At 42.8% G+C, this 71,767-nt stretch overlaps 3 protein-coding genes across 7 annotated transcripts; 2 read left to right on the top strand and 1 right to left on the bottom strand.

The window, feature by feature from the left end:
* The first annotated feature begins 23,905 nt into the window (after nucleotides 1-23,905).
* slc35f4 (solute carrier family 35 member F4) lies at nucleotides 23,906-44,619 on the top strand. 2 transcript variants are annotated; one of them, XM_034575882.1, is made up of 7 exons: nucleotides 23,906-24,378; nucleotides 40,475-40,775; nucleotides 41,752-41,971; nucleotides 42,051-42,176; nucleotides 42,270-42,462; nucleotides 43,171-43,260; nucleotides 43,843-44,619. In XM_034575882.1, the coding sequence occupies exons 1-7, from the start codon at nucleotides 24,081-24,083 to the stop codon at nucleotides 44,076-44,078; spliced, it is 1,464 nt and encodes a 487-aa protein (XP_034431773.1). In that variant the 5' UTR covers nucleotides 23,906-24,080; the 3' UTR covers nucleotides 44,079-44,619. The 2 variants fall into 2 exon arrangements, with proteins under 2 accessions (XP_034431773.1, XP_034431774.1); XM_034575883.1 differs by lacking the exon at nucleotides 23,906-24,378 and adding an exon at nucleotides 34,723-35,725.
* Nucleotides 44,620-50,355: 5,736 nt separating this feature from the next.
* Nucleotides 50,356-55,010, bottom strand: ap5m1 (adaptor related protein complex 5 subunit mu 1). 4 transcript variants are annotated; one of them, XM_034575881.1, is made up of 9 exons: nucleotides 54,803-54,999; nucleotides 53,683-54,343; nucleotides 53,353-53,580; nucleotides 53,125-53,264; nucleotides 52,502-52,587; nucleotides 52,286-52,398; nucleotides 52,092-52,188; nucleotides 51,881-51,997; nucleotides 50,356-50,765 (listed from the first exon to the last, which is right to left on the bottom strand). In XM_034575881.1, the coding sequence occupies exons 1-8, from the start codon at nucleotides 54,868-54,870 to the stop codon at nucleotides 51,915-51,917; spliced, it is 1,476 nt and encodes a 491-aa protein (XP_034431772.1). In that variant the 5' UTR covers nucleotides 54,871-54,999; the 3' UTR covers nucleotides 50,356-50,765; nucleotides 51,881-51,914. The 4 variants fall into 4 exon arrangements, 3 of the variants coding, with proteins under 3 accessions (XP_034431772.1, XP_034431771.1, XP_034431770.1); XM_034575880.1 differs by having other exon boundaries at nucleotides 50,646-51,587; XM_034575879.1 differs by having other exon boundaries at nucleotides 50,646-51,997; nucleotides 54,803-55,010.
* On the top strand, nucleotides 54,983-65,032 carry exoc5 (exocyst complex component 5). Its single transcript, XM_034575878.1, has 18 exons — nucleotides 54,983-55,254; nucleotides 55,597-55,691; nucleotides 57,441-57,588; nucleotides 57,684-57,878; nucleotides 59,290-59,354; nucleotides 59,602-59,630; nucleotides 59,758-59,867; nucleotides 59,985-60,029; nucleotides 60,115-60,255; nucleotides 60,341-60,423; nucleotides 60,512-60,721; nucleotides 60,841-60,988; nucleotides 61,098-61,206; nucleotides 62,482-62,602; nucleotides 62,728-62,814; nucleotides 62,938-63,046; nucleotides 63,183-63,398; nucleotides 63,800-65,032. Exons 1-18 carry the CDS (start codon nucleotides 55,228-55,230, stop codon nucleotides 63,986-63,988), a joined length of 2,127 nt encoding a protein of 708 aa, XP_034431769.1. The 5' UTR covers nucleotides 54,983-55,227; the 3' UTR covers nucleotides 63,989-65,032.
* The last annotated feature ends 6,735 nt before the right edge of the window (nucleotides 65,033-71,767 follow it).

The raw sequence follows: 71,767 nt of genomic DNA, 5'->3' as shown, positions 1-71,767 counted from the left end.
ACTCACATGTGAGTAAGGTAAACATCAAGGGACCTTTTTTTTAAATTATTTACATTGGTGACATGGGTGATATAGTCGCTGGCTGCAGGATGCACAGAGATTTTCCTCTGAGGCGTCAGCGTTTAGTCAAGTTTGCAGAGACAGAGAGGAAGATTCCATTACTGTTGACACACTAGAGTTAATCTCCAGTGTGGGACTTCTGTGTTTGCTGAAAACCCTGGAACCAAATGGATTCCTTGTGGGCTTCCACACATTCCTTCGACAGTGCTGAATGGCTCCGCCGCCTTCTGCCATTGTACAGATCACACACTCACGAGTGTGGCGTTTCTACACACTTACCGGCAGAAGTATGCCATCTCCTCCATTACCAGCCAGCCACCCTGGCCGGAGCATCAGAGGGAGCAGACAGTCAGGGATGATGAGAGACATTTCCTCTAATTATACCAGGCAGCATCTCAGTGGTTCTTTTCCTAAATTGTGTCTCTACACTACTGTGGTGGATGCTCTTTGAAAATTCAGACAGGAGACAGAATGGAAATTTAAACCCACAATTATTTTTTTGTTTAAGTCCTGCCCTCTCTTTCTTACTGAGCAATCATTGTTTGGATGTGAAACTTTTACTTCACAGCAATATCAGCCTCCTTTCACCCCGACTGTCGAATTATCCATTATCGCCACATTATTGCAAGTGCGGATGAACCAAAGGTGACCCTAAAAAACACTCTCTTCTTCTTTCCAAGTGGTTATGTAAGACTATAATGATGTAGTGCAAGTCATTTTTCATGTTTTGTTTAAAAGATCTTGAATGGTGGAGCAAACGATCGCTGCTTCTCCTCCCTGCTACTGCAGCCACACAGACGTGTTTGTTTGATCGCAGGACAGAACCAGATTCTTAACACACGTCTCGTCGACGTGCTCTGTGATCTATGAGTGTTTTTAAAGGTGCGGCGGTTGATAGGGCCTAATAAGATCACTCCAAATTGTTTGCACTGTAAATACGAGCTGACAGGAGAAATAAACCGGGCTCGAGTGATATCGTATGCCAGGGGAGATGGATCTCCCTGCTGTCAGTTCGTGGAACAACCTTGAGGCTCTAATTGTTTTTTACTAAAACCACAAAGCTTGACAGTACGAACCATGTTTTGGGAGAAAAAAAAGGTTATTCTGCCTAAGATTATATATTCACCCTGTCGAAAATGTACTCTGAGCTATTTAAATGATCCGTCCAACGAACACAAGATTCAAAAAAAGTTTGTTATAACAAGGGATGAAACATATTTTCATGAATATTACAAATCTTTTGATATCTTTTGCCGATTGAGGGTGGAATATGAGACCAAAATGTCAGCTAAACCTCCTCGCTAATTGGCTTTTGCGATGAGGCTTCCTGATTGAGGAAGGGTCAGCTGGTCGCACGAATGAGTCCGTTGCATTCTGCAGCGTCTCTTGATGTGCGGACCGAACGGGTGGCTCTCAGCAACCGGACTGCCAAAGTAAGCACATTTCCCTTTTGCTGTTGACCCCTCATTTTCCCAGATTGCTGAGCAAAAGGTAAACAGATGAACAGCATTAATGATGTCCATTCATCATTGTTGGGGCGACTTTGGTTTCCTCCACAGTGGGGCCTTCAAGGGGAAGGTAGACAGCCCGGAGAGCCCCTCACTTTGAGGGATCTCATTAACAATGGTTAGAGCCCTTCAGGGAGAACAAAGTCTCTGCTAAAGACAGAAGTTACTCTTTAGTGTCACTGTAATTCACACACATTAATTCATTGTCGCATGTATCATCTTGTGGTGTGGTCCAGGTCTGTGCACATATTTTAAACCTAAAACGCAAACGTAAAAATAGGAAACACTGGGTATTCCGAGAGATGGTGTCATGTGATTGTACTCGTGCTGAACCACCTGGACAGTCGACCCAAACAGGATATGACAGTATTTAACACCCAGACCCTCTTTTCCTGCCATTAATTAGCTGTGACAAACGATGAATCCTTTCCTCCCACAAGGACTGTATTATTGTCAGGAAATCTAAACCCGGCCGGAAAAAAAAACTGGAAGCAAAATAGGAAGTGCTTCAGCCGTGAGTAAAGAGCTGCTCACTGTTACCTAAGGTGTTTAGCATTATATTACGACACATTCTTTCATTTAAAACATGTCAAATCCTGTTTACACGTACAGGCCGCATTGACATATTTTTGTCTCCAACATATTTTCCCAAGGTTGTCAGGTGTCATCCTGTTTTCATGCTCATTGTTTTGTTTCGTAAAAAACCCGTCAACATGCAAACAAGACAATTGGAAGTTATTTTAGCCTGGAGATATCGTGAATTAGTCACTGCAGATATCTCCGGATAGTATTTGACCTTAAGCAGCTGTGTCTCAGACATCACAATATCAGATGGCTGTGGTAACCCGGTTAAGTTCTTGTTGTCGCAAGAATTATATACTGTATATTACATATAACTCAATGTACTAAATGTATGTTTAATATGAAGAAGCAGTTATAGCATTCAATTAGTGTTTAAGCTTCTAATGGAAAATACACTTAGTCCTTCCAGTCCTAGATTAAGATAACACTCATGACATATGAGGAGATACTTGTAGAGCTAGGAAGCATTTAGCCAAGTCGTCATTGAAAACTAGACCCACAACTAATCAGTCAAAAAAAATGTCCTACTAGCACCACTAAAGTTCGGAAAGTATTGTTTTTGTATTTAGTTGGTCTAAACTGAAATGTATGAAATAAAAAATGAAACTCACGATTTATGGTTTTACATATTAGTTCATATGTTGAAGTGATTTTGGACAAAAAGAGTTGGATGATGGATGGTTTAGGGCGTTCATCAAGAAGCTGTTACAGCATTTAACCTTCTCCAAAACTTCATATGGCAGTTTTTACATATTGGTTTGTGATCAGACCAAACAAAAAAGACACAACATGTGGGTTTAAAATATGTCGGTAGGAGGATTATTTAAAATGTAAGGGTCAGGCTGGCTGTTTCCAGTATTAAAGCTCGGCTCAGCAAATTGCCAGTTCGCTGAGCTTAATGTACAGACTTTAGACTAGTCTGTGTAAAGATGGACATCATGACTGCTCCCCAAAAGTGAAGCCAAAGCGTCTTGATCGCCACCTGGTGGCTGGCTGCAGAAAATCCCTCCTCCTCCATGTTGATGAATGAGAGATGGGCCAAACTAAAACATCAAAGTGCACATTAAATACATTTTTTTCACAGAGGCTTTCTGTCATTTTCTGTAGTTCCTATCACACTGATTCAAGTGTTCGTTTTCTGGCAGGTTTGGTTTTAACTATTTGATGCTATGAAAACGGGGTGAAACGTTATGATTGACAGCTGAGACTGACTCATGATTGGTTGAGTGTGTGTATGGACGGGACCTGGCACCGCTGATTACTATGATGAAGCTGCAGCCATACTGAGCTTACAATGTGGTTCCATTGACTCCCATTTCACCCAGCACCCACTGTGGTGCACAGCAGCATGAGCGGCGCTCCGAAAGGAAGCTGATTGTTTGTCTTAAATAAAATGTCATCACCTCCACAAGCTGTGCGGCCGGGGTCCTGCAGTCTGTCACAAAGAAAAGGAAAAACAGCATTGAGCGTGAGTTACTGCGGCTCGTGTCAGCGGCAGTTATAAAAGCTGTTAGCTTTATAAATGAAGAACGAGCGGTGCAAAGTGTGCGGAAGTGGTCCAGCAGTCAGAGAGCAGGTTGTAACTCAGGCCTGTGGTGATACTCTAAACTCCATTAAGAGGTCCCACATGTGGAGCACATTCACGAGTTCATGGGTTGACACTGTTGGTGGTGCTTCAGCCGGGGGCCATAAAACAGATCAATTAGATGTTTTTAAAATCCCTCTCATGTTAAAATATTCTCTACTAATTATAACCCCAACACTGTGGTGAGTGTAAATATAATGGAAGAGCCAGCAGGTGTACTCAGATTACTCTGTAGACATGCTCCCTTGTAAACAAACAGGATTTTTTCAGCCCTCTGACATGTTATTAAACGAGATAAAGGAGGCTGAGGTTAATGGAGTTAAACCCTTTAATAGTTTATGCTGCACAGAGATCGATTGGCAGTGAGATTAGATGTATTCCTAGAAGTTGGAGACACTAAAGTAAACATGAATTCAATCAAGCAGCAAGATTTACTGGACTGTCATTGCGCGTGAATGCTGCTGTTTATTTTTTTAAGTCCACAGAGTTTTTTTTTTTTTTTTATCTCACATTAGTTTATCCTCCCTCAGGGTCTTTGTGTTAGATTTTAAAAGATTTCCTCAGTAAAAACACACATTAGTCATCATTCACAAACATGGTAAATTGGCAGTAGCTGTGTATAAAACGTTTTTATAAGCTCGAGTAAATATGTGGACATGAACATGCTGTAATGTTGCTTTAAAAAACAACATAATCATCATCAGCCTCTGCACCCTTATCGCTGTCTAAAAATAATAGATGGACATTTGGGAAATAGGCTTCGTTATTTGAAAAGCTCTCATGTCTAACAAAGAGTTAGATGAGAAGATTGATATTACTCTGATGTGGTGAAAATGTAGGAAGCACAAGAGCTGGTTCTGAAATTCAATAATTCATGTTTTTGTTTTTAAATCAGTACAAAAATGGAAAAATGCTAAATATGGTTTATGTGGCATATAATGATTTATGTCCCTATTAGTCTACTTAAAGAGGACTTCTCTATTAACTGAACTTTAAATGGAATAAATAATCATGACTCTCAAAGGCTGGATCTTTTAAATATCAACAACTATGTTAATACTAGAAACCTGGAAAGACTCACCTTTCTCAAATACTTATAATGAAACCTATTGACTCATATTTGAAGATTTTGAGGATTAATGGTGAAATTGCCCATTTACTGTCAGAGGAGGCGCCCTAAGAGGAGGAATGACAAAAGTAGGCCATGGCCTGAGCAAGTGTTAGGTGAAGTTCATCTGTGTGCTAACTGCAGCCAAGACAAACTGTGCCCTGAGATTTATTTTTGTATAGAAAAATACATATACTCAAGTCGCTATAGCTTGTAGAACAAGGAACAAGGAAATGGGAGCAGGGCAGAGTGAAGATCGGTGGAGGTCAAGGAGCTGTGGAAAGTTAATAACTTGAAATAATAAATAACATGGCCGACTGATGGGAATTTGGCCGCAATGCCATTTGTTATCATCAGTAGATTCACAAAGAGAAAGACTGGGCTAAATGCTCAGTGGCTACTGTGCACTTGCTGGGACGGAGGAGATTTCCTTTACCGTAGACAATGTTTGTTGTTTTACTGCTGCGATTAAGTGTCTGGTTCTGGTCTTGAAGTGTTGCTGCCAGGGAGACAACCAATCCCAGATGGTACTCTGCCCAGAGGGGACAGATAAATGAAGACCACCAGGGTGGATAAAACACCCAGACAGTGACACCCTGTCTGCAGGATGAACACGCATTATATGAACTAAGTTGAGGCAATAGAGGGAAGTTCGACCAGAGCATCTCGAGCGATATTCTCTCTGGGCTCGATTGAATGAGCCTCAGATTGTCTGTGACAAATCAGTATGGCATCTTTTAAAGGAAACACTTTCAATGACACTGCGGCTGAAGTTTGACTTTCCATTACCCCGAAAAAGAAAATAAGCAAATAAATAGACGAGATCCAGGATGGTGAGGCTGGGGTTGTGAGAAAGGAGGAGCACGTCTGCCCCACAGTTAGAAACACGTGTTCTCCTCCTCTTCAGTTTCTGATTTCATCTCCATCGCACAGGAATATGTGCTCCAGCTGATCCGCACACATCCCTCAAACATGTGGAAATGATTGAATAAGTCAAAACATAAAAAATAACTGATCCGGGGAGAATCTGAATGTTTGAAATATAATGTGAACTCCCCACACTTATAAAAGCTGATCTCTGATGATAATGATGATGATGTTGATCTGTGAGACCTTCCCAGCCATTCGAACCTTTCATTTTTCTCATTAAATTTGCAGAGATGTCAGTAAATCCACCAGGCCGAGCTGAAGGATCAGAGCCAAGGCTCTTTTCTTTCGAAACCAACTGTGAGGTCTTTCCAAGATTCATCCCTGATGAAGACCAGTACATCCAACCTGTTTGTAAGACTCTCACATCCCAGAAATATCAAGCGTGATTACATGCATGATTGATTTCAGACTACACAAAACCATGTTACCTTTGGCGAATGCTCATTTTGTCCTCAGCGATCAGCTTGGGAAATGATTGAAAACTGGTGTTTGACAATCCCAGCTGTAAGATCAACAAGGATCAGAACGGGGGTCTTGTCTGGGTGCTGGGGAGCAGATCTGAAAGAGTTGGGGGGGGGGGGGGGGATTTAGAAGGTGTCGTGATAAGCTTTGAACAGTGGTAAGAGCTGGTGTTGAATGAACGCAGACCACCAACTCTCCTACTCCCCACACCCCAAGCCGTGAACGAGTGAAAATGTGGAGTGCTAATCAGGGGAAAGTAAACAGAGCACCACCCCCAAGCACCATGGTGAGGGGAGGAATGACGGCAGGCGGGTGAGGCCCATCAAGAGCTCCACACGTTTATCTCCATCAGTTTTGTTTTTATTGAATTATATGAATATACCCACGACACGAGATCAGCTTTATGTGGACGCTGAAGCACAATCGTACCAGTAACTGTTTATATTGTTTGGTCTGCACCGCTGGCTTGTTCGGGGGTGTGTCACTACAATTAAAACAGAGGTCCACTCCACTTAAATGGGTTTCTCTGGATTAATGCCAACGACGCCTGAGGGAGCCTGCTTACAAATGGTGAGCCTCGGAGGAGCCAGCGTGCTCTGTCTGGGGGACTCCGTCCTAATCTCCAGGATCAGGGGAATTTTCCCATCGAGATGAGAAGCAGATGTCTCTCTTTTTCTGTCTCGCTCTCTCGCTGTCGCACCGACTCAGTCTCTGTATCCGTCCCTCGTTGAGGCAAACCTGGCCCTCCGTCCCCCCGGGGACAGGGGGAGGGAACATGAGCACCATGGGAAGGGTGGCTGTCCCTGAGCCCAATCACATGACGCAGAAGCCCTTTTTAGGGAGGCACTGCCTTTAGGTACAGAGCTGTGAGCACATGGAACTGATCCAAGAGCTCCCAACTTTCTCATGGAAAAACACAAACAAAGCGATTTGATAAAAACGTCATGTTCAGGCGATTCCCACTTAAGATGGACAATCACTGGTTAGCTGCCTTTTCTAGGTGGACCCCACACTGTTGTGTTCTTGTTTATGACCCCTGACTACTGGCAGGAAGAGGAATCATGGCGATAAGACCTCTTCTCATCAAGCCTCTGGAGTCGATGCTTTCGCCATAAATCCCCTCTGCCTCTGCCTCATGCACCTGCAGCTCCCCAGAGCCCTGCTCCGACTCCCCCAGAGCCCAACCCCTCGGCTCCCCTGGCTCAGTTCTGACGTGCATACTCTGGCTCACAGCATAAACAGACAGTCGAACTTTGGGCCAGTCAACCGGCTGTTTGGTTATGGTCTGTAAACAGATCAGCATGAGGAGGAACAGGAGCTCCCACTGGAGATGAGACTGACTGACTATCCTGAGGCGGGAGCGCAAAGGGACGAGATATAAGGCTCACACGGGTGCCTGGTAAATGTCTGCGTTGCCATGCCATCGTCTCAGATAAGGTTTTTGGTATGAGGTTGTTTAGGCGGTTAGGATCACAGGGTGGCCTACTGGTTGGAAAGATCATCCCCCCCCAACCAATTAAAGCACCAAGGTTATAGCCCCCAATTAAGTAAAAACATTCCCTGCTTGAGTGTCCTTGAGCAAGACGCTTTATCCCCATGAGCCTCTGCGATGCTGCCTGATGACCGACTTTTGGAAAGCAAACAAAGGAGAAACATTCCATGTGGATAAATACATATCTTATTCAGACTGATCCCTGATGAAAAACTGAATTATCTCATTTGATGTAGTTGATTCTGAAGTTGTATGAAGTCTTATATTAAAAAAACTAACTATTTTAATAGTTTTATCTTAGTCAAGTGATTAAATGTTGAGGTCAATTAAAAATGAATCCAATCAAATGTAGAAAAAACCACTATGACTGTAAACTGCTGCTCCGTGTTGTAATGAGCAGAGCCCAATGCACATCTGAGGCTGAGGCCTGTGTCATGGTTGAATGTTAGTGAGGAAGATTACTGAGTCTGGCAGTGTTAATAAGGCTGTGTTTACATTCTGCAGCTCACTGTTTAAGCAGACCTGACTGACCTGGGATTAAAAGGAGGGCGAGCGGTAGCTTAATGGCAGACACACACCCACACACACACACACACACACACACACACACACACACACACACACACACATGACACACTGGTGCCGACATGGGTTTGCAAGCTGTGTCCAGGAATTACCGTGTGCTTCATATCAGCAGGATAGTTGGTGGTATGCGTGTTCCCATCATCCAAAGAACTGCTCCTCCTCAATTCCATTTTATCATAAGGTAAACTCTCTGTGTCAAACTACAAAGCACATGAACAGGCCAGATAAACAGCACCGCACTATTACACCTAATTAATTTAACTAATGGAAATCTAGGTCATTTGTTTTTTCACCGTGTATTTACATAGTGATCATGGACTCCATAGTAAGATGGACGACGTGTCTCCTTCTCCTCCCACTATTTAGAAATGAAGCCAAAATAACCCAGATACGAACACTTGCATCTTCAACATTTGGAGTCTGCTATGGGATGGAACAATCCCAGTCAGTCTCAGCTGACTACAATAATGTTTCACTCCACTTTTATAGCCTCAAATATCCCATTAAAACCAAAGTTACCCTGAAAATGAGCACTTGGATACCAGTGTGATGAGAACCAGCTGAACAGATTGAAAAATGTATTTGACGTGTATCTGGAGAGTACACAAAGACAACCAAAGAGAGCTCTACGAAACTTGGTGGAAGGATGTGGGACAGGAAAGAACCTGTTAAATGTTGGTGTAGCTCCAGATCAGGGGGAGGATTTAGAAATTTCTTTTTGCTTTCTTTGACAAAGTGAGATTTTCAACAATTTCACAGTTTTCTCAGGGAGTGATGCAACTTGATTGATTTTGCCGTCCTACTTTCAGATTGTAGCTGGAGGATGTCAGGGATAGTTTGGATTCTTGATACTTGTGAACATAGAATAAAACCTCAAAGAAACTTTGGAAAAAGTTGAGTGACAGATTTTTGTCTTTTTTGATTAGACAGCATCTCTGTCACTTATGTCACACATTCAAAATCTGACGTTTAAAAGAGTTCAGAAATCATCAGCTGCCTTTGTGCCCATGATCAGAGGAGAATCACAGCCTTTTGTTTACACCTGTATTCTCCCAACATTCAAAAGCAAGCACTTAGTATTGAAGCCATCTATCATTCTGACATATTTTGGAACTGAACAATTGCCACTCTGCTCTAATGTTCCACTGTTTAACCTCCAGTCTCCCCGTTCGCACTCCACTACACCTGGGATGTAAAGAAACACCAGCCCACAGGCACCTGCACAGCCAGCACGCTGCAGATGGAGAGATTAATTGCACAGCGCACGGTGGGATGCCGGTGATTTATGGGAAACTGTGACGGTGTGGTCATAACATGGAGAAATGTATGCGGGAAGGCCTGCAGACTAAATGGGCCATTATTTGGAATTCAACGCTCGGACTCAAACCAAAGGGGGCTCCCCCCGTCTCGTAACCAAGGGAAACGAGGGGTCGGAGCGGTCCCACATCTGCCGCCTTTGATGGTGCAGCTACAAGTGTTTCCCCCCCATCCCCCCCCTCATCTTCTTATTCTTCCTGCCTCTTCCTGAACAGACATATTCCCACACTGCAGTCTGGGTTCCTCTCTCTGTCGTGACTCTGTCCACTCTCACCGCAGGGCAGGGGCGAGGTTAGAGGGGTAAGGGGCTCGCCATCCCGAGGGAACCCCCCCTCTCCCCCCGCCAACTCTCACTCCCACTCCCCCACCGCTGGTCCAGCTCTCTACAGCCCTTCAAATCACAGATAAACCCAGACAAATGGGTTCTGGCAAGTGGGTTTTACACACTCACGTGATACCAGCAATTACACTGCAGCCCCCCCGCCCTCCCCTCTCTGTCCTCTGCTCCCAGTTTCCCCCGAGAGGGCTCTTATCAATGTAAAGAAGTCATTGAAGGAAATGCCAACTTAACTTGAGGAGTCTGCACACTGCTGTTCATCCTCTGACCACAGTGACGAGGGATTTGCAGCAGCAGGGCTGGGGGGGGGGGGGTGGGGGTCTGCATGTCTCGTAACTATTAGACAGGGTGCCTTGTGGCGCTGTGGATGGTGGGCAACATGTTCAGCCCAGGATCAGATTACAGGCCTTGGACAAGAGAGCGGTGCAAGGCGCAGAGAATGGAAGCAGCAGGATCAGGCTGAGCACGCAAGCATGGGAAATGTGCTCATGAATCGACAGGCTCTTTTTACTCTAGGCAGGAAACACATATCTGCAGATGTTGAACAGCTGGGAGACATAAGGAACTACGGCATGGGAAATAAGTGAAAGGAAATATATTCACATGTAATAGCCTGTGAGGTACAGTGCTACTGTGTGAATTGTCCAAACTGAAACGAACAAATTGGATTTCTGAATAGAGTGGTCCAGTGGAATTGATCTTCACCCTTTCAGATATATTGTGTTTTTTTTTCAAGTACGCATACTAAACTTCAAAAAGGCACAAATGACAGCGTATTTATCTCTGGGAATGAGATGGAAGCTGAGGAAAAGTGGAGCAGGGGAAGAGACAAGGGCAATTTGTAATTTTCAAAGATGCAGGCAGATACCAGCTGAAATACTACAGTCATTGTCCCGTCCAAAGCAGATGGTATCTGCGATGATGGGATATGGGAGCCAAAAGAGAATCTCCTGAGAAAAAGGGAAAGAAGTGAAAAACCTCAAATTAACAAGAAATGGTTCTTCCCATGATCGGAATCACAGAGGACACGATATTATGCAATTTGGCGCTTGACTTGGTGGGTTTTCTGATGAATGTGTGTGTGTGTGTGTGTGTGTTTACCTCATACAAATGAATCAACCCTTAATGAGAAGCACAATGCTGTAAATCTGTTTTGTTGCAATATCCACTGCAGCAAAGATTTAAGCTTGAGGAAGAAAAGAAAGATTTAAAAATAGATGAAATAGAATTTTAGAGTCATTGTGCTTGTGTTTGTATTGAGAAGAAAAAGTTTGGAAATGCTTTAAATAGCTTATTTATAATTCTCATAAAAGTCAAGAATATAATTTATCAAGCATCTGTCTGAAGTAGATTAACTATGTGACGTCAATGATTTCAGTGGCTTCAAAGCCTGTGACACTCATCAGCTGTGAAGTCATGAAAGCTCATCGTTATCAGATCAAATGTTTATTTACAGAATTAGGAATGAGCTATCAGGGACAACAAACCATTTCAAGGAAGTGCTACTCAACAACAAGTAGAAAAATGAATGCGATGCAATTAAGGGATTTCTTTGGGCAAATATAAAAGAAGAAAATGATGGGGGAAATAAAAGTTCTTAAGTTCTTAAATCTGATAGATGAAAAATGATCACCTGCGTATTCAATTTGGAGAATTTAAATGAGAAGGTGAGTGTGCGTTGAGTGAGAGAATTGACAAAGCAGCCATTCATGGATTTAACTTTTTATATTCTGTATTTAAAATGTATGTGAATTGACCATCCAGGGTGTACCCCACATGTCGCCCAATGTCAGCGGTTGATGGTGATGTAGTTAACCCTGTCACCTCTAAGCAAGAAGGTCCTGGGTTCAAACCTGACGGCGGACTGGTGCCTTTTCTGTGTGGAGTTTTCATGGGCTCAGCTGAGATTGGCTCCAGCTCCCCCTGCAACGAAGGATGAGATAAGTATTGATAAAAGTGAATTTATGTACTGTATGTGAGTAAAATAAATAGGGGACAGGAGAATTGTCAAAGTTTGGGAAAAGTAAAATAGAGTTGACACATGTAAACTATGCATACACTGCAGATACACTGGGGAGTAAGTTTCAGATCAGCAGACCGGACGATGTTATTGCAATGTGAACATGTGTTTGAGATCCAAATGCGTCACACATTAATCAACTAATGGAATTTGAGAAATTGTGCTACCATGGATAATTGCAGCCTCTATTTCAACATTATATAAACTATTGTAATTTTTGCTCATTTACACAATCTTAAACATAATATGTATTATGTTCAATTGTCCCAGTCAGAAGCAATATTGATCATTTTGAACTGATCAGTCTGTTCCAAATGTACATATGTTTTGTTTTTTTCTTACCCACTGACCCAATGAATATACAAACTGGGGCTTTGGCCTCACTTCGGCTCCAGGAGACCTGGAAATCGTTACAACATCTGAAATTACTCCTAATCTCAGTTCCCAGGAAAATTGTTGGGAAACACAGACTTGTTGTGAAGTTGCAGCACCGCGACTGCTTCATGCAGTAAATTAGGTTTTTCATGAGGTGCCAGTCGGATAAGTTTTGGCTTGCACCAGGAAGTCTGGTCAAATCATGGCAAGCACTGATGCTGCAGGCAGAGAAGTGAGACGCAGACATTATTTTGGTCATGAGTCCACTGGATATTGAATATAATGTCTACGGGTTCATAGCCCTATTAATTTAGGTGAATTGAACTGTCAGTGAATAGTGAATAGTTGCAAATATTTGAGAAAAAAAGGAATGTAACTGAGTCTTCAATCTGTGATACAAGATGCCCTGGGAAGATGTTCATTTTAAGAAAATTAAGTCGAGCTGAGCAACAAGATTGTAGCCCAAATCCAGTCTTTATACCATTTTTTATGTGTTCCCTATGCTCTGCGTGTCTTTATAGCAGTTAGACCAGCTCTCATTTCATGAAATGAAAAATAAAAGCTTTAAATCTAAATCCCCCAAGGGAGGTATAAATAGTCAGGCTCTCTCCAGACATGATCGTCTTTGTCTTACAGTGTGTGTCTGCTATTCTCCATTAAGTTGTTTAAGAAGAATGTTGACCTTCCTCACTTGGACTTCACTGGATCATTTTTCTCATGAAATATCGCTGCGGCACGATACAAGTGACACCACAACCATCTCACTAAAAGAGGTGGTTGGGTTTTATATTGGGCATTTCTTCCCTGAGGTTTGATTGTAAGGCAGCAACCTGTCATAGCTTCATGTGTATGTTGTTCATTTCCATATCTCTGAGCAAGTCAGTTGAGCTTAGAGCTTGTTTTTGATTTATAGGCTTAAACATTTTCTATTTCACAATATGAGCATACCATGTGTATCATACAATCGGACAGTATCGGTATGGATACACCAGATTCAATTTTGGGCAACCCAATGTTAAAAAAGTAATAAGTTAGGATGTTACATAAAGTTACATATAGTTAGAAATGATAATATATGCTTAATATTTGCATGGATATACAAATGTTCATGCAAATCAATATGTGGTTCCGTATGCACACTTCTTTGAAATTATAATTGTTACTAAAGTAAAGTGTAGTATATGATACAAAATGAGAAAATAACATATATTTTAAAGTAGGTGTTTCTGCAACAATTCAGTTTTATAAATATTTTATATTCTGACAAAAGGGGTTTTCATTAAAGCTGTTGTGGTTTTTCACCTAATTTATCTTGGATTCTGAACAAAATATTTCCATAAATAATAAGAATTCTGCTTAACAGAGAAACAGCAAGATCAGTTATTTTTTCATTGTGATATCTCCCATGTTTTTCTGTACTTAGAAACCTATTGGATAAAGAAAAATGAGGAAAGACTTGAATTGAAGCAGGTATTTAGAAGACCTGTGATGCAGTAGTGGACTCTGCACCAGTTTTAATTGGAGGCAGAAAATGACTCTTGTGTCCCTCTAGAGGCTAAAATCCAAACATACATACGAAACATATAGTTGCAATTGACTGAATGTAAACTAGGAAAAAATTGCCAAATTCTCAACTAATAAAACACATTCTTGTCTGTCAATATTGCATAATGTCACTTACATAAGTGAACAGTGAATTAATAAGTAATAGATTCATTATTAGAGCATTTAAGAAGATTAACTGGCACAGAATTATTCTTTGGTTCTTCTGTTGAAAATATCTACATCCTTAAAAAACACATTCTGTTAAAAATCTGAAGAAAACACACCAGACCAGATCCAAAAACGTCACCACAAATACTGCAACATTTCCCCTTTAAATCTTTCTCCTTCTCTCTCTCTCGCTCTCTGTTGCCTCTTTGTCTGTTGTTTACAGCACGTCTGTAGTGAAGTGCTTTTTAGAACCGTTCTGCATCTGTGATTAGCACATTCACCAGATGATGGCACTCTGGTAACAGCTGTAAAATGATGGTAAACAATACAATATGTCGTAATAGGATGCCAGGATAAATATAGCACCAACAGTGCACTGACAAGGACGTGTATAGGTCTCCTGAAGAAAACACACATCTGTCTAATCCACGTGGCAATGATGGAAGAAGAGAGGAAGTTGTAGTTTAGAAAAATAATAATTGAAAAGAACAACAACGTATCTTTTTTTAAAGAAATACTCAAATACCGATATTCAGGTGAAGTCTGATTTTAATGGATAAAACTAACTGAAAATAGTAAAGGTAATATCTTCTCTTCTGCTAATGCATAATGATTTATATAACATCAAATCTGCATCTACAAAACACAATAAATACTACATGAATTAAGGCACCAGTGCTTGAACACAGAGAGCTACAGTATGTGCAACTAGGAATGGTGGCTCATGCATGAGGGGAAACTAAGCTGAATAGATTACTTGAATTTGTATGAAGAAACACATGAAGTAGTAGGAAGAGTTGGAACTATAAATAAAAGGATAAAGAATGTAAACTGTAAGATAAACAGTGTACTGAGTCAAATGAGGATCACAAGCATTTTGAGTTTGTACATTCGTTCATTTATTAAACAAACAATCTCAAGTTTACGAAAAAAAGATTTGCAGCCGTAGAAATATTTTGTGCAAGAGAGAAACTGAATTTAACTGTTTTAGCAATATCATGAATGTAAACGTCTATATTAATTTATATATATATATGTGAGCCTCCTTTACAAACCTGCTACTACTAAGAAACATTACTGAGGTTATATGATCAAATTCAAAGGCAGAGGACATTTACAATATTAATATTAATATGTGTCCAGTTTCATGGCTGTGAGGGAATTTTCCTTCTTTTCTCTGAATAATCAGTGTCTCTACACAGATCACACTAACATGTCACTCACTATAAACAGCAGTTCACCCTGTGTTTCTATCTCTGGAGGCCACTGATAAGGAAGGCAGCCATAACAAACATCCATTGGATCACTATTAACTACCTGCTTATGCTCATTGTGGGGCTTGAGTAATTTCAAACAAACCAGATACTAAGTAGGGAAACAATGACGGCGATTATAAAGAAAACTGTGGAATATGGAATTATAATAAAGACTTGGTCATCTCACGCCTAGACTACTGCAACTCCCTCCTGGTTGGTCTACCTGCTGGTGCCATCCGACCTCTGCAGCTCATCCAGAATGCAGCAGCTCGACTGGTCTTTAACCTACCTCAATTCACTCACACTAGTCCGCTCCTCCGCTCCCTTCACTGGTTACCAGTGGCTGCCCGCATCCATTTCAAAACATTAGTACTTGCGTACTGTGCTGCTAACGGATCGGGCCCAGCCTACATCCAGGACATGGTCAAACCTTACACCCCAGCCCGTCCACTCCGCTCTGCTTCTGCCAATCGGCTTGTTGATTCCTCACTGAGCTTGTTGCTCCCTCAAAAACTTGGATTACAGCTCTTGTGGTTGTTGTATGCCTCCACCAACCAATTCGGTTTCTGTCTACATACATTTTTTCTAGAGTCATATGAGGTCACTGTGACGTTTTGCCTTAGACCACTGAAATCTAATCAGTCCATCATTTGGTGACAACTGTTTAAATTCCATGAAGGGAGACTTAAGATATTGTGTACAAGGATCAAAAATGATTTAGTGAGGTTATCATAGCCTTGACATTTTACCTCTGAGCACCAAAATCAAGGTTACGATAGCCTCACAAAATCTTTCTGTGAGTCCCAGTGAACGGTTGTACCAAATTTCGAGAATTCCCTCAACACGTTGTTGAGAAATCATTTTCACAAGAGTGGAATGGACAGACGCACAACACAAAAACATAATGTCTCTGGCCACTAGCTGTTGCCAGCACAGAGGTATAACAAATGATCCATCAATAATCCCGTCAGTATCTCTGGTTAGTTGCTGGCTACAGAGTAAGTGCTGGTGATCATTTCCAGTGTTTTCAGCAAGCTTTGATTCTCTGTGAAGAGTGTGGCCCTGTGCCAATAACAAACACCTTGATGAACCGAGTGGTTTCATTAAACTGGACCTTTGAGGGAGAAATTGGTAATATACACACAGGGTCGGATGGGAAGGAAATTTTAAAGCTGAGCTGGGACACAATTACCCTCAAACAAACAATCAGAAATTGCCATTCAGAGATGTGCAGCTTAGTCTCACTCATAAAAATAACTGCTCTTCAGACATTTAAACATTATTCTCACAGGTAGATGAGCAGTCGGATATTTTATGAAACACGCTTTAGAGTAAGATGACAAGATTGACACCACTCTTGTTTCTGTGTGCTAAATATGAAGTCGTTAATAAGCTACTAGTTTAGCACAAAGCTTAGCATACAAACATACTACCAAATTGCTCAATCTACTATATCCATTCCAATGAGTGCTGTGCGTGTCTATGAACCGTGGACATTGAGATGGACGACATGTCTCCACTTCCTCCCACTATCCAGAAATGAAGCTAAGATACCCCTAAGGTATGAAAGGCGCCATCTTTGGCACCTGTAGCAAGAGTCTGTGCAGTAGCGATTGAGGGATGGAGCCACGGTATTCACTTCCTGTGGAAACATGGTCTTGACCAATCTGGGTTCAGTCAAAATTAGTACTTGAACAAACGTCAGTGTGACAAGAACAACCTATAATAAAAGTAACTATCTTTAAGAAAAATGTATTTGACGTGTACCGTGACTTTTAAGTTTGGTCCATGTCCCATCCACTAACATGGTGGAGGTGGAAATTATGACCTGTACTGCAGCCAGCCACCAGGTGGTGATAGAGATGCTTTGGCTTCACCTTTCTCATGTCGTGCATCTTTATACATAGGTATGAACTATTGTCCCATAACAGCTTCATTTCTTTCACTGTGTTTGCCACAGAAATTATGTTTTAATACATCATGAGGTTGTGTTTGCTGACTAGCACTTCTTCACAACGCTTATTCTCTTCCCCAGGGGCTCTGTCTGTGTGAGTAAGTGTAAAGAACCAGAGTTTAATGAATGAAAGTGGACATAGCGAAACGCCTGAATGATGCTTTGCCCCACATCTCAACCACCTCTCCCTGGGCACCCGGGCACAGAGAAGCAACGGCTAAGACTATGGCAGCCTCACACACTATTCTCTGTGGAGAATTTCCAACTCCCTTAATAGATCTTCCAGTCAATACCCATCTCGACCTTGAATTCCCAGTGTCAGCGTGCCTCTTGTATCAGTGTTCAAAGAGTTTGACTCTTTGGGCTGATATCCCCTTCAGTAATAGATGGTACTTAAAGATCTGTCAGGGGAGTAGCTTTAGTGCTGAGAGTTCAAAGGGACAATTAATCTGCCTGAGGAGCAGAAGAGAGAGAGACACCATTTCCACCTTGTAAGGTAATGGTATGTGTCAATGTAGTGCTGCGGATAGAAGATGCAACATTGACATTCACTGGTACAATTTCTTTAAAGGCATCTATGGGTGCGAGGTTTGTCCTAAAAGATCATCATAACAAAAACAATTTTGATGATCACCTTTTCTTCTAGTGCCACCATGAGGTGGATATTTTGGTTTATAGATTGTACATAAAGATGGATGACATGTCAGCTCCCCAAAAGTGAAGCCAAAGGGTCTCGCTCACCACCTGGTGGCTAGTTGCAGTAAAGGAAAAAAAATCCAACTAAAACGTGCAACTACAAGTGAAATACATTTTTCTCAAATTTTCCCTCAGGTAGTTCATATCACACTGATGTTTGTTTGAGTTTAAATTTTTCCAGTAAGTTTGGTTTTCATTAGTTATTTGATGTTATAAAACCGGTAAATGATTGACAGCCGAGACTGTCTTGGGATTGGTCAAGTCCGTGTATCGGCAAAGACGGTCTGGCCTACAGAGGATTCCCCTGATCGGTATGCTTGTCCCGCCCTTCTTGCAACAGAGCTGAAGAGAAAGTTTTATTACCCCCTCATGTTCGCCTTTAGCTGTTTGGTTGATTTGAAACGTGATAGCGTGACAACGAAGCATCGGACGTCAAGTCGTGCTGCTGTGACACAATCGGTCTTCAAATGCAGCCTCTGAAGGATGCAGCCCCTTAAATGAGACCTCTGTCACTTTTGGCAGAGCCTGACATCAAATGACCACTTCCCCTTTACATGAACAGTGAGATACAGCCTGTCACAAGGGGTGTAGGCCTTAGCGTGCGAGAAAAAAAGGCCAGTCAACCAGTCAGTCAGTCAGTCGGTCAGACGGTCAGTTAGGGACAGACTTTATAGTGCCGGCCCCACTGTTGCAGTCCAGCCAAAAGATAGAAAAGAATGATGAGCTGTTTCTTTGAACAGCTCTCAAAGAGGAGCAGCGCCATTAGATACAGCTCCCTTCAAAGAGCTGTAATTCCCATCACTGAGGCTTTATTAGAAAGTGGTGCCAGATTTCTTTTTTTTTATTGGATCTTAAAACAGGTCACAATATGCATGTTTACTATTATGTACAGTCATATTTCTTTTCTCATCCTGAGGGGGGGAATGGAAATGAAATATCTGTGCACGCAGTTGGCTGAGCAAATTATTTTTCCAGTAAACATCCTGAAATGATCTAAATTCAGAGCAGGTGAGAGTGAGACGGAGTCTAAGCTCACATCGATGTGAACATTACTCACTATCTCATCTGGTCGATCAGACTAAATGGTCCATCCCTGCTGGTGTCGTCCAGCCCTTGGTCCTTGGCCCCCACACACCAGCAGCCTAATCCATCATCCTGACTGCAGTGAGCAGGGAAGGAGCATGCAGAAAAGCTATGCAGGGGGATTTAACGTTGTTGTCTCCAGAGGCCATAAATCTCCAGACTTTTCCTCCCAGATTCTGCAGGTGAGATGAAGTCTAACTTCCCCGAGAGGAACCCATCCTTCGTCCACTTTTATTAAATGAGACCAGGAACTCTTTGCATCATGGTGGTACAATTAAACACATGACAGATAGTATAGGTATCAAAGAGAAACATGGGAATCTCTTGGTTGATTGTTTTGAGAATGCTGCAAATGTGCCCGAGGCTTCTGTGAAATGTGTGTGTAGTTTGTCAACGTTTTAAAATGTCTTAAAGATAAATGACGTAATCAAAGAATAAAATATACATCTTGTCAAACTGTTAACAGTGTGCTCTAATGGACAGAATCCTTTCAGCTAATCCCGACAGAACATTTAATCGTTTAATACATTTTGTTGAATGAGCTTCATCCAATTTCGTAAATAATTGGACAATTTACTGAGATTAATAAAATCATTCTAATTCAGTAAATAAAATTGAATCAATGTAGTTTATTAAATCAAATTAAATAAACAAACTCAAATAAATTTTAAAAAGGGATAATTAAATCGTATCAGTTTAATTAAATTGATTAAAAACATTTAATTCAGTAAGTTGAATTGAATATATTCAAGTGAATAAACTTAGTAAATTGAGTAAATTAGTTTTCTATATTGATTGTCAAATCTAAGGTCAAAGGCCAAGTGTCAATTCATGCCACATGTTTTAGATGATATATATGTTTCCATTTTACTGACCGTTTCTGTGACGTACATCCAGCGTCAGGCAACATTAAATTATGCACGACATGCTTTACAATACCTCACATGCAGCTGTTGACCTTCAGAAACGTGGATACTCAGACAGCTGCTAATGACATTTTCATGTGCGAAAACACCTCCGGTTGGATGTAGCATGTATGTGGTATGGAGGCTAACTGCCAGGTGTGACAGTGCACGTGGCACTGCTGTGTACAACAGTGTTGTAGTTTGTATTGTACGCACAGTATTTAACCATCGTCCTATAAAAGCATGTTCTAACAGGCATGAAACATAGCAGGCAGTGAATTGGCATGACAGAGAGGCTATGCTCTGTGGATTGTCTATTTTTAAAAACGCAGTCTGGTCATTGTATATTTTATTTATGTGCGGACTGGCATCCTTTAAAAGAGAGCAAGCAGACTCAGTCACCAATTGCCTCCTCGAGCAAATTAACTTTTGTTGCTGAAGCGAGAGGAGGAGGCGGAGGAGGACGAGGAAATCCTATAGGCTGTTCAGGGCTCTGTGAGGCTTCGTAAGCAGCAGACTGCGTTTTTCTTTGCACGGAGACAACAAAGAAAGGTCACATCGGGCTTCAAAGGACATTATGATATTTTATCTTGAGCACAGACACAATGGAGTAGAAAAGCAAAACACGCACTGTTGTTCTGCAAGAGAAAGGCCTCTATACTCTTAGAGAAGGAATATCACTGTTCTTCTCTGGCATGATCACAAACTCGTTGCCTGAAACATGCGATTATTCATCATGTAAATCGGCTCCAACAGGATTATTTGATTCTTCATTGTGTTCACTCTCCTTTGTCTCTCTAATTAAAGCCATACATTACCTCAGAGACCTGGTGATCACAGTTATTAAATATTTACGGAGCTTTCAAACGTGACCTTTGCGGGGCCAGCACGCCAGCATGCAGTCGCAGTTGAGCTCCCTATATTCAAATGACAAACCCCTGCTTCTGGCAAACGTCCCTCTTTCTCTTGCCCCGCTGCATGAAACAGGTTATCTTTAGTGCACATTGAATATTTATACATCAGGGTGGCTGGGGAGTCGGTCACTGATCTCTAAGGTGACTTTATGAGGCTCTGCGGGGGGTGCAGGAGCGCTGGGATGGAGTCGCATGGGACATATTGTCTCCTCGGTGTGTCCTTTTATTCTACTTGGGTAAAGGATTATGTTGTATGGTTGGATGCCTGCAGCACAAGAGCCAGAGAGAGGAGTCAATGAGATATTACTCTCAGGCCGTTATGGTGAAAATCATTGTATTAATCTCCAAAGATGCTGTCTCTGCACACACCAACATTACAAGCTGCACGGAAACTGTCACGACACATGCAGAACAAAATAAAAGTAAAAAGAAATGTTCAGAGATCAGATGAACAAGCTGATAGGAACTTTAAGCTCAGGACCCTTTGAATTATCCCCCTAAAAAGTAAGAGTAGTCAAGGATTAGACAATCGACATGCACAGAGGAGTTTTGTCTGGGGATACTCTGAATGCTAATTATGTTGTCTGAGACTGAAGTCAGCCTCGTTCCCTTCTCGTTGCTTGGGGGACAATTAGAGACGATATTAAAGCAGATACCAGGATCTTCCCTTCGCGATAGCTTTTTAAGATATTCCTTCAAGGATTGAACGATTTTTATGGAGATTATTTGGCAGCGACAAATTATTGCTACACAGTGCATCATATGTGCATTTAAAGAATCGAAAAAAGCCAGGACTTACAATGACACAGCTTCATGCATAAATTGCTTCTTAATGTGGGTTGTGGCTGCAGAGACTTTTAATGAGCGCGCTGCTGTCAGAGAACAAATTTTCTCTTTGAGTTGAATTATTAAAAAAAAAAAAATACATTAGCATCTGATAGGAAATGATAACTTAGACGAGTACGTCAGAAATGAGGAGCCAACGCATAATGTCCAAATGTGGCTGTTTACATTTTGTATTGCATAAACGCTACAGACTTGTGAAGCACCGCGACAAAAGCAGAGGATTGAGGAAAACTTTTTTTTGGACTGCAGCGGCACAGACTTGTAAGAGAGTGTCCAATAATAAATTAGCAATACTCAGAAGGCGTGGAGAAACTTTCTGGGCATTGGCATTTCATTGTTGTAGCCACAAAGCTGTCCCTGAACTGAATGTGTGAGATAAGTGCTTTGGAGCACAAACAAACTGAAACAAAAGAACATGAGGTGGAGATTGGTTTAGTAAGTAAGAGAGGGGGAGGAAGAACTTCTGGCATCCAAGGGCATCATAAACCCCAGCATGTGTCTGCACAACAATGCCAACAGGGGCGCAAATTCTCCACACACAGAGGGAATCGATTTAACACACAGAGTGGAGGACTTGGAAAGAGGCGTATCAGGGAGACACTGAAATACTGCATCTTGTGTTATTGGATTTGGAGCCCAGTTTTCTGAATTCCTTTTTTTTTCTTTTTTTCTTGCGCAGTATCTGCAAGCTGGGGGATCCAGTCAAGTGGAGCTTCCCCGAGCCAGCGCAAGAACCTGTGGCCAGCTGAGGAAAAGAGATTGTTCTGGGTTTTACCTTAGAATAACATTCATGTCATAATAAGTGCTTGAAAATAATAAGAAAGAAAGTTGTATTTGGTGTGGTGTATGGTGCAGAGACTTCTTAATCTTGAAGTTATTATACTTAAAGGGAAAGAGTGAATGTGCTGAAAACAGAAATTACATTTGTGGCCCACATGTGAACAGGACAGTGAACCAGTGCCTGAGACACTTGGGGCACATCTGACCCTCTCAAACGCACATATTTACATATATTGATATTGTGAACAACAAATGGAAAAATCACTGAGGGGTCAAGACAGGGGCGGATCCAGGGGGGGCCCTGGAATCTGATTGGCCCCTGAAGTGCCCCTAAAAGAAGATAGTGACTTATTAACAATAAATATGACAATTTAAAAAATTCATTAAATGATGTGTGGCTTTGCTCAAAGCTATCGAGCTAACAGTAAAGAAGGAATGACCTAAATGTGCACCTTACTGAATCAGGAATTGTACATGGATGTTAGACATGTAAATTGCCCCTGTGTGGCCCCTTTATGGCCCCTGATTTAGAAAAAGCATAGGTCCACCACTGGCTCCAGCATTAGTCCACAGATATCAGAGATCATGCTTCACTCCAATTATACGAGTATCACGGTGATGCCAAAGGTCATTTTAAGGCCAAAGCATCAGCCGTGAATGTTTATAGGAAAATAACATAGTGGTACAACTGCTGCCAGAGAGGATGATCTCTTGGCTGTTTAAATAAAAAAAAAACTAGTAAAAATGCCATCAGTTAATTTATTACACCTAAAATTCAGATTAAGACAATTTAATTAATCCAAGGTGGGCAATTGGTTACACCGTCTAACCCATTCATGTAAATGAATACAAATGAGTGAATTAGTAGCTACAACCAGTGCACAAATCAACAACAACAATCAGGAACTTTAAAGGGATAGCTCAAGGAAAAATGAAAATTCACACCTGTAGATAATGAGTGAATTTTCATTTTTTTTGGTGAACTACCACTTTAAAGGTTGAGGGTGTAGAATTTAGTGGCATCTAGTGGTGAAGTTGCATATTGCAGCTAAATACCCCTCACACGTGTTTAGTTTGTCCGATCTGCGTTACTGTTAAAAACATGGCGGCCTCCGTAAAGAAGACCCGCTCCCGATGTAAATATAAAGTAGTTAAATACAAAGGGCTCATTGTAGGTTAAACAAAACAACAATTTGTAAAATTTAGATGAAACACAATATAGTGAAAACATCACTGGGATTTTTTTACCTTTGATTTCTGCCAACAGATCCCTTTCACCCAAATCTAGGTCGTGATATATTACACCACCTGTTTTAGAGACGCCACACACGATGAAAGACACCATGTTTCTACGCACTTGTTTTCATGCAGGTACATGTGATTCATTTCTGCTGCTCCCCACCACAGGTAGACAGCATGTGACAGTAGTGACACGCCCCCTAGTGTCTCATGTGTGCCAGGGCTCCAGGACTTTGATAACCTTGCCGTTTGTCCGCGAGCTTCACTGAGGGAATGTGACCGTGTCTCTGGATGTCCTCCTCCTCCTCCTCCTCTCAGCTTGACTAATTGTTGATGCAGCCCGGAACACATGGTGACCGGGGCGCATCCTTCCTCCGGCTCCCCGCTGATCTCTGCCCGCTCGGACCCACGATGATGAGCACCGAGAGCACCGGAGGAGAGGACGGCGGAGAGCAGCCCTGCATCCGCCTGGATCCCCCGACGAGCACGCACCTGCCGGGCAAGGCGACGCCGACGGGCTTGACGGACGGCAGCCCCAAAGTGACGGCGAACGGGGTGCACGACATAGAGGACCGCATCCTGAGGATCACCGGCTACTACGGCTACAACCCGGGGTACTCCAGTCACAGAAGTGAGTGAGAACGAACGAAAAGAAAGTAGAGTGATGGGATCATCTGTGGATGTTCCAGTGTCAGTGTCAAGGTGTGAGGATTAAAGAGAATACGGTTTTTAATGAGATGTTAAAACGTGTGCGTGTGCGTGTGTGTGTGTGTGTGTGTGTGTGTGTGTGCGTGTGTGTGTGTGTGTGTGTGTGTGTGTGTGTGTGTGCGTGCGTGCGTGCGTGCGTGCTATCAGGGGATTTAATGATAATAAATAAAACAAATGGTGTTAATGCAGTGCCAGTGTGTGTGTGTGTGTGTGTGTGTGTGTGTGTGTGTGTGTGTGTGTGTGTGTGTGTGTGTGTGTGTCTGAACAATGCACGCATCTTCCTCCCTTCCAAATGAGTTGTCATTTTAATTAGGCAATTGCAAAATCCACCGCTTTTACAACCTCAGCTAACTGGCCTGTAATTATGGCTGTTATGGAGCAGCATGATGTCGATCACTGCCACTACTAGCTGGAGGCTGAGTGATGCTGCACAGGTCCATCCATCTGTGACACACACACACACACACACACACACACACACACACACACACACACACACACACACACACACACACACACACACACACACACACACACACACACACACACACAGTGTATCTGCGTGATTTCAGAGGACATTACATTGACTTGCATGGATTTCATGGAGACTTACTCTGACCTTAACCATAGTTACTACTTACCTAAATCTAACCATAACCCAACCTTAACCTAAACCTGAACCGAACCTTAAAACATCACTTCACATCCCTTTAATGTGACTGTTTTGACAGATTAATGTCTCCATGACATGAGTAATACCAAACACATGCACACACGCACGCACGCACGCACGCACGCACGCACGCACGCACGCACGCACGCACGCACGCACACACGCACACACACATTTTGACTTTGTATTTGACTTCCATATATTATGATATAGGATATGACCATGACCAATACAAGACTAACCCTAACCTTCACATAACAACAATCCACATATTACCATTAACCTTAACCAGGATCTCAGAAATTATTTATTATTAGTTTTGCCCAGTTAGGCTACCAGGCTTTGGTCCCAATGAGGCCTACTGGTCCTGTCAAGGTCATTGTTAATACTGGAAAAGGTCCTAAGAGGTAACAAAACTTAGTACACACACACACACACACACACACACACACACACACACACACACACACACACACACACACACACACACACACACACACACACACACACACACACACACACACACACACACACACACACACACACACACACACACACACAAGAACAGAGAGAAAACAAATGTAATACTTTCAGACAATGCAATTACACTGCAAAGTGTTGCGCACAAATTATGCAGGCATTTTAAATGAAATTTCAGACTTAATCTTTTAGTCTGTGGCCCAATGTTGTCCAGATCAAAAACCGCCACGTTGGTGAATCTGTGCAAACAATCACTTGTGTGGCAGCCTCATCTTGAATTCCAAATGTTTTAATGAAACAATCAATTTCCCTGATGACAAATGCAGCAGCTCCTCTCCTGATGTTTGTGAACACCAGCAGCTGTTTCCCTGACGTGCATGAGATACGGCCACTCCTCAATACCGTTCAGCTTCTCTGTCATTTTCATTTTGTCAACGTGGTCTTGATTGGTGGAGCAATACTCTGAATTTTGCTGACACGAAGACAATGGCTGGGACTCGAGGAGAGAGCTGATCATGCTTTATTTATTTTCGGGAGATGATCTTTAAAATCTCGCCCTCCAGTCCATTCTCGGTGTGGCCGCTGCCAGAAGAATTATAACACGAAGAAAAAGAGCAATGATTGCAATGCTCTCTGCTCTTTTTCTTCTTCAACAAATGCTTTATGGTAATAAAGCAAGGCGTGGAGAGCAGGAATTTACAATCTCTCTAGCATCAAGGCGTTGTATTAGGGACTTTCACTTTCTGTTTTATATTCGGCCTGTACATTATATATCTTCATCATTAAACGTGGGGATGAACCAGCACTTTTCTTGAATAAATCCCCCTGAAATATAAAGGGTCATCTACATCTATATGTGACCTTCCTGTGTTTCACATGCTGATACACTTCACCACTAAATAAATTGATCTTGTCACGCAAGCTCCCCAACATCTCCCTCTGGCAGTTACATAAAAGAGTAACTATAAAATTCATGACTTAGAAACACACGTAAAGGAGCGAGCTGCTCTCTTGATGTTGGGATGTTGTTTTGAATGTGACGTTCCTCCACAAATCTACGACCTTGACACCCCGTGACATAATGCACCAAAACTCTCAAAGGAAATGTGAGTATGCAAATCCAATCACAAATCACCAGTTGAGGCGTTTTTGTTTTTTTAACTGAGAGCACCTCAGTGGATTTTAAGATGGAGGCTGAGTAGAAAGGAAATGAGTCTGTCTCTTATTAACGGCCTCATTTGCAGGGGTGACAGTTGCAGCAGATTAACCATGAATTCAATCAGACACTTTCATTTGGGAAACACTTTGATTAACAGGGGGCGCCCAGAAATTAAAATGGAAAACAGATTTGGCATTTTTTAACAGTTCAAGGACCTTTGATACAAAGGCAATTAAATGTAGCCGAGACACGGTTTTTGGCTCTTGTACTGAGAGTGGAAATTAGGTTAATTAAGTTCTATAATCAGGCTTGTTTTTCCTAATTCTGTGACGGCCGTTGAAAATACAACAACGAAGTGAGACGGAGGTCATTTCTGTCCATTAGTGAAGTTCTTATTTTACTGATGCTTGTATGATAGTAAATATTAATAAACTTTATCTATATAGTACTTTTCATTCACTTTTGCATAAAATGCGACTAAAAGAACATATTAGAACAGTATATAGGTGTTAAAAGAATCAAATATATGGAAATAAAGTGTTAAAGCTAGGTTAAGATTACAATAAAAGGAAACGGTTGAAGAAATTAAAAGCTGGATCATAAAATGTTTTAAGCACATTTCTAATATGTAGGAGGAGTTTGTTCCAAATCTTTCCGGCATTATTACAGAAAGCTGCTTCACCGTATTTTTGATTGTGTTCAGCAAGTTTGTAAATATCAACATATAGCCCGTTAAGGCAGATAAGATAATATTATTCTCAATAGAGCTGTAAAGCTGATTCATCTAATAAAGTGATTAAAATATTTTAAAGTTATCATTTTGACTTATTTCGGCTTTTCAAACGTGAAGATTTGCTGCTTTTTTTTCTTTTATATCACGGTAAACAGAATATTCTCGAAATACACTTCTAAGCTTCGGGGGGTTATACGATTGATTACTGTAGAAAATCATAGACTGAATAATAGAGAAAATGAAAATAACCGTCAGCTACAGCCCAAGCTCTCAGCATCCAGGCCTCTATCTGCTCCCGGCCTGCTGTGTACTCTAGGAGAGGGAAATGAAAGATGTGGTGTCGTCTGTGATGGAATTTTCAGTATAAGGAGCAGGTGTGGATTGTAATAGCATCTATACTAAGCCTATAAAGCCATCGGCGAGCGGAGAGGTTATTTGATTTGAGAGACATTTCCCATTTCCCTGATAAAATATGCCATCTGTAGCCCTGTGTTCCTCCATCTACCCGTCCCCGGATTTCTCCGCCTGCCACAGTTAACAGTGGATATTCCAGCTATTAAACATGCTATTACCAGTAATGTCAGCCTGAAGGAGTCCAACTAAACTGCTCATCTACAAGCCCACCGTCCTCTCCGATGTGCTATTTTTCTTATTCTCAGAAAGGAGAATGTGAAAAGTCACAGTTTCACATTTCTGTTTACGCGATTGCAAACTTTGAGCTGAGATTCACATGTCCCTCAGGGTGGCAAGTATTCTTTTCCATAAAGTGTGACGAAGACAAAGGAGCACGCAAATAGAACAGTGGGCTCATCCTGCCAAGCCTATGGGGTAATGATATATTTAGTAAGATCCTGTTGCCAGTTTGTTATTATTGCCATTCGCCATCTGCGGTGAATGAGAAGATGCCTCCGAGGGGGACTGTGGACTACATTTGGGGACAGGGTCTGAGATGTAATCCATACTGTACAGTTATGATATAATGGAATAAAAAGAACAATAACCTACTAAAAAAAGACAAGGCAAGGTGCAATATTTCCTGTTGAATTGATAGCAGCTGTAAGGGGAAATCGTACAGGATGAAGGAATGAAGTTGGAGATGGATGAAGATAAGAAAAGCCATTCTAGTTTTTAAGAAGTTAACATGTTAACAGCTGTATTGCCATCACTGAATCTGAACTGTCCTCACATAAAGGAGGATTATAAGCCTACAAAGCCAAGGTGGCTGCAAACCAATAGATTATATGTGGAATTTCTGTATTGGACGAATATGTCAAAACTTGATCTCGTCTCGTCATCATTGTTGTGGCTTTGTTTCTTCCACAAGACGCTATCTATAGCTTCATTACTCAACCTTGGTTCCTATACAGATGCAACAGAGAAAAGAGGACTCTCTATTATAACACAAATATGTGGTGAATTCTTATTCTTATCTCATTCTATGTCATCCTGGGTGAAGAGGTCTGAAAATAAAATAGCGAAATAGAATAAAACTAAATTAACCCAATAGATTCAAACCATAAACATCTCTGAACCAGTACCACGGCAATAAACACCAGCATATTGGAAAAGCATCTGCGGCTCCTGCTGGAGCAGATAATAATTGTATGTGCGTAGTAAATGCTTCCTCAGCATCTCCTGGGAAGCCATTACCAAGATTTGCTGTGTATTATTTGGAATAGATAATAGCTGTCTGTGAGGCTGGCACGCTCCCTGCTGAAGTAACTAGGTGCAGCACAGGAGAAGTGACAGCTTCTGGTAGTGGCACTCACACTCGGCACTGTACCGGTGTTCAGTGCTGGCACGACAGCGAGACAGCGGCACAGCCAGGCACTCAGGGAAATTATGAAGGAAAGGCAACAATTTACCATAATGCTGAGTTTGAATGCACTTTAGTTGATAGAAAACAAGATACACACATTCTGTTGCTTGTACTGATTGGCAATTCACTTTGCACTTCTGAAACCATCCATGGCCATTGTCAACAGCAGGTGAATCTTGACTTTCCTCCTCAAGCGTGGCCTCAGACGTTCTCTATATATGCACGCACTTATTTTGGACCGTCCCGTTCCCATGCCTGCTCTCTCTGTGCTATTTATAACCAAGCCCAGCATCGAATGGGATATGAGCTTTGCCTGAACGACTGCTGGAGAGCTGTTAGCCTCACATTCTCCTGGGGGAAACGAGCAGAAACACCCGGCAAGTAATGGGTGCAGATGTTTCTGCCCAGGAGCTGCAGAAGTGCTGACCTGTGCTCATGCAACTAGGTCTGAATGTGTTGTAGTGTTGCACGTTGGGTGACTAAATGTTGTGGGGGGTTTTTTGGCTTGCTCCAGCAGTTTGCTTCATGGTTGAGATGATTTTCGTGTGAGGAACTTTTCTGCTATGTAAAAGTCTCATTACATAATATGAGAGCACAATGTGTGTGACTAGTCTTTCCATCAGGCTGAGCACGCCAACATTGGTCTTGTCAGCAGTATCACACTGCCCTCTAGTGGTCCTATAATCCTACAACAACAACAAAGTGACCTTCACGCTGGACAGTAAACGTCGGTCATTTTCTAATTACAACCCTACATGTGTAAATCATCAAGACTCATGACTCACACATTTTATTTAACATGTGTCTGCAGTGGTTCACACACAGAGGCTGTATAAGAAAGTAGCAGGTTGTGTGTCTCCTGGACCTATTGCATAATTTACTGCATATTGCAAGACACTGCATGCAAATTGGAGCTAGCACTTGATCTTGTTATTCAAAGCAATGCTTAATATCTGCTATATATCCAGGGGGACGTTTCATTTCAGCTAAACCCGTTAAAAAGAATATTGGCCAGCGCTGGGAGACCTGCGTCCCTGAGACTTCTGCTGTCACAGCTGATCAATATGGGGGGACAGGAATTCAATTAGTGTTGCTCAAAGCATTAACTCAAAACTGTCACTTGACAAACTCAGCAACAATTCGCTGGATTGCTGATTGGTATTTGAGTAATGTGATTGGTTGTAAAGTAAGAGAAAAGGTTAAACCTCTTCAGTTCAGTGTCATCTCAGAGAGATGTGTCATTGCATGTTCATATGTTGCTGTATGAAAATCTAATTTTCTGATTTGTACGTGATGAACAATTTCATAATGCCATAAACTGAATCAGGCAGCTCCAGGAAATATTCCAGCAGTGTGCTAGTTAGTTTTTTGGCAAACCATAGACTGCAAATTAAGATTGACGACGTGACTGCTCCCAAAAATTGAAGCCAAAAACGTCTTGATTGCCTCCTGGTGGCTGGCTGCAGTATAGGCCTTAAATCCTGCCTCGTCCATGTTAGTGAATGGGACACGGACCTAACTAAAAAGTCAAAGCACACATCCAATAAAGTTTTCTCAAAGATGATTTCTGTCATTTTATATCACACAGATTTACTGTATGTACAAGTGTGGATTTTTCTGGTAAGCTTGGTTTGAAAGAGTTATTTGACAGCCGATCTTGATTGGTCAGGCGCGTGTATCCACAGGACCTTGTTACCGAGGCTCCATCTGCTGATCACTACTCTGCAGACTCTGACATACAAAATATGCAACTGTTCACATGTTAAACTACAACCAGTAGCACATAATTCTATAAATCCACATCGAGACAAATTGCACCAGGGGCTCCCCCTAACAAGCACATTCAGTCTGTCCTGTCAGAAGTTCATACAATTCAGACATCACTGTGAATAGTTTTCATGTCTGTGAATTATCTTACATTGTTTCTAAAAGACACTTTTTAAGCGTTTTCAGAACCTCAAATTTTTCATCTGCAAATGTATCGAAACCTCATCACATCAAAGTGGAACTGAATGCATTACAAGAGGCCACTAAGGATAAGTAAGCACAGGTTGGTGTTATGGTGGTGGAGTGTTTAGCGCGGTAGTTTGTTGAATCCCAGCTTGACTATGTCTGGGGCCTTTCTGTGTGGAGTTTGCATGTTCTCCCCACGCTGATGGGTTTGTCCAGGTTCTCCAGCTTCCTTCCACAGTCTGAAGACATGCAGATTGGGGTTAGGTTGATTGGAGACTCTAAACCGACGTGTAAAGTGAGAATGAATGGTTGTTTGTCTCAGTATGTCGGCCCTGCGATACGATGACCTGTCCCTGGTGTACCACACCTCTTGCCTAATGTCAGTTGAGTTTGGCTCCAGCTCCCCTGCCGGCCCTCAAAAGCTAAGTGGTATACACAATGGATGGATGGAAGAACAGGTTGAATTGGTAAAGCCTTATCAAGGAACATCCTCATGTCTTGTGCACCTGTACTGCAATTCATCATATCTACCACTAGGTGTCCTCATCTTCTAGTGTTCCCGACTACTTTGAGTTGATGGTTCACATCTTGAAACATCTAACAACCAGACTTTTTCACTCAGAGGTTTTCTTGTCCACATTTCTACTGAAAACCGCCTCCTCCTCCTCTTCCTCTGTAGTCTCTGGTGCTGGTCCTTGTCGAGATGTGGTGAGTAACTGAGAGGTGCCGGGGACAAAGAGCCTCGCACCACAAACCGATGAGTGTCTGTTCATCTAAATGACAAAAGAGCCTGAATGAGTTGGGTGCATCAGTGTGCGCAGAACACTCACTGTTGCTATGGAGGTAAAGAGAGGGGATGCTGTATCATTTTCTGTTTTGATCTGTGGATGCAGCAGCACCACTGTGTTACATACACTCATTTTCCAGTTTATTAGGTACACCTAGATAAGTGATATTAAACTTAATATGGTTATTTTGGAGCTGTGGCTTGTTGTGCTCTTGAATTGTGTTGTACGCTGCAGCGCTGGATGTGATGTAGATGTGTGCTATAGCATCGATCTTGTGCTCTGGTAAGCTTAAGTAAGATACCTAAAAAACGACATGTTGTCCTGAAAACGCTTGGTCTAATATTTGACATTGAACCGTAGCATCCCTGCTCCAGGTAGTTCTCTTAATCTGATGGTGATTAGCATCCTGGGCTCTGCTGACTAGATGGTTTCTCTGTCCCCTCCCTGTCTAGCTGTTGGCTCCACTCATCAGCAGAGCTATTTTTAAGTTTAACCCTCCTTGTCTCAGGGGATCCATATACCCCCAGCTCATCCCCTGCTTACCCCTGACCAAACATTACTATCAGCCACGCTCCGCGCACAAACGTTTTAAACACAGCTCCACCTCAGGATATCGTGCATTTTGCATTTGTGTTCCAAAAATACCCTGCCACTGCTCTTAAAAAACAAAGAAAATGACCATATTGTTACCTAAATGTGGCCCTGCATCATTTCCACTGTAACAGCCCAACAGTAACTGTGCTGTGCTGTGCTCTCAGCCTGAAGAATGCACAGGAAAATACTCTGATCTGCTCTCCTCTCTGAAGAGGAGCCAGATCTTTGGCTGATGAGCCCTGGAGAGTAGAGGCAGCCGAGAGTGGAGGTACCCACGGTGATACTGATATAATGACAGAGATCCTGGACCAAACATGACTGCATAATAGCACTCGTTTCGTCCGGGACACTGCGCTCACTGCATTGCATGTATACTGTTGGGTGCTCTCTTTTTCTCAGGTCATAGCTCTGCTGTTCCTGGCTCGGCAAGTATCGATTTTTACCGGGGTTGAACACTGCACAGCATAGGTTATATTAAGATTATATTACAGGCTGCCAGGCCTCCTGTGTCTGACCACATACACTAGATACTGATATGCCATTGATGTAAAGGCCCACATAATAATCAGGTCCATTATATCTTCAGATAGAAAAACCACAGCCGGAGATAAAATGGTCTGAGGGCTTTCCTTGAGATGGAAACTCCTGACCGCAGACCCCAGGCTGATTCACATGACCCAGACTGACACTCCTCATCTCGGGTCCATATCAGCTGCTGATGGGAGGATTTCCCTTGACTGTGCAAAAGGGATAAAACAAGTATAAATGTTAAGAAGGTAGCAGCATTATAACGTTAATATTTAATGTAAAAATGCACCACCAACAGTAAATGTCCTCCACAGCAGATTTTACGTAAATATAAGTGAGGAAGAATGAGTCAGAAGTGCTTACAGAAAGTACAGTAATGAAGCATAAATGTGGTTCAGGCAGAGTCAGCACAGGCTGATCGGCATCATCTGTGTCATTCATGATCCACAGCCACTGACTGGTTCACAGCTAACTAATTACTAACTAATACTAGTGTAGGTGAACAGCTCAGTCACTATAATCTTAAGCCTGATATGATCATGTCAATGCAGCTCAGCTCCCTCAACCATCGTGACATCCTTATATGCTGTTATTTGTTATTATTAATTGAATGCCCTGTATATCTACCCATGCCAAGGTGGTTATGTTTTCATTGGGGTTTGTTTGATTGTAAGCAGGGTTACGCAAAAAATGCAGAAATTTGAGTGGGGTGGGGTTCATTTTAGAGTGGATCCATTTTTTTTCACTTAATGTGACACGGTGAAATATTACGTCGGCCTTGGAGGAGATATACGCTCTCTGAGTGGCCTTCTAGTTATTAGGTGGGGGGTTATCCCAGTTGCTGCTCTGACTCTTTGAGAGCCCTTCCAAGTGCAGGTCCTTTTCTGTCAAATCCAACGCTACATTTCATTTCAAAGTGTCAAGTTATTGATTGGGTTTAGGTTGATTGGAAACTCTAGGGTGAACCCTGGCTATCGCCCAATGTCAGATTGTCTCCAGCTCCCCCCACGACCCTCAAAGGAGAAGCTGTTTAGCAAATAGATGGATGATTATAGTAGACATTAATGTTAGTGATCAGGTTCTGCTATAGGTTGAACTGCTACTTTAAACTTTATCTATACAGTCTTCATAATGTCTGCATTGGATAAACACTCGTTGAGTAGAATGCCCTCATCCAAACTTTCACAATGTAGCCTACAATTCTTGAGTAATTACTACTTTTCGACTCTGTTGTGTAGAACATGAGCTCTAATGGGCAACAAAGTGTTGATGGAGTTTGTTCTCAATTCAAGGACAATAAACAGATTGCTCGTTTTATTGTACTTTTGAGGAAAAGTGAATCAGTCCAGTAGCAGACAACTGGGGCTGGTTCAGATGCATGAGACTAATTCTTAATTTAAAGTGGAAAATTTAGCTTTTAAGCTTAAAACTCTGGTTCAGTATCTTAAAATGTGTGTAAAATGTGAGATTTGGATCACGGCCTCCTACATGCACACTGTGGAATATGGTGTCATCATGTGGTGGTATAGGGGTGTTAGAGGGCTTCATATGCCTCTTGAAATGACCTCAGTGTGTGACAGAATGAGCATCTATGGGATTGCCATGAATTCGTGTTATGTGGGCAGGAAAGTTTCATTCTTTTTTTAGAGCTCATCTGCAGCGGTGAAGGCGACAGGAGAGAGCTCTACTAATAATCCGACTCTTAAGGAGTAGTGAAGAGCTGCGGAGAGGGAGGGAGAAGTAGGAGGACGGAGGACAAGAGTGTTTAGAGAGAGTTGAGGAGGGAAGAGCGAAGAGGAGAGCCTGGTCAGGTAGAAAGGGGAGGGGAGGAAGATGGAGCAAAGGAGGGGGCAGCAGCTAACGCAGCATAATTAGGACGGGCTGCTTGGTTACCTTCCAAACAAAGCTGCTGATTTGTGGAGCAAACGAAGAGGAGGGGAGCAGCGTAGTGAGACAGACAGAAAAGAGGAGGAGGAGGACAGAGAGAGAGAGAGAGAGAGATGAGGGGAGTGATTGCGCCATGCCACACACACTTGAAGCTCAGTCTCCCTTGGAGACAGTGGCAGCGTTGGATCACGGCATGACAGTGAAACAGTAGAGTCTCCACTTCACTGAGCTGTCTCCACCGAGCTGTGTCCCCATCCAGACAGACAGAGAGAGAGAGAGAGAGAGAGAGCAGCAGGAGGCCTAACAGTGAGAGCACTGGGCTGGAGAGGAGCGGAGAGTCCGGACTGGAGCGCTGGAAGAAGAAGACAGAAGAGTTGTCAGAGATCTGGGAGGAAGTTGAGGGGGGGCAATCAAGAGCGCGGAGACGGAGTGGAGGAATCAGGAGTCTGAGGATGCACGGTGCTAACAGGAGGAGCTGCTGAGCACACACACACACACAAACACACAAACACACAACCACACACACAACACACACACACACTGCCCAGGGAAGGACAGTGTGTTGTGCCCCCAGTGGAGGATGAAGAAGCACTCAGCCCGAGTGGCTCCTCTCAGCTCGTACAGCACTCAGGTCCTGACCTGCCCCATCTCTGAAGGTAAACTGACAGACCAGAGAGAGTGTGTGTGTGTGTGTGTGTGTGTGTGTGTGTGTGTGTGTGTGTGTGTGTGTGTGTGTGTGTGTGTGTGTGTGTGTGTGTGTGTGTGTGTGTGTGTGTGTGTGTGTGTGTGTGTGTGTGTGTGTGTGTGTGTGTGTGTGTGTGTATTGGCATGAACTGAGTCATTGGCAGCACCAGATCAGATAGGCTGCTTCCAACTATTGAGTACTTTTATTTTTAACGACCAGCACTTACTTACTGACGTCATGGTGTCCCATCAGGCACGTGCAGGGAATTGTCAATGAGTGAACAAGTGTGATGCGGTTGTTTACTTCTTAAATCTGAGGCGTGTTTCATTCACGTGTCATAACAGTAATTTAAATCCCAGAAAAATGAACACAAAGCAGTTAGTTGTTCTCTTGACTCTCAGACTTCTTGACAGTTCTCTGGATGGTGTAAACACACATTTGTATCACTGCAGTTTCCAGTTGGCAGAGTAGAGAAGCTCAAAGTGTTGACAGGAGGTGTAGTAGTGGCAGCAGCATATGTGGTTTGTGTTGTTTCTGGCTGCCCTGTGTAACCTGGCACGGAAAAACAAAGAAAAGGCCCAATATCATGCAGCTGCTCCCACATCTGTTCACCTGCTCTTCCTTCATGTAGCATTTCAACTCTTCAGCATCCTCATCACTCAAAGCCTAGAACATCACCTACCCCTCCACCCACACGCACACGCACACACACACACACACACACACACACACACACACACACACACACACACCCCTCTTACTTTAGTATAAGAGATTAGGGAACGATACCGCTGATCACTTTTTCATCAGCATCATCATAATTTTGGTTAAAGACTGTTTGACCCTGTAGCACAAGCCCACCTATGGCACTGCAGACGTGACGGCGAGCTTCAAATTGAATGCAGCAGGGCTCCATCCATCAGTGTCACCGGCGTGCAGCGTCAGTGGTGACGATAAAACAGAGGATAGATTGAAAAGGTTCGAGCGGTGTACTGCGTCACACGGAGAGGATGAGCGTTGTTAATGGACGCCAGTAGTGAATGATATATACGTTGTTGTTTCTGTGATGAAATGGCCCTTTAAAGCCTTGAAATATACTTTTAGCAAACTGTGAATACAATTTTTTCTAAAACTAATGTATTTGCATATAGTAGTATTATAGGTTTAAAATGTATTGCCTGTGGATTGTGTGTTTTAGCTTGTGTCAATTCCAATTATAGGTAGATGCTTTAAGTGGATGTTCTGGTCATATTTAGCCGTGTTTGTCTCGTGAGTCTATATTTTTAGAATTGAATTAGTACTTCTACATGAACATATTTTTATTACATAAACCTTTGGGATTTCAATTTTAACAGAGCCAAAATGTATCATATTAGGTTTTAAGGAAACATCCCTGCTCTCTCCTTTCCTTTTAGCAGCACTGTTACTCAGCAGTAACACGGCGTGCGATGAGAATATCATTTTGGCCACGGGAGCTGCTTTCGTGAGGCAGGGGAATAGTAGAGTTATAATATTACTGCATCTTGGCACTAGATCAGCCTGTAGTGGCTCTTACTTCAGCAACAGAAGAGCCTGCATCCAACACTAAAAAGCTTTATGTTCTGTCAGCGCCATGAAACACAAACCAGACTGCAGGAAGGACGAGGAGGAAGCAACACAAAAACAGTACAAAAAGAGCTGCTTCTCCTTTGCAGCGAAATCAGATCTCAGTTTTTTCCAGTTTGCAACCACCAGCCTCATTAGGTTGATTGAGGATCTTTGCTTTGACAGAATGTAATTAGACCAAATCCCTCGATGATCCTGTAGAAACAAATCTGTATCCCTGTTGAACACTTTGGCTTCGCTGCGTTCTGTGGACCTGCTCCCTGCTGGGGTGAAACGTTTAATCTGAGAGATTTTTGAGGTGATAGATCGACTAGAATAAACTGAACAGCTAAAGAGTCTGAATGATCCATGGGAGTCATCACACTTTCTGGATGCTAAAGGTTTTCATTGCTAGTTTAAAATGTGTTTTTTTAATGGTCTCATGGCCTCAAACACAACGATGAGGATAATCCAGTATTGATGCAGTGGTGGAAAGTAACTAATTACATCTACTTGAATACACTTAAAGAAACCTGTACTTGAGTATTTTATTGTGTACTCCATTATTCTTTAACTCCAGTACCACTGTATTTCTATTATGTTTGACAGGATGATTTTCAGATAAAGATTTTACATACACACAACATTATGTGATAATGAAACACAATGTTGTTGAATTGTTAAAGACCAAACTTGTGGTTTCCATCTATTATGGGTTGGGACCCCTAACAGAAAAGCAGTGAGTAGTCAGTGTCACTTGTCACCTTTCAGAGTTGTTGTGAGTTTTTACCTCCAAGGTTGTGTTTGTTTGTCTGTTAGTTTGCAGCCTTACACACAATCTATTAGACATATTACCACAAAACTTGGTAAAAGGATGCAGTTTGCACCAGGGAAGAATCCATTTAATTCAGGCTCGGATCTGGATTAGGATCCAGGACGTTATTATCACATTCTCCAACATGGCAACATTTTTGTTGATTAACCAGAGAATAATTTATGGCTCTAGATGAAATAAATCAGGCATGTTCAGGGGTTAGAAAGTACTTCAACCTTGACCAGCCGCAACACTAAAATACTACTTATACATTGACTCATGAGTATTGATAGTCTAATAACTTAATAATAAAATGATATCAGCCACACCTGCTAATTTTCCTCAGAACGTTTATCTGATATTATGTCTGTACTTTAGCTCAGGTATAAGGTTTTAAATGCAGGTAATGCGAAATAAGGAGTATTTTTACATTGGGATTTCAGTACTTTTACTTAGGTAAAGAATCTGACTGCTTCTTCCACCGCTGCAGTGCGTGACTCTCGAACCTGTGACTGCATGTTCATTATTCTTTCTTTGGTGTAACAGCTACAGCCATAACTTCACTTTAATAGTCTTACTGGGTGCCAGCGATGATCTCGTGCTTTGTTCAGGCTGATCAGATACATTTGCCAAGAATGTAGAGTTTCTTCTCTGACTGAATGCAGTGACCTTCGAGGGGGAGACGCTTATATCTGCTTACTTTATCATTAAAAGTTTGGTATTTAGTAAACAGGGGAGCTACACTCATTAGATGGTAGAAAGTTTGATCAAAAACTTGTTACTTGATCAAAGGTTTTGTGTCCTAGATGCTGTGTAACAGTTTATTTTAGGGTAAAAATAACCTAATCCACTTGGTCTCTCATTGCCTGACGTTATACTGCTCCTGTAGAGGGGAAACACAAGTTCCAGTGCAGCGCAGGGCTCCAGTGTCTATAGCAATGATGGAAATGGCAGAGCTTCACGTGCTGAGTTAGCAAAAGAGAGCACAGGCAGCAACACCCCGCACATGTCGTCTGTTATGCCTGCCCTGGTGTAAATTGATCACGCTGTTGAAAGGTAAAGAACGGATCTGAGCTTTCGTTCTCTCCGGAAATGCTCACACACACACACACCCACACACACCCACACACACTCACACACACTCACCACTTGACATATTCTACAGTACAGTTAAGATCCAGCAGACATTCACTTCCGCAGTCCATTACGGCACTACGGCCAAATCTGCCATGCGTCACTGGCATAAGATTAAAAACCCACAATTTATTTCTGCAGCAGGAATGTACCGACAGTCAAAAGAGAGGCTGCCAAGGTTGACATGACTTTCTTGTAGAGTGTCACGTGGTTAGTTCTGCTCTCATCAGGTTTCTGTGCACACCTGGCCACGACGGTGCTGCATCATGAGGTGACAAAGATATTTATGACATGCACGGTCACGATGCTAACCCGACACATTTTTAACAAAGCTTGTCACATGTGTTTATGACGTTAGTGCAAGAAATGCAAATTGTGGAAAAGATCCCAAAGGACGATTAATCAGTGAATGCTTTTGTGCTGGACCCCAGCCGCAGGCCTGGCTACATTGTAGTATAGGTATATACACTAATTAAAACAAAATACTGAATATGCAAAGACTGGACAAAATATGTTTCCAGTGACATTTTGAAACTACAATGACAATCATACCTCTGCAAAGATCTCTCCGTCTCCTCATTCTCCTTACATGAATGGGTTCTTCCTCCAGTCATGCGCCACCCCTGCGGGAAATTTCATGGAAATCAGTTGAGAGGGTTTTGCATAATCCTGCTAACTAACAAACGAATAGAAAAAACTAGAATGGCACTCAGTAGAGCGAATACCTTCACCAAGACCCAAGCGTTCCCTTAAATTCAGCTGCACCAAAGTTCACACACTTATAGAAATCACTCATCAAACTATGGTTTTTTTTTTTTATCGAGATCAATGAGTTATTCTCTGAGAAATCAGCGAAAATGTCAAAATACTACTAGATTGCAATGTTAAATAAAGTTGATAAAAATATTCCTGGACCCACACCAAAATGAATGGGTGCTTCCCTGATCCATATCGCAGCCTTCCCCCAAGTGTTGTCGAAATCTTATCAGCATAATCACACACACAAACCAAAAAAACGATTGGACAGGTGTGAAAACATAACCTCGACAGAGATAATCAAATCTAAGCAAAAGTAAATTTGTCCAGCACATGGTCTAATATCTGTGATTCTCATCGAAGTTTGAACAGACACTAGAAAACAAGCTGCAGATGGTACAATCCACTTTCTTCCCCCCCGTCTCTCGTCAGGAGAGGATGGCTCCGAGTCTCACGCAGAGACACCGGGCAGCGAGACCAGCGGAGAGAGCCAGTCCAGCCAGACCTGCACCAACACGGCCCTGAAGGTGCTGGGAGGTCTGCTGGTGGTGCTGTGTGTGTCTTCCTCCTGGGTGGGCACCACTCAGGTGGTGAAGCTGACCTTCCAGTCGTTCTCCTGTCCCTTCTTCATCTCCTGGTTCAGCAGCAACTGGAACATCCTGTTCTTGCCCATCTACTACTCTGGACACATGGTCACCACTCGAGAGAAGCAGACGCCCATACAGAAATTCAGGTAATTTACCTACAAGATCAAAACTATATATATATATATATGTGTACTAAATGACTGCTTAACACTGTTAAAAGGAACTGAGTTTTCTCTACATTATTAATGAAAGAGGCCTCTTTAATTGGCATTCACACTCAGTTGTGCCAGTATAGTCAGACACCAAAATATAGGGAGGTTGTCAAGTATTTGTGTTTCTATGAAGCTTAATAGTGGAAAGTAGAGAAGAAATCACAATGAGAACCAGGTTATACTTAAGCTGCTGCTCGCATTTTAAACAACACCAAGCATAAGGCCCCTATCTCTCCAATTCCTGCCTCCTATCACTGGCAGCCATTTACATTTAGGATTGATTTTAAGATTATTTTAATAACTCTTAAAGCTCAGTACAGTCTGGCCCCCAGTTATATTACAGAGCTACTAACTTTCTACACAACAAACTGTAATCTAAGATCTTCCAACCACTAGTTCTCCTACTAGTTCTTAGGTCAAGGCTGGTAACCGAGGGTGACCTGGCTTTTGGCATCAGGATCCTGAGGCCCTGGAATTAATTGCCTGAGAATATTCAACTTGTCAGCACTTTACCTATTTTCAAACCATTGCTTAAAATATATATGTTATAGAAAGTTCTTTTAACTCCTGATTTTTAACTTAAATTTAATTTAATTTGTTATCTTTCTTATTTTTGACTTATCTTGTTTTGTTCCGTGTTGTTTTACTCACATGAACTTTGTTATGGAATAGTAAAATCTCTACGTGCGGCCCCAAGAGACCCTCCTGCTCTTCACACTCAAAACTAAACCACAAGACTGTCGATGATGAACCGTGCAACTAAGCAACCAAAATTTCCCTCCTCTAAGCCTGGTCTTCTTTATAACTATAACTTTCTTTATAAGGCTAAAACTGAACAAAACACTGTTCCAAGAGGCATCATAGGACGACACAACTTCCGTTACCCTCCTGTGGTGTTTCTCTCTTTCAGGGAGTGCAGTAAGCTCTTTGGGGAGGACGGGATGACTCTCAAGCTTTTTGTAAAAAGAACAGCACCTTTTTCAATCCTGTGGACTCTGACCAACTACCTGTACCTGCTGGCCTTGAAGAAACTGACTGCCACCGACGTCTCAGCGCTCTACTGCTGCCACAAGGCCTTCGTCTTCCTCCTGTCCTGGATCGTCCTCAAGGATCGCTTCATGGGCGTTCGGGTCCGTATGAAAACACCAAAACACTGCAAAATGATTCTGAGGCAGATACTGATCACTCACATAATCTCTACCCCTGCAGATTGTGGCAGCCATTATGGCCATCACGGGTATTGTCATGATGGCCTATGCTGACGGTTTCCACGGTGATTCCTTTGTGGGCGTGGCGTTAGCTGTGGGCTCAGCCTCAACATCAGCTCTATACAAGGTCAGGCTGCAGGTCGAAGGGTGTTTGATTATCTTTTAATACTCGTACAGTCACTCACATTGAAGGGTCGTTTTTTTTCTCCTCACCAACCAGGTGCTGTTCAAGATGTTTCTGGGCAGTGCCAACCTGGGAGAGGTGGCTCACTTCCTCTCCACCATGGGCTTCTTCAACCTCATCTTCATCTCCTGTGTGCCCCTCATCCTCTACTTCACCAAGGTGGAGCACTGGGGCTCGCTGTCCTCACTGCCCTGGGGATACATGTGTGGACTGGCAGGACTTTGGCTGGGTGAGAGTGCATGTACATCTTCGAGTGGGAGGGTCATGGCTCCATTCATGTGTTTCCAATCGACAAGGCAGAGCAATTGTTTTTTTCTTTCTTCTCCTATCTAAAGTTATGTTCACATACTGTTTCCCCACACCACATTTGTCATATCTGAGTCACCTTCACCATACACACAGGCTTTTAAACGCAATAAAATGTGCAATAAAACCTATTAGAGATACGTCAAAAACATTCATACCTTACTGAATTCAAATTATTTCAGCTACACATTGGTATATGTTGTACCGTACAGTGGCTGATTATACACTATCCTCCTACGAAAACATATTTAAGCCAGTTTAATCTCAATTTTGTGCCAAGTCCTAAACACCCACCCCTAGATAATAAGAACATTTTAGAAAAATGCCTTTTGTAGCAATGTTAACAAAGATTCAAAGATTCCTGCTTCCTTTGGCCTGTGTCCCATCCCTCCACTAGGTTTCGTGAAAATCCGTGACGTTATTTTTGTGTGTGTGTAATCATGCCTATACAAACAAACATACAAACCAACCAACAAAACAGACAGTGGTAAAAACATAATGTCCTTGACAGAGGTAACCAGAACTAAATTATTCACAAATAAATTTGTCAATCCACTGAATGATTATTCATCCATTAACTACTAATTAAATTGTTAGTCAGTGTTTTCAACTTCTTTCGTGTCTTTTACAGTGTTCAACATCTTGGTGCACGTCGGTGTGGTGCTGACCTACCCCATTCTCATCTCCATAGGGACACTGCTCAGTGTGCCGGGCAATGCAGGTACGGTTTCTTAAATATGAATAAGTATTACCGCCAATTCACCTATTATTATTTCTTGATTATTATGGTGGAAAATAACAATGGTTGTAAAATGAGAGTGAGTGGTTATTACGGACGCTGTGGTTTGGTATTGAGAGGTCAGCACTTAGGGCCACTCTAGCAAACAGATGACGCAGCAAGTCTGGCTCTCTCATCCTGGAAACCCAATCATCAATGTGCCTCAACAGACCCTGCAACTCTTCTCTCGCTGAGGGAGGATCAGGTTGCCAAGGCGACACTAAATGCCTGCAGACACATGTTTTTTTTCTTCCTTTAACCATGATGGATTGTATGAAGGTCAGTGAGTTATGCCAACTCGTCCCAGGGCTCCAGACCGCAAAGACACAGAGGATGAAGTGGATCGCGTTTGCTCATTATAAGCCGCATTTGCTGCACTCATCCCCTACAGCCGCAGTGTCCTGTGGTTTATCTTTTACTTGATGTAATTAATCTCTATTTGTTTTTGTCTCTCTCTCTCTCTCCCATCTTCTCACCCTCCCTGCTCTCCGGCTCCCTCCTCTTGTCTTCGTTCACCCGCTGCAGCCGTAGATGTTCTGAAACACGAGGTGATCTTCAGCGTGGTGCGCCTGGCAGCCACCTGCATCATCTGCCTGGGCTTCTTGCTCCTGTTGCTGCCGGAGGAGTGGGATTCGGTCACGATGCGTTTCCTGGCCACCATCGCAGACAAGAAGTCGGAGGAACATGGCGAGGAGCTCACAGAGTCCAGCGTCCACACTCGCAGTCGGGCAAACGGCACTGTCTCCATTCCCTTGGCGTGACGCGGTCGTGACGACGTGAGCTCTGCTAGGAGCCTCTGTTAACCAGTCGTGATGCTCTGTGTGCTCATGCCCCTCCATCACCCACCCCAGGAGGTGTGGCGGGATGTTCAGTCCACATGGATCCACCATGAGGAAGACAGGAAGTATTGTCTTCAACTTTAAACTTCTCTCTGGAGGTGCATCTCTGTCTCCGTCACTTCATTGCAAGAGGAGAAATGAGAACATTCATGGAAAGGGTGGAAAGTGTTATTCACTTTCTTGAAAAATTTGCCACGCTCAGTCCTTTTCCTTGCACGCACCCAAACCAAGCGCTCACTTGCCTCCCCTGACCTACTCTGCAGACTGTATTCTGTGAATATAAATATTGGCAGGGCCAGTTTGGCTCAATCTTATACGTATATTTATGATATTTAATTAGAGCTGTTTCAATAAGAGTATAAATTTTAAGCGTTATAGAATAGTATTATATCAAAAAATGGAAATTATACTATGTGTAATGTACAGGATCTTTTGCTTTTCATAATAAAAGATTTAAAACCTTCATTCACTGCAGCATATTACTAGTTTTAATCTTTTCTTGTATGTAACTTAAAAATGTGTATTATTAAAAATAATCATATTTTATTATGTTTTTTTTTCTTCAATTAATTTATTTGTTGCCCAAGAAGATGCAAATATTGTCGATCCGGCTGATAACATGTTTTTTATAAAAGTCCTAGTTTACATTCACTTCAACATACACTACAACACTTAAACAGGTTTAAGCTATGCTATTTATTTATTTTCAAAACTATAAATATAGCATTGTACAACCTAAACTGTCACCACCATACTTGAAGGCCAAGAAACAAGGGGTGTGATTTATACAATATTAGGAATATTAAGTGCATTGCATTGATATAGCAGCAATGACTGCAGAATTCTCCTCACTTTATATGATGCAATGCTTTTCTGTGCTGTGCGTAGCTGTCCATGACACATATACACACACTGCAACCTGAAAAAAGGTCAGAATGATCATTTCTACTATAATTAATGGTCGTGCACAGATACACACAGTCTGTGGTAATAAAGCATGCCTATCTCTCTGGCAATAGTAAAAGCTCATGGGACCAGTTTGGCCTATTGGGCATAACACTGAGTGACACGCATTGACTTTCACATAACATTGTGACAACACACGCACACACACACAGTCACATCTCAGTACAGTCAGTGAGGTGAGATGTTTAATGAAGCATTTGCTGAGTTGACAGCTTCAGTGGCATTTTAACATACCAAAATAAATGAGCTAGAAGAAACAAAGGAATGTGTAATGTTCAAATTCTAATTCCATCAGCAACTGTGTGGACGCTGATAAGAGACGTTAAAACACAAAGGGGTCTTATAAGATGCTGCTTCAGCCACAATAACAAATTTTAGTACACATTCTAATTCACTACTGAGACACTGGGGAGAGAGAGTAAGAGCAGAAAATGTAGAGACTTACAACCCTCTGCTACGAGGTCTGGTCATATTACAGTTTAAATGCCAATCAGCAGCATTTGGTCCAAAAGGGCCGAGCATTCAGCACTTTTAAACGGAACATGAGACAACTTGTAGTGCTCCAAACAAGCTGAATAATTAAGAATATTAATAACATGGCTAAGAGTGGACAGCCGCACGAGCAGCTCTGTCAGACTTTACTTATAGGCACTGCAGTGCTTTCGAGCTACTGCTAACATCAGCATGTTCCATGCATATGCTCAAAAATGAAAATACAGTTTTTGTATTGACCTGATGGAGGCCCTAAATGAACATTCGGTGCTTTAACAATTCATCCTCTGGGCTCCACTTGTATCTGTACCGAATCTCACAGCAATAGCTGATGAGATTTTTAAAAATAAAAAAATATATGTCAACCTCATGGTGGCACTAAAGGAAACGTCAGGGTCATTACGATTCATCCTTTGGGCCACGAATGTCTGCAAAAATAAGGTAGTTCCTTATTCTAGCATGGCTCATTACCAACAGTATGTGTAGGGGCAGATAAAAGGGGCAGATAAAACTCCAACATGCACCCTAATAACAGTGTTTGTCTTCTCCCTGTTGTTTTCTGGGCCCTGGTAGAGTCACAGTTTTCACTCAGTTAATAACTTCCTGAAGAACCTGCTTCTCTCTTCAACCCTCTGGGCTCAGGAAAATACCAGGTCCCTTCAAGCATTAACTTGTGAGTTACACAGAAACCTGTAGGGAGAGTTGCCATAGAAACCTTGCTCATTATAATGAGAAAGTCAAGTATGCCGGCAGGATCAAGTACGCATCAAGTCTTTTAACCATAACCAAAAGTGTTTATTGCATTTGTACTTTGGAACCAGCCGGAGATGCTTCAGGACAAAGTTTCCCAGTGGGGGAGATCGTGAAAGGGCCACTAGGACTGTTTAGAGGCAGCTGGAACAAGTGGGACTCGATGATCAATTGAATTTGTGGGTGAAGTTATTCTGTAACTGAAAGATTTTTTGAGGAGAGTCTTAACATCACCAGCGGACCTATAGTGACAGAAGCTCCCGGTGAATGACGAGAAGGCAATGAAAAGGTGAGATTATTTATCAATTAACACACAACTTGAAGGACGGATCTCACTTGCACTGGACAACAAGTACTTCAGCGTGAGCCAGAGAGCAGAACAATGGGCTCTACAGACTCCAGACCCAGGTTGCGTAAAGTGGCTCCATGTAATATTCCACCAGAAGAACGGGGACCACTCAAACCCCAGTGGACCCTCCCTTGTCTGCCGGTCGCCCTGGAGCAGCCATCAGGGTCTTTGGGACGGAGGAAGACAACCTTACCTCCGCTGAAGCAGGAAATAACTCTTTCCTCACTTTCAGGTTAGTGGAAGTCTTATTCATTTGTCTTTCTTTTTTTTTAAAACATCACTTTGTGTTGTGATATGAGCTGACACTATGTGCATGTGTGTGCTGTAAGACCCATGCTTTGCAGGAAGTCTCACACAAAGGCAGAGCAGCAATTCCAGCATCATTCATTCTCATCCACCTCGAAGACCCAAGGTTAGCGCGGCAAAGCCAGCTGCCTAGTATATTATATAATATAATAATATCGTTAACTATAACAGGTTATTCTTGTTGCCTGATTCATATCAGAAGTTTCCCATCTGTTCAACCATGTCCTGGGACTCTGGCATAAATAGTTTTGCATTATTTCTTCAGACAGGTTGTGAATTTTACCCAGACATCCCATCATTATCTCTCCTCAGGCACTGCGACCACTGGCTCCTCAAATTGGCCACACAAGCACTGCCAGTCAAATTGCCATGGTAAAAAAAAGGAGGGGAAAACTACCCCTGCCGACTGCCCCAACTGTCCCTAGCCTCATGCTATTTTTAAACCCAATAAGGAATTGTGATGTTTGTTGTAGGGCCGGGACTGCAGAGATGGGGGTGTCCAGCCGTTTTCTATAACCGGCCAGACAGGACACGCCGGCACCAGCAGAATGATTCAGGTAAAGCATCAGGACCAAGTATGGAAGAGCTGAAGTGCATCTGTAGCATCAATAATTTAGATCATACACTTTTATACTGAACGAGAATTAAAGTGTGCAGCAGTGCTTAAGACAGAGCGAGAGAGAGAGAGAGAGAGCGGGGGTGGGTGGGGGGGGTGGAGATGGGGCATAGGGAGAAAGAGAGAGCGAGAGTGGGCAAGAGAGATACAAATACAGCATTGGAGTGTGGGCCATTCCTGTCCCAGTGGATCTGATTAAAGTGCCGGTGGAGTGGAAAGTAGGGTGGTCTGCAGCCATGACCGCTCCTCAATGGGATCTATTTTCAGGGTACAGGGAATAGAAAAGCCCCCTCTATTAGATACACAGAGAATCAGACACAAAGGAAAGTATGGGCTCGATGGTCAAATGATTATTTTGGGTTTTCTCTGAATCCACTTCTGTCTGTGGGACAGAATCAGAATTCTTACTATGTATGCATGGTAATATATGTTAATAACAAAGGTAGTCAGAGCCTGAAAGTATTAATACAACAATGTAAAACTGCTTTTTGTCCTGCATTCAAAGTACGTATTATCAACAAAATGCACTTGTGCTGCAAAAAGTTGACTAAAATTTAAAATACAACTAGGCACTCAGTGGAGCACAAACCTCCACCAAGGCCCAACAGTCCGCTTAAATTAAATCAAACCGCTCCAAAGTTCAAACACTCATAAATATCAGTTCCTAAATGTGACTGAAATTGGTGAAAAAAAAACTAACAATGTTAAAGAAATCGAGTATCGATAAAGATATCCTGGATTCGTCCCCTGATCCGCACCAAAATTGAAAGGGTGCTTCCCTGACCCATACTGCCCATATAAGTTTTGTGGAAATTACCTCGGTAGCTTTTGTGTAATCTTGCTTACAAACAAACCAACATACAAAAGGACGGGGGGGGGGAGCATAACCTCTGGTGGAGATAATCATCTGAGGTGAAACAAATCAAAGATACATGACAAGGGGCCTCAGCTTTCCTGTAAAGGGTTACAAGTCAAAATGAGTTAGGAACCATTGATTTAATAGAAGTACAAAGTAAAGTGAAGTAAGGTACATATAGTAAAATTTACTTTTATTATTAAGAAAACATGAGTAAATGTAGTTACTTTCTACCACTGGTTTCTAGGGAGGATTTCTGGAGGCCCAGACGGCTCTAACTCAACAGGCTCATCGAAAGCGACGAGCTCACCCCCGCCAAGCCAGAGAGCAGAGAAGACATAAGACTGTCTACACAGTTAATGGTAGGAATGCAAATCATTAATTTTGCATTTTATTTTTGATTCCATCCAAATGTGGCCTGTTGATTGATTCTAACATGATCTGCTCATTTCATTTTGGGCGTGTAGCCAGAGTTCCAAACACAGAAGGGAGCCAGAGGCTGAAACTTGTAAGAAGGCCCACAGAGAGAAACATCTTCTGGGATGAGACAACAGAAGAAAGTCTGGACCCCAGTCGCTTTCTGGAGCCAAAATCTCTGCCTCTGCTCCACCGGCCCAACACACCTGTGGGGAGCAGGAGATGGGAGCCAAAGTGATTGAGCTCAAGGTCCCAAAAACAGACTCAAGGAAAGAATTGTTCAACAAACTGAACATAGAGGACTGTTGATGGACAATAACTTATCATGAACAGCTGAAAGGGAAACTGAGAGAATAGACGACAGGGGTAAGATAGAGCGAGATAGTTGCATGTAGCCTCAGTCGGGGAGGATAAGAGACAGAAGTCGGGAAAAGTGGAGTAAGAGTACTTTTTCTTTTTAGTCATCTGGATCAGAACAGAGCTAAAACACAAGAAAAGGTAATATAATATAATTACTAACAGAGCATCATGGCTATTGAAGCAAAAAAACTGATTTCTCTCAGCCAATCATGGGATCGTGTTTATTTATATCTTTATATGCTTTAACAAATTAACATTTCATATTTCATCATGTATGATTTCAAATGGCATCCAATCAACTTTCCAGATGAACAAACTTCAAATTCCCTGCATGACTGAGTTTATGGCTCCCTCTACAGGTGAGAGTGACGCACTAACGTGGAGAAGCTCATGTAGTCTTTCTGCAATACTGATAACAAACATCTAAAAGTAAAATTAAGTTCAGAAAGATTCACATCTGCTTTCTCATTGGAGCATTGGATGTAGATATTAGCACAAAAGAATCCTTCAGCTTCCAAAGATAATGTGTCCCATTATTTGAAAAGATCTGTGGCTCTTGAAGAATAAATTAGACCCGTGAAGAGGAAAATGCTAATTGCACCATCAAATCCTCAAGTGGTCTCTCTGAGGCTGGTTCTCAGCGAGGGTATGAGGGGCTGAGAGGAACTGGACTCCCACCAAACACCTGAGGCCACAGCGGCCGACAAAAGCCTGGGTCCTCCTCGGGCACGGTGCGTTAGAGGAACCCTGCTGTGATCACATCACACAGCAGGGGGCCGGACAGGAATTAATTAGCAAAGATTGTGTGGCGCCATCTCAGTGGAACTATTTCGATAAGAATGAATGTTAATTGAAGAGAAGAAGTGTAATATGAACTGTATAGAGCTCTGCCACTGGGTGTCATGATTGTGCTGAGGGACACAGTGAAGTGAACACCCACAGCTCAGTGGACCTCAGGTTTTTATTATGTGTGTAGCGTTGTCATATGGAAAATCTTTCGGTATCATCACATTCATTTATATCACTTAATTCTGTCCATTCTCAGGATGCATTAACATGATTTATAATGATACACAGTGTCGCTTTACGTTCAGAAATTTATTTTTTCAAAGGTTATTGTAACAGAAAATCGTTAATCCCCTAAATATTTGCATGTTAACAGTGAGGAAATACACTTGTGATTGTGAAAAGCTCATCAGGTTTCACACCCAAAGCGTGAGCAGAAGGCACCGGACCACAGCAACGCATTAAAACGAGTCCGTCTACTTAGCGAGCCATTCAATCAACAAAGCAAAGTCTGCCAGCGAGAGGCCAGTGACTGCAGACTACAGGAGCCAGACTGACCACATATTGAGGAGCTTTAGAGTGGCCCAAGTCCTCAAAAAAAAAAAAAAAAAATCTTCTCCTCTTCCGGTTCGCTAGCCACATACACTGGGCCTTAAAGCCAAATCATCCTGGAGGGGAGAGCCGAGAGGTCTTGGTGTCTGCCACTCCGCACTGCCACATAAAAAGAAGGTGAAGGATGCCGTGTGAGCAATTGGTTCCAATTGACAGAGGATTGGTCATGGTCAGCCTTCGGAGTGGAAATCCACGTGAGAATGTAGCATTTGGACCAGCAAGGGGCACAAGAGGCCAACAGCACACAATGAGGCCACTCAGAGGAGTCTGGCTGCTGAGAAGCAGTGGGCCTCGAATTTAACCCTTCGTCGGCTGGTTATTCATTATTATTACTCATCATAGTTCAGGTAAAGTCATTGTTAACTGTGGAAAAAACATGTCTTCAAATAACTTTTACATATTTAAGCAAAGATAAAAGGAAGATCTACCCTTTTGTGTTGTAACAATAGGGTTCAAAAATCAAATACCCGAGGTTCTAGATTAATCGAGTTAAAGCACCTCTGCAACCTCAAAAGGCCACCCCACCATTACTGTCCTTGTGACTTTTTCACCAATTAGGCAGCTCCTGCTCGCTGAATGGGACCGTCTGCCTTTAAAGTCTCTGAGGGCCAGAGGGTCAGCGCTCAATCACAGTCTGGTTGGAGAGGTTGTGCGTTTGAACGAACCACTAGTTGACAGGGCGGGGACGGGGTCAAGAAGAGGCGGGGGGGGAGTGATTGGTCGGGGTAAGGGCTCCTGCCAGCTCTAAAAGAGGAGCCTTTTGTAGCCAAAACACTGGCCAGAGCAGCCTGGCCTTTCACAGCCCAGCCGCCTGTCTCCTTCAGGCCCACAACAGCTGATGACAAGGTCCCAGCTGCTAATTATCCGGCTGATGGAGAGCCACTGAAGTGGGACTGTCAGAGCGAGGGGTGGCCCTTGTGTCAATGGGATAAATTTGAGGGGGGGTGAAAGTTGGGGGATGAAAGACATTTAACCACAAGGAAGGGTATGTTTGAAAAAAAAAAATGCTTCTGCCAGTCAAAGTTTGAACACTGATTTGCTCAATTATTTACAAGTGAATATTATACTACATGTAACATATATAAACCATTTGACATTTATGAATACTCCAGCCACAACAAGTTTCAACCAACTTAATTGAACGGAGTCACATGTCCTTCACATGTTCTTCAGTCCCATTAATATAATACAGTGTAATACAGTGAACTGTGCACCTTGAACACCAAGCTCCTCTTTTACAGATCCACGCTACAGCATCATCTGCCCAGAGGACACCGGAGCGGCACCTGCTGAGTTCCATATAAAGTACTCCTTGGATTGAAGTTCTCGGGCTGGAAAAATAAAACAGACAGAGACAATCTTTTACTTTCCGAAACTGTGTTTACATCAAAGACTTTTTGATACAAAAACATTAAAATTGCTCACATGTTACAATCCGTGGTTTGGCAGAAGAAAAAACCTGCACTGAATGCTGATCCACGCAGGATCCAGAAAGTGTTATGTCAGGCACCTTGAAATACAACTGTGAAAATAACAGTGGATTTGTTAATGACTGTAGAACATTGCATACATTAAGACCAAAGACATGTTTCTGACTCTCACCACACATATGAACCTACTTTGATGTAGGCAGTCAGTTCCGTGCAGAGAGGGTCAGTAGGTCCCGGTGTGGGCCCAGAGAAGGTGATCCTGCCCTCCATCATGACCTCGCGAGATTTAGGAAACTTCTGTCCTACATGTCAGTGACAGGAATCTGCTCATTAGTTTCTTTTTTAAATATACAGCTGCAATAAAAGTGTTTTTGTTTACAGTGATGAGCAGGAGAAAATGTCTACCTAGGGTCCAGACCAGCAGGTTCTTCTCCTTTGAAACATCCAGTTGCCCGGAGCTCACCTTCACATCCACCACACCCATCTGATCTCTGCACACACAGCCCACATATAAACAGTTTTATTCATATTACTAACCATGCTAAACTGAGATTGCAGTACTTTTGAATTCTGAAAATTTACATTGCAAAATTTTCATGGGTTCAACCACATTCAGCTGCGTTTTTACACAGATATTGACACAGCGGCAATTAGTGACAGCATATTTTACACCAATCTTGATTGAAAGAAAACCCCATGAGGACAAATGTTCCTCAATGTATTAAATGTGAGAAGCTGGCAGTTGAATGATCTGCTGATATAATAAATCCTTGGTGTGGGGGTGTAATGATTCTGAAAAACAAGACTGAAACTAAAGTACAAACGTGGACAATCTCATTTACGATACAGGATGACGGAAACGTAATACCCCACGATGTCCACCTGCTGACACAGCTGCATGTGCCGTCTGTTGAACTGTCACTACTTTCTCAAATCACTCCTTGTTTTATTTATACTCATTTCTGAAATGAAAATCAAATGACCGTACACAGAACTCTTTTAGTTTGTTATACATTTTTGTAGTTTACCTGTTAAAGAATGGCAGATGTGCTTCACAGTACTCAAAGCTGTTCTTGACACTTTCGTGAAGTTTGAGGGTTACTGACACACGCAGCTGGTTTTCTTCCTCCTTCAGTTGATACGATCCAAGGATAGGGGGAACGGGAACCTGATGATAAAGTTGAAGGAGTCACATATGACAGCACAGTGAACATGTGGGATGAGAAGCATGTGAGAAGGAGATGTATGTCCTCTACCTGAGATGTATAACTGCATAGTCTGAAGGGCTCGAGGGGAGGAGAGAAGGTGAACTTATAGGGCCCAGAGAACGCTGAGCTGTCACTGTTATCGACGCTGCTGGCGGTCAGGATACTAGAATCCAGTGAGGTGACGCAGGGATGGACTAGGATGTCCTGTAGTGGAGAACCGTTTGGTGGCAGTGTGAGGGTCACCGTCACATTTGGGAGCACCCCCTCCACTTCACACTTATGGAGAGATATGGAGAAAAATAGAAAGCAAAAAGGGAAAAGTTAGTTAATCGTCAAAAATGTATAACTTGCTTACTTCCCTTTCAACTGTGCACTTACTTTGCATGTCACTGTGCCGTAAACATCCCAGAGGTCCTGTGCGCTCTGATTCCCATACTGCATGGAGCGCACCGTTTCTTTCAAAGCTACGTTCACAACTGCCCGACCCCGGTAGAGACCCGTCTTCCAGGCCGGCTGCTTCTGGTTCCCAGCAGGTGTGGGCGCTGTGGGCATAGCGGGTGCCCCCAGCGCTGGCACATCCAGGGGTGTCCCAAGTGGACAAACCTGCAGGAGCACAGTTGGCAGCATTGCAAGGCGAGAGGCCGGCCCCTCGCTATCAGGCTTGTTCCCCGAGCCCAGGAGAAAAGTCTGCAGGCCTGCCAGGAGGGTGAGACCCTGTGAGACAGAGAGCAGGTTGGCCAGGGGTGGCCGTGGCTCAGGAGGGGCATCCACTAAACACAGGCAAGCCAGGATAAGGGGCCCTTGTGAGATGGCCAACACCGGCCACAGTATTCCTTTTCCAGGACCATCCACGTGCAGCTCCAGTGCCGGTGACCGCTGGCGATGAAGGCAGTCGTCTCTGAGGGCCACATAGGACTTGTCTGGCTCGGAGAGGCCCAGCTCAGTGAGCAGTAGCTGCAGCACGGTGCCGTCCTCTGGGACGGCTACATAGGAGGAACCTGCCAGGCATTTAGCACGGTGCTCCACAGTGGAGAACCTCCTGTGGGGGTGAGACATAATAATAATAACAATAATAAGTGTTTTCTTAACATTGTAACAAGCAGCTATACAGGGAGGAAACAACGCCAGACAAAATAAATAGATTCATATTTTCATAATTACAAAAAAATAGGATTATTCATAATAAAAATGATAATAATAATACACGACATTTATAAAGCACTTTTCACTTATTTTGGCACCAAAATGAAACTGGCTTTTAAATAGAAACCGTTTTTTGAAGAGTTTTAAAATAGATAGAAACTATTTTTTAAAACCAATGAGAAGCCGTGTCAATCATTTGTAAAACCTTGTAAGAATGAACTTCAGATAAGCCATAGTTCCAGACTAAATTCAATAAATTGAAGATTAGACAAGACATTAGAACATACAGCTATAGACAAAGTGACACTTCATAGCGGGACGTGTGTATCATGTAGGAGAACATTTAGTTACAAACCTCGAGAATCGTATCGACACGTTTTCTCCCTTCTCGTGAGAAACAATCCACAAAGCTCGCACACTCATTTCTCCGGCTGCACTAACTCCTCACGTGATACAAACACAAACCTGACTCTCATCATATTAACGATCACATTTTGTCACAGATAAAAACTGGCTCTGGTCTCATGACACATCCACGGTGGACCGACTTCCTGTTGTTGTGTCACGTGACTTCCACCGCCAATCAGCCGACCCGCGCGCATGCGCACCGGGCCGCGGCCATCCCCACCCTGCTCTCATACAGGAAGCTGGGCTGCTAATCATCAGGCTGTCAACAAAGGGCGAAACTGCACCAAATCCATGCGGAAGTCGGCGGCGTTACCGACTCCGAGCTCCTTCCCCTGACCTGCATCCCCACGCGAAGCGAGCCGAAGTGTCAACATGGCGACGACCGCTCAGCTGTTCGAGGTACAATGACCGGAGCACTGTTAGCTGTCAGGTTAGCAAGGCTGCTAGCTATCGTTGACGGCAGCCTAACGGTGCCCGTCACTGTTCATTCTCTTATTAAGGTCTAAGGAGGACTCAAGCAGCTGGGGGGAAGTTTGCGTCATGTCGTGAAAACTGTTTTGGACGAACGCTGTTTATTTCATGAACCGGAGAAATGGCATCGTTATTAGCTGTTATTAGCCGTTTTTTATCAGTCGTCCCAGTGTGTGTGTGCTTTTATTATCATTACATTAGATTCAGTGTTTGAATGATCGTATGTGGGGGCGACCATTAGCACTAACAGGACCTTCTCTCCCCCCCCAGGAGCCCTTTGACGCAGATGAGTACATTGAGAGGTTGGCATGGAGGACTCCTGGAGGAGGCTCCAAGGGAGGAGCTGAGGCTTTTGACCCTAAAAGGTACAGAAGCAGCTTTTAATTCGTATTTACATTCACAGCACACACATGGTCTGTATTTATAAAGACAGTGCAGGTTGTTGCCATTCACACCCATTCACACCCATTCACACACATTCACACACATTCACACACATTCATACAGTGCATCTACGGACAGCACTTTTTCTATGAGGGGCAACTCAGGGTTCAGCATCTTGCCCAAGGACACTTCGGCATGCAGATGGGGACAACCTTCTGGTTAGAGGACAGCTGCTCTACCCCCTAACCCATCTCAGATTACTCTGAATATGAGGCAGTAGCTTAGTGGAATTTTATACTGCAGGTTATGGTGCCAGTGTTTCTACAGCCTATTACATTTATTTATTTTTTGCATAATCATAATAAACAGTTAATATTGAGTTATAAAAATGTATAAAATACTCTTACATCTTGTGAGCTTTTTTTTTTTTTTTAAACCTTGCATGTAAATTTAGTTTAAATATTAACATGAAAATGACAAACTTACTTCTCAGGAAGATGCTTTGGTAACAGATCATATTATAACTTTTGAATATCCAACAGCCTTTTCTATTTCCTTCCACTGACAGTGGAATCATCTCCACAACAATGCAACTAATTGGTATGTCTTCATACCGTCCTCCTGGCCTCTTCCACAATCAAACTCATGTCTCATATTTTCAGACTCTCATTGAAGTTGATTAGATAGTGACATCAAGGAATGTCTTTCATTATCTATCAAGTCAAGAATTACTAGTAAACCAGAAAATGTATTTGTGTCCAACACTAATTCTCCAACTTGCCTTAACTATTTCTTTTCTTTTATCCTACATGTCAGGATGTTTTGGACTTTTTGAAGTGCAAATATGCACATTTTTTAGTTTGTTTTCAGAAAAATCCCTAGATTAATCATAGAATGAAAATATCTTTTTATAAATTATGATTCTTCATTTATACCTTTCAGTGTAAATGAAGAATCATAATTACTTGGAGGGAAACTGAAGTTTTTCCTTTTACACTGACCAACGCTCATCTTGGTGTCCTCTACGCTAATTCAATGTCGGTGATGGTTGAAAAAAAAAACAGAAATATCAGTCTCTAAGATTTTTTTCCATGGCATTTTCTCTGCTTGTTGTTGTGTTTACACTTGGGGACCTACTTACGTCTCGTAAGCAAAAATGCCATAACACTTAAACTGTACTGTAGATCCGTCCTGCCTTATCTTCTTCCTTCACAAAACTGTTGCTACCACCTCGTTGGAAGCTCTTAGCGAGGAGTCAGAGACAACATATCTGTGGAGGCCACCATACTGTGAGTCACCAGCCAGGGAATGAGTGTCTATTGGGAAGGGATGGGAGATGTCTTTAAGCTGTAGCCAGTGCTGAGGGAATTAGTCAAGAGATTATACACTCATCATTTTGGGATGTTTCTTACTCTGTGAAATGTGGTGCTGACTTAGAACATTTGCTCTGCGAGCCTGGTGACACTTAAAATGCAGCTGACGAAGCTGCTAGTTCTCAGAGCTTCTTAAGTCTGGGGACCCAGGAATTAAGCATCCGGTACTATTCAGTAACTATTAACTGTGAGTGTGAGGTCAGTGGGACAGATTTAACCTTGTGTTCTGCAATTACTTCCTCGCGAATAAGAGCAATATTTGTGTGTTTTTACTTGTGTGTTTGTTGAGGATTTACCGTGTGTTATGTAGACTGATGTGAAGTTCTGGATCCACATACCTTCTCTCCTCTGTTATAGGCTCTTAGAGGAGTTTGAGAACCACATAGAGGAGCTAAAGCTTCTGGATGAGAGGATCCAGCGGCGGGTGGAGAAGCTCGAGCATCAGTGTCATCGTGAAGCCAAGGAATTTGCCCACAAAGTGCAAGATTTGCAGAGAAGCAACCAGGTGTGTTGTACGGTCAAATATCATTTTTATTTATAACATATAACACAGAATTCTTCATCTATTTTTAATGTCTTTATTGTTCTGTGTCAATTCAGGTGGCCTTCCAGCATTTCCAAGAGCTTGACGAGCACATCAGCTATGTGGCCACCAAGGTTTGTCACCTTGGCGACCAGCTGGAGGGCGTGAACACACCCCGGCAGAGGGCTGTGGAGGCTCAGCGTCTGATGACCTATTTCAACGAGTTCCTGGATGGAGACCTACGCAGTGACGTCTTCAATAACCCAGACAAGGTGCGTATGCATGCACGCCTTCGTTCCATTCACTCTGGCGGAGGTGTGACCATTGACAAGGTCCCCTGCTGTGATATTGCTGGAGGTAAGAATGAACAGGATTAGGAGGTAAAGCATCCATATTAATTTGTCAAGTTTATCCCTTTAGTTGGATCCCTCGGCTAATTTGGATTAATAAACTGTCATTTGCTGCCTGACAATAGCTGGGTGATCGACTCACATGGATGTCAACATGCTCATGTCAACCCTAATTGCATTTCCAGTAAGTTGTCTCGGAGCAAGAATTTAGTTGGTCCTCAGCTTTGTGCCGCATTACAGAGGCAAAGAGCTCGTGGCGTGATCGTACATTTAAAGGCGGCGATAACATGGATGCCTTGAGATGAGACGCACATAGTTTCCACCTACGCAGAGGCCGTGTAGATGTTTGAAAAGTGACCCCCTGAAAGTTGGATCTTGCAGTTTTGTAAGTGACAACGAGAGGCTGGGACGCTTCAGATTAATTCCTGTTGGTAGGAACATCATTAGTGGATGCAGAGCAGCGAGTCTTGGGGTCAATCCCAGAGACGAGAGCTGGAGATGGAGCTAGTTTTCTGGAGAGGCATGCAGAAATATCTGGCCAGATTCCTTTTCCTGAGCATACCTCCAAACAAGGGGGAAAGAGGAAAGCTGCAAGTGAATAGCTGAAGGGGGGTGGCTTTGCTAATCCTTCTGAAAGGGAGGGCTGGGCCGCCAGCGTGGAGACAAGTGCTGCTAAACCCTGACTGCAGGGAGACGGCTACATTACTTACATGGGATTTAGCTAATCTTAGCTGGGGGACAGATACTTAGAAAACCTTCGCCGAGCAGAAAGGCTGGATCCTCCTCACGGGAGCAGAGTAATGATGTTAGCTGAGGCAGGCATCTGCAGGAACAGAGGAGTTGCGGACGGCGGGCCTTTCGCAGGTCTGGGGCTTTTTCAGCCAGCGTGTATGTCAGGAGGGGCGGGGGGAGGGGAGGGGAGTTCTCGACAGGGCCCCCTTTTTTTAGACAGATATCCCTGGCCGGACAGATTATTGAAGGCGATTTAGACTCCTGTGGGATTACAGCCCATTCAGAAAAGGCATGCCAATAAAGAGTTGGATGTGCTGCTAAGTCAGGACTGCTGCTGCTGTTGTTGCTGCCGATGCCCAGGTGAGCGCAGCCTGTCGGTTATCAGCTCCCTGTTCAACACGGGGAGGTGGAGGAGGGCTGCTCTAAGATGATGATCCCCCAAGTGGAGAACACCGCCGGCGGCCTGCCTGCTTTCTGTCTGGATGTCCACCTCTCATGGTTCTGTCGTGCTCTCTCTCTTTTTCCCCTCACCTTACATCTCTCTCTCTCTCTCACACACTCACTCTCCGCCTCTCTCTCTCTCTCTCTCTCTCTCCTTCAGATTAAGGAGGCTGCTGATATCATCCAGAAGCTGCATCTCATTGCCCAGGAGCTGCCATTCGACAGGTGAGTCAGGCATCCTGGAGGCAGCTTTAGACAAGAGCACTGTCAAACAAGAGGAAGGTGGTGTATTAGTGATGTCGACTTTTGCTGGTAGTGTAAGGCCATAGCAGAACATATCAAGTATTTAAGCATTTAATCCAAATCAATGCATTTCTAAAAAAAAATAAAGTGCACATTACCTTTTGACCTTAATTGTGGGATACGAGTTGTAGTTGTCTCTTGAATGATTTATTGTGTTTTTCTCTGACAGATTTGCAGATGTCAAGGCAAAAATTGCCAGTAAGTTTGTGGTTGGGACTAACTCATTATGCACTATTATCTGCAATATAATGATTAATAAATACAATAAAAGTTAACTAATTATAACATTATTTTTGTATGTCTTCGTGTTTACTTTTCTATCCAGGTAAGTACCATGACCTGGAGCGACAGTTGATCCAGGAGTTCACTGCTGCCCAGCGCAGGGGCGAGATCGGGCGTATGAGGGAACTTGCGGCAGTTCTATTACATTTCAAGGTGATTCTTTTTCCGTGTATTTGATATAATTTTTTATGTCTTGAGTGTGATCATTAAAATGGTCACTTGATTTACACCTCTTGTAATGGAGTAACTCCTGTGTCTTTTTTGTTAAAGGGCTATGCACATTGTGTGGACGTCTATATCAAACAGTGTCAAGAAGTGAGTAAAAAAAGTTCCTCTTATACGTCACACACTGCACATTTTGGGTGTCAGTAATACCCGAATAACCCTTTTCTGTCTCAAGGGGGCCTACCTGAGGAGCGATGTGTTTGAGGACACTGCAGTCCTCTGCCAGAGGGTCAACAAGCAGGTGGGCGAGGTCTTCAGCAGCCCGGAGACTGTCATGGCCAAACTCATCCAAAACATCTTTGAGAACAAATTACAGGTATTTCTCCTACCGCTCGTGTGTTATGTGTTTTATAGCTGTGTTTCATCTGTTTGTTTATATTTGACGGGCTTTGTGTCTCCAGGCCCACGTCAAGGATAAACTGGATGGGACCCGGCACTCTGATGTGGAACAGTACCTCAAGAACCTCTATGACCTTTACTCCAAGTAAATAACTTGACCACATGTTTTCTATTCACTTTCGGTCAACAGCTTAATAATTATATTTTTACTTTTCGCTTCACGCATTCCTCAGAACCACAGCATTAGCCACCAAGCTAACGGAGTTCAACCTGGGCTCAGACAAGCACACGTTCCTGTCCAAGCTGATAAAGAGCATCTTCTCCTCCTACCTGGAAAGTTACATTGACATGGAGAGGGAATACCTTCGCACTCGGGGTGCCATGATTCTGCAGCGATACTATGACTCCAAGAACCATCAGAAACGCCCCATAGGCACCGGCAGGTCAGGAATTTCATTCTCAGTTTCATCATGCCAGATTAAGCTAGGATTATTTGAAAATCTCTTTTGCACAATAATAAAATGAAATGCACAAAGTAATCTTAATCCACATTCTTCTACAGTATTCAAGAGCTGAAGGAGCGTATCAGACAGCGCACTAACCTTCCGCTGGGCCCCAGCATCGACACTCACGGGGAGACCTTTCTGTCCCCAGAGCTGGTCGTCAACCTGCTGCAAGAGACACGCCATGCCTTTGAGAGATGCAACAGGGTGAGGCTGCTCTGCTTTGTTTAGCTTGTAGGGGGAGGGGGGAGTGTATTGATGATGTCTTGTAGAGAAAAGTAGTTTTGAAAGAGTTTTATGTTTTGGGGTCCCACAGCTTTCAGATCCCTCTGACCTACCCAAGAATGCCTTCTCAATATTCCTGCTGCTGGTCGAACATCTCTGTGTGGATCACATTGACTACGCCCTGGAGATTGGCCTCTCAGGTACATCCTACTAAACTCATTATAACCATATATAGCGTATATGTTGCTGTGCCTTGTGTGTCTCCCCCCCCCATAAAAACATGAGAAAGTTCATCCTTACAGAGGCTAGAAGTAACTTTCACTCTCAGCTGACAGATAATGGTAAATAGACTATTTATATGGAGCTTTTCCAGTCCTGTCGACCCCTCAAAGCGCTCTACAGTACAAGTCGCATTCACCCCTACACACACAATCATATACACAGTATGTTTATATATCTTTACGCAGTGCATATTATCTATCACCCACCGTTCACACACTGTCAACTGCAATTTGGGGGTCAGTACCTTGCCCAAGGACACTTCAGAATGCAGACTGGAGGTGCTGGGGATCAAACCACCAACCCTCTGGTTAGTGGACGACCCTATCTACCTCCTGATCCACAGTTGCCTTAGAATAGAATACATAAAAAGCAATGGACCGGGCTAGTGTTAAATATACTCATATTGTCTTCTATTCACAACTTGACCAAAGAATGCACAGGTTGTGGCCTCTCAGGCAAAATGAAGCTACAAGCTCTTGGCCATACGTGGAAGATAATCTGAAATGCCACTGTCTGTGACTTTTTGATCTCGACAATGTAGCGTATGAGTTCAAACCTTCGAGCCTGTTTCCCTTCACGCCACATCTCAATCAGTGACGCCACCACAGTTGTTTTTCCTTTGACACCTGAAGGGGAAAAAAACACCTGATGTCTCATCACTAACCGGAGTTACTTACATGAGCCTACTACGTCTGTAGCCTTTCACTTTGTCAGGGACCAGATGAAGAAGCGTGTTGCCATGGACACCATACCAAACGCTATAGCTAACACATTTTGTTGCAGTTAACAGGTGTAACAGATAAATATCCCAGTTACCACTCTGTGAAGGAGACTGTGTCTGGCTCTTCTTTACCTCCTGCATGTGCCTGTATAATAAGGAGACAGCTTATCACCTCCAGGCAGCTACAGTGGAACTAAACATGAATTTGGTATCTTACAGTGGTGGATTCATGAGGTACATTCTGCTTTAAGGAAGTGAATTACTGATGCCCCCCATGGTTTGATTCCCCTTCTCCTCACTGACTGAGTGTTAATGTGAATGAGAATCTCTGTTTCATCTATTGTGCTTCTGTAACGTCGACAGGCAAGGCAACAGCAAATTTCTGCATTTTTGTGAATCCCATTGATTTATTCTTTCACCTACATTTTGGTTTATTTTCTTGATGTATTCTTTCTCTGTCTTTGATCCACAGCCATTCCCTCATCAGACGCCAAGAATGCCAACCTGTACTTCCTGGATGTGGTTCAACAAGCAAACTCTATCTTCCACTTGTTTGACAAGCAGTTTAATGACCAGCTTATGCCTCTTATAAGGTCAGTTAGTGGTTATATATATCTCTGAATATTTGTTTTTGCTATATACCTCCTGTCTCTCATAGACACATCATTTTTAGATGAAAAGTGGCACTCTGATTTCAACCTTTGAAATATCTCTCCAGCTCATCTCAAAAGTTGGCAGAGTGCCTGCACAAAAAGAAAGAGACGATAGAACAGATGGAAGTGAAACTGGACACAGGAATTGACAGGTGAGGTTATAATAGGTGGGAAACTACTGCCAAGTGAGATGTTTTATTTTGAATATGGGAAAACTAAAACCAACGAATGGCAAGACGAGCCATTTTCTTATGTATTTTTCCTGCCACACACAGAACACTGAACTGCATGGTGGGGCAAATGAAGCACATTTTGGCAACTGAGCAGAAGAAGACTGACTTTAGGCCTGAAGATGAAAACAACGTCATGATCCAGTACACTACAGTAAGAGATCCAAGGCCTCTGTCTCATTCTATCCTGTTCTTTGACTAAACACTGAAAGTTTTTGAAGCTGTCTTTGGTTTTAGTTAGTTTGTCAGCATCTCCTCCATGTTTCCCTTTGTGTATTCCTGCCCGACAGGCCTGCTCCAAGGTATGCGCCTACGTCAGTCGGCAGGTGGAGCACGTGCGGAAATCCATGGATGGGAAAAATGTGGACGTGGTGCTGACAGAGCTGGGCGTGCGTTTCCACAGGCTCATCCACGAGCACCAACAGCAGTACAGCTACAGCTCGATGGGAGGCATGCTGGCCATCTGCGACGTGGCCGAATACCGAAGATGCGCCAAAGACTTCAGGGTGAGTGGGGGTGGGGGCATAGGTCAAGGATACACTGGTCAGAGGGTAAAACAAAACTGTATATGTGAAAGGCCAGTCTAGGTGAATGCTTATGTGGATGATTATTTTTGTTGATTTATTTTTTTATAGTATATAAAATGTAAAAAGGTAATAAGGACCCAGAAAATCTAAGAACCTTAATTTTAAAAGTTAATTATTCTGTCAATTATGTCAGACATGAAAGCAGCAAATTCTCTCCCTGTAATACACAAATATTTGGATTTTTTTTTTTTTTTTTTTTTAAATGACCAAAGAGTTGTAAGACTTACAAATTCTTATGTCTCCCTGTGTGGTTTTTAGTGCACATACGATACACTGTGATTTATATGATAATCTGAACATGTTGTTTCTGTGTCCTCCAGGTTCCTCTGGTGCTGCAGCTCTTCGACACACTCCACGCCCTCTGTAACCTCCTGGTGGTCGCCCCTGACAACCTGAAGCAGGTCTGCTCGGGTGAGCAGCTCACCAATCTGGAGCGGAACCTCCTGCATGCCTTCGTCCAGCTCAGAGTGGACTACCGTTCAGCCAGACTGGGCCGCCACTTCAGTTAGTGACTGATACAACACTCTGCTGCCCTCCGTCCAGTAACCAATGCTTTGATGAGATGACGCACCTTGAAGAAACCCATCCCTGTTTCAGAGAACGCATCGGCCTGGCCCCGGCATACAGACTTGACTGGGATCGCTTTGTACATCATGGAGGCAAAGGCCACTGCTCCTTGAATTTGGGAAATGTGCATTTTACCCATTTATTTTGTCCAAGAAATTTAAATATCTATTGACTTAAGATTTAATTTGTTTTTAAATACTAATCCATCACCAATCTAAGATTTCTGAATATTATAAGTAAATGGACAACGTTGAATTATGTGCTTATGTAAAAGAAGAAAAGAAAATTGAGAAACCTTTTTTTTTTGATTGTGCCAAATATATAAATTCTGTGGCTGCACTTGTGCACAAGAAAAGACCCTGAAGCTGCTGTAAAGGGAGACGGTCAACAATCACTCTGTAAAGTCAAACATCAGGCCTGCAGTAGCACTGTCTATCGGGAACAGCTTCCCTTCCTAATGAATCGTAGACAACAGAGGCAGCCTGGCCGAGCATGAGATAGAGCTCGGTCTGGCTGAGAGAGACACATGACCACCTCTCTAACCTCCGAGCTCCGACCACAAAGCAAAAGGTCAACAGGCCATCACAGAGAACTGTGATCTGAACTACACGCAGGCCTGGGAGCCTCTCTGGAGATTTGGGTGGTCCCCTCTTAGGCTCAGATGACTGGTGTGATGGGTCACTGAGTATGTGTCACTGTAATTGCACAGATCAACACTTGCTCATCCAGCGGTGCACACAGACTGGATCTGCAGTGTTTCTGGGTCAGGAGACATTGAAATGTTGACCTCTGCCGATGAAGGAAACAAACTAGAGGGGACGTCTTCACACAGGGCTTATGGGAGGTTCACACTCACTGTCTTTTGCACTAAGAAAGACGCCAGATCGCGTCCCCAATGCCTGAAACTTGTCTCATACGCAAAGCTGCTCCCACTGTGCTGCTGTTTACCTTAATTAGTGACTCATTAAATAAGATGTTGCATTTTACCCTCGTCCCTGCTCATGATATCCTTCACAAATGCCGAGCTGTGACTCAAAAGTCACTTCAGTTCTCTCGTGAATGTCACTTTCAAAGTGAGATGAAACGGTCCTCCTTTCTATAGAAGTCATCAAGTATTCATGGGAATTCTTGCCACCAGAGTAAAGTTCTTTCTTAGACTTCAGGAAGTGAGCGGAGCCAGAGGGGATTAGATATCTACGAGCTGATGAATTGTGTGCAGTAGTCATGGACTGGGGGAGAGCCGGGGAGATAGAGACGCCTGAGAGCTCAGTTCCAGCTCCGGCTGGTTAGTGTTGTGTAGAAGGTACACACAGTGCTGTGCAAGTTCAAACAACATAATTAATTAGGTTAATATTAATATTATCAATGCCACATAAATTCAATTCTCTCAGCCCTAATCACAACTGGATAGCTTGTAAAAATTATTTTGTTAGGCCCTGATGCAAACAGTGGGTCTTTTCCAAACATTTGAGAACTATTTGTTTTTGCGGCGATTAATGTACGTGGCGCGGGGAAAGGTTGGGGGAGCGGAGCCGGGCCGGGAACGATAACTGGCGTGCAGACGAAGGCAGAGGCGCAGCCCGGCCCCAGGGACTCCCGGCACAGGCGCACGCAAGAGGGGGAGGGATGTGTTTTTTGGGGTGGGTGTTTGAGCAGGTGGAGGGGATTAGTAATACTGTCAACACTGGAGAGCTGGATAAGACTGTCCTCTCTTACGCGTCAGTTTGAGCAGCTCTTGCATACACACATTCAGACACATAAAGACGCCAGTACATACAAACACAGGGGGCGTCAGGACGGGAGAGGGGAAACTTCTCTGTGGCTGAGCCGACCATGGAAGAGTTGTTCGTGTTCCACCTTTGATTCTGCTTCTTGTTGAGGCTTTTTTTCCCCCTACGAATGGAGTTTAATTCATCCAAAAGCAGCACCACATAAGCACCCGCAGTATACTGTATTTCTCCCTGTGATTCAGATACGAGAAAATCCTCCTAATATCACAGTGCTTGGCCTTGAATTGGTAACATAACCCACGTCAACAGTATCCGTTTGCATTATGATCCTCCTGGCTCTGTGCAGGAACAGGAAAATGTTAGTGTAGAATTAAACTTTGCGCAATTTTAAAAAGTCAGGCTGAGCAATAAATTAGTTAATATTTTCCAAGTTACAGTGAGGCCACAACCCAAATTTAGTGCTGAGACAGTGTCAGCTATCTGGAGAACATATCACCTACGCGTTAGATTTAAATAGGACCCTCTTTCGTGCAGATTCAGGCCAAATCCTGAGTCTTTAATAACACTTCAGCATCAACACTGAGCTTAAGATTCAACATTTAAAATTCTGCAACCAAACCCTCTCCTCCCCTGACCACATGTGTTTACCCTTTCATCATTCATCCCCCTCTCTTCCTCCGCCTCTGCCAAATCATCAACCACACTTTCCTGTTCGTCCACTCTCCCTCTCCTCCACCCAGTCGGTCCTTCCCAGCATCCCGCAAATCCTCGCTTTTTTCGGTGCGTCTCTGCCGCTGCATACCCCAAATAGGCCGGCCCTCCCTCTGCCTCCTGGAGCACTGACAATAAAGCATTACAGCAGTCAATCCATGTCAACAACAGCTTTGCTTAATTCCTGCTAAACACGTTTAAACTAAATCTTCACCTAATGATGCATAATGATTTGCTCTTAGTGTGCCGGTGGCTCATACTAATTTCGGGGGGTTTATTTTACGCGCCATCGGGAAGAGGACTCAGGTGATGTCGCCGTGGCGGACTGGGATCCCCCTGTTTGAAATGACTCAGGTCATTTTTACTGCACAGACTGCGCTTTACATGAAGGTAAGTGTTGTTGGATCACAACTATTTTCAAAGATAAGTTAAAATTAAGAAACTCCACGGGATACGTCATAAAAATAATACTGAGCATTTGAGTTGAAAATGGGGTTTAAACTATATTTCCACAAAACTCACAGTGGTGATTTATAAATCTATTCTTTAGGATTTCTCTGCGAGAGGCTTTCATGGCGTGGGCGGGCAGCCAGGCTATCTGATGCGATGCAGATGTTGCCCCGGCCTTGACCTCCTGCCCGTATGTTGCCGGGGCCAAAACGGCACAGGTGCCCGCGCCACCTTCAGTCTTGGGCAGGCGGGAGCAGCACTGTGCAGGATGTGAACGGTGCCAACTCTCCTCCTTTGCTCACTTTTCCTTATTATTATTATTATTATCACCAACAAACTCTCCCCTGATTCCTGCCACCGCACACCACTGTCCTTTTGATGATCCTAGACTAATGTGCTTGTGTATTTTTCCACTTTGCCCCACGCCTTCACCTATAAAAAAAAAAAAGAACACTATTAATTCTGTGCCACCGTGGAGTGTTTTCCAGTGCTGTTTCCTGGCCCGGTGCCTGTACCTTGCTCTCTCTTGGCTGGGTTTGTCTGGTTGACTGCTCCACAGGAACAGACTGGCACTCTAGCTGAGGGCTCCAGGGTCTGCGCACACAATCCACTAAACATGTCTCTGTGTGAGAAGCTGCACTTAATATGAAGTAGAAGACTCCTGAATTCAACATATTAAGCACATTTTCCAAGATATTGTTATACTTTTCAATATGCCAATATTATGATTAATCATTAATGTGTTTATTATTAATCTGTATTATTAGTAGAGCCTGACTGATTTGGATATTTGGGGGCCGATGCAGATACTAAAATAGGAAGTAAAACATTTCCAATACAGATATATATTGGCAGATATATATTTATTTAAAAAATAGCAATTATTCCTGAGATCTTGTAATCAACCATTATGAAACAGAAATGTAATTCAGGCTTGATATTTAACAGTTTAATCATAAACTTTATTATAAATAAAAAAAATCCAACCAAGTATGTAGTTCTACAATTTCCCCCCAATGTTTATTCTCTAAAATAAAGGTTTTCATATCAGTGCATATATAAATATTAACGCTGATACTAATATGTCTGTGTCCAACCGATAAATCGATCAAACTTTAATTATTATCAGTTGTAGTATTATATATGTAATTAATATTACAAAATGTGTTTTTCCCCCTCTTGCTAGTACAAAACACAATATTTGGATGTATGCTTAAATACATACAACACACTGTGTACCCCTAATTGACTAATTGGCAAATGTAGTACAAGTACAGTCCACATACAAATGCATAGAGAATACACAACATATCGAAAGAACAAATTGATTGTGATGGTTGAGGGACTTCAGTGCTGAACACATTCACTCACAGGGCAAACAAACATCTGTTACATGTGTAAGGCCCATGGCCCTCCTAACCCACTGATGTTGAACCAAGCCTGCACATTTGCCAGAGAAACAAATGAGGTCTCTCTCTCTCTCTCTCTCCTCCGCTGAAGATGAAACACTGCATCACCAAAGCATGTGCGTTTGTCTAATCAAGCTTTCGCCCGTGGCTACGTGGAGTGTAAATGAATAGGCTTGTGTGTGCCAGCCGCTATTTCGGTTCAGACTGGCTGCCGGTGTTTGATGATGATGATGAAATGGTGGCAGTGAACATCAGACAGAAGGGGGCACTAGTGCTCCAGTGTTTCTCTCCTCCCCCGTGGAGCCCCTCTCTTCCTTAGAGCTCCTCACAATGGGGATCTGCCTGAGGGGGGAAATGTTGCTTTTTTAGGTCTGTGAGCCCATATCCCTTAATCCCCAGCCATGATTGACAATCATGATTTAGGGTATATGGTGTCCCATTCTAATCCACGAGCAATGATTTCATTTGCATACCTTCCGTACGTGGCCTCATTTTGGAGGAAACGGCTCCTTTGTAAGTGATACAGAAAGAGAGGGAGAGAGAGGGAGAGAGGGAGTGCAAGATAGAGAATAAGGAGGAGAAAGAGAATGGATGGGGGAATGTTTGTGTTTTTTCTCTTCTGCTTTTTTCCCAGAAGGAAGATGATAGCAGTCTCCATGCCTAACCAAACCTCTCTGTATATATGCCTTTCCTCTGCAGCACTTTCCCCAAACACACACTCTCTCACACACACACTCACACACACACACACACATTCAATGCGTGTGCATATTCAAACTCTCCAGCTCAGTCACAAGTATATTCAGAAATGTAAAGACGTATGGAGAGGCGAGAGCACAGAGGAACACACACACACAGATGCTCCCTCACACGATGCAAAACTAAATTGCTATTTGCTCATTTTATAACCAAGTCAGGCTTAATTATAATCATGGGAGTTTGGGAGTTACCGTATAATCTCTAGAAGGTATTAAGAATTACCCAGAGCACACCACAGTGCAAAAGAAACAAATACAAATACATACAATTATTTCCCAGTCGTAACACCCAGGGGAGTCTGAATCAAATAATGCTCAGTGTTTGGTTATGCCCACAGAGACCATTCATCCTGGCTTTTATCTACTGAGGAAGTGGAGCACAAGTGAGACACTGGATAAAAGGTCAAAAGGATCACCTCTGAGGGCCACGCAAAGGTACAAATCATCCAGATGTATACGCCAAGATCCATCTTCAGATCAGATATGAATATTCATTTTTATTTTGAGTATATCACAGTCATTTGCACTGGTTGTAATTAATTATATGTCGCATGTCTTTTAGACTTTTGGATAACATACAAGTACAGAAAGTAATTAAAATAATGACATGATAATTGGAAATAATGACTAAATATACATAGCAATTTTACACATGTATTAATATTACTCAGTTGACAGTATATCAATACTGAAACATTAATTAGAAATTATACAATTACTTGTAATAATCTTATATTTTTCTATTATAACAATAAATCAGAGACAATTATTTGGCTAGAAATTAAAATGTTATATTCTTAGATTTTATTATCTAGATGTGATGTGTGAGGCAATAATACAAGTAGTGATAATAAATCATAATGTAATTTTGGGAAGCAGCAAGGGGCTTAGACACTTAGACATCAAAAGGTTTACAGAAATATTACACATATAAGGCTGTATTTGAAGTGTATAATATAATAGACAAAATATTTTAAATATTTCAAAATGATTAAATATGTACAGACATACAAAAAACGTATACTGTATGTAAAAGTATTATATATATGACAGATGTACTGTATAGAAAAGAGAATCTATATACAGTATAATACATGAAACTGTCGGACAATGTTAAGAGGATTTTAAGAACATTAAATATAAATAAAAGCAGGAAACTGTATGCTATAGTGATGGTGGGTTGAAGCCTTTGATAAAAAAAATGCATTAAATGCACATATTTACATGCCCACATTAATCAAAATTAAATAACATTGCTGCCATTATTAAAATAAATATAAAATATAATCTTCAATATTCAGATTTTTACTCCCTGAGGAAAGCTACCAAGGTTTTCTGCCTTCAACAGAGGGAACAGATAGAGAGTGAGGGATCCTCTTCCCCCTGAGTGATCAGCACCACCATCACATATTGCACCGTCCATCCGTCCATCCATCCATCCCTCCATCCTTCATTCCTCTCTGACTCACCGAGTCTGGCCAGGTCTGTGTGACAGAGGACTCCCCTTTGGAACAATAACAGTCTGATAATCTCCTCTTATCTCTAGTGTGTTTAGTGCCTGGTTAACAGGCTGTCTACGTGATGGGTGTCTCTCCACGCCTCCGCTATAGGGGAGAGATGGTGTCATCACGAACCTGAAAAATAAAGCTATAGGCTGTAGAGTGGGGCCGACTGGTGGAAAAGGTACAGCAAAATATACAGTAATTAAGCTGAGAAAATGTTATCTTATTCTTTAGACAAAAACAAATAATGTGCTAGATCCATTTGGGAAGAAATCGATAAATGAAATCCATGTGGCACCATTTCTATTAGAATAAACCCAGCATTACAATAAGGGCAGGTGTATGGACAGGGTTGTGTGTCCCTACCTGTCCTCCCCCTCCGGCCTCACCCAGCCCAGCTCTCACCCAGGACGTCAGTGTGGGAGATGGCGTGAGATTAGGCCGCCCCCGAGGGTGCGAGCGCCCACCTTCCCACCTCCACGGGCCATCCCACCCTCTCCACAATTAGCACTGTTTACCAGGCCTGGCCTAATTGATTCCCTCTCTTTATCTTTTTACCTCCCTAATTTTGTTATTAAGTGTGCGGGAGAGGCGCGAAAGCTCCTCTTTCCCCCGTTTTGAGAAATTATACTCTTGTACTGGATCCAGCTAACAGGATTTTCTTAAATTACTTTATAAAAGACCATCTTTTAACTTTCTTCTTTCTCTCTCTATCCATTCATTAGCAGGTCTGCCTCGAGGCCCGCTCACATCAATTTCCTGGGTTAAAGTTACAAACTTAGGCAGCTCAGCTCGACGCTCACGGTGGTTTTGCGGACGAGCGGGGGTGGCTGTGGGTGGAATGGGGACAAATTATTAATTTATGAAGTATTAGAAAAATAAAGAGATTGAATTAAGAGTATTGGTCCTCTGTTATCCAGCATGGCGAGCCTCAGGGACATACTGGGGTGGAGGACATTATGCAAATGTTCCCCTTCTCCTTCTCTCTCGCTCTCTCTCTCTCTAGCCTGCTATCATCCAAGCTCTCTCCATCCCTCCCTCTCTCTCTCTCTTTAGCAGTCAAACTCTGCCCTCCTATAATCTCCCCCTCTCTGTTCCTGTCTCTTTAATCTCCATCCGTCAGCACAGACAGAGACACAGTGGAGAGTGTCTGCTGTCAAA

This window comes from Hippoglossus hippoglossus, chromosome 22 (genome assembly GCF_009819705.1).
Source record: "Hippoglossus hippoglossus isolate fHipHip1 chromosome 22, fHipHip1.pri, whole genome shotgun sequence".
NCBI classification, from domain to species: domain Eukaryota; kingdom Metazoa; phylum Chordata; class Actinopteri; order Pleuronectiformes; family Pleuronectidae; genus Hippoglossus; species Hippoglossus hippoglossus.
The sequence above is the reverse complement of the archived record's forward strand: the minus strand, read 5'-3'. Positions and strand labels throughout refer to the sequence as shown.

Excerpts from the sequence above, each read along its gene's own strand:
- exoc5 (XM_034575878.1), top strand. The coding sequence starts at position 55,228 with ATGGCGACGACCGCTCAGCTGTTCGAG. Across the intron at positions 57,879-59,289 it reads TCTTCAATAACCCAGACAAG|ATTAAGGAGGCTGCTGATAT; the intron begins GTGCGTATGCAT and ends TCTCTCCTTCAG. Across the intron at positions 60,989-61,097 it reads CCTTTGAGAGATGCAACAGG|CTTTCAGATCCCTCTGACCT; the intron begins GTGAGGCTGCTC and ends GGGGTCCCACAG.
- ap5m1 (XM_034575879.1), bottom strand. The coding sequence starts at position 54,870 with ATGAGTGTGCGAGCTTTGTGGATTGTTTCTCACGAGAAGGGAGAAAAC. Across the intron at positions 53,581-53,682 it reads ACGGCACAGTGACATGCAAA|TGTGAAGTGGAGGGGGTGCT; the intron begins GTAAGTGCACAG and ends TCTCTCCATAAG. Across the intron at positions 52,588-53,124 it reads CATCTGCCATTCTTTAACAG|AGATCAGATGGGTGTGGTGG; the intron begins GTAAACTACAAA and ends CTGTGTGTGCAG.
- slc35f4 (XM_034575882.1), top strand. The coding sequence starts at position 24,081 with ATGCAGCCCGGAACACATGGTGACCGGGGCGCATCCTTCCTCCGGCTC. Across the intron at positions 24,379-40,474 it reads GGGGTACTCCAGTCACAGAA|GAGAGGATGGCTCCGAGTCT; the intron begins GTGAGTGAGAAC and ends GTCTCTCGTCAG. Across the intron at positions 42,177-42,269 it reads CAACATCAGCTCTATACAAG|GTGCTGTTCAAGATGTTTCT; the intron begins GTCAGGCTGCAG and ends CTCACCAACCAG.